The 66,639-nt window shown below is 40.6% G+C and overlaps 3 protein-coding genes and 2 long non-coding RNA genes across 5 annotated transcripts; 1 reads left to right on the top strand and 4 right to left on the bottom strand.

Annotated features, from left to right (window-relative positions):
- Positions 1-29,993: 29,993 nt before the first annotated feature.
- Positions 29,994-30,305, bottom strand: LOC139780823 (uncharacterized). Its single transcript, XR_011720342.1, has 2 exons — positions 30,217-30,305; positions 29,994-30,123 (listed from the first exon to the last, which is right to left on the bottom strand). It is a non-coding gene; the product is annotated as an uncharacterized lncRNA (long non-coding RNA).
- Positions 30,306-30,313: 8 nt separating this feature from the next.
- LOC139780808 (uncharacterized) lies at positions 30,314-31,575 on the bottom strand. The gene is made up of 3 exons (XM_071719521.1): positions 31,354-31,575; positions 30,383-31,162; positions 30,314-30,338 (listed from the first exon to the last, which is right to left on the bottom strand). The coding sequence occupies exons 1-3, from the start codon at positions 31,479-31,481 to the stop codon at positions 30,314-30,316; spliced, it is 933 nt and encodes a 310-aa protein (XP_071575622.1). The 5' UTR covers positions 31,482-31,575.
- Positions 31,576-35,559: 3,984 nt separating this feature from the next.
- On the top strand, positions 35,560-39,641 carry LOC139780807 (uncharacterized). Its single transcript, XM_071719520.1, has 2 exons — positions 35,560-38,533; positions 39,577-39,641. The coding sequence occupies exons 1-2, from the start codon at positions 35,560-35,562 to the stop codon at positions 39,639-39,641; spliced, it is 3,039 nt and encodes a 1,012-aa protein (XP_071575621.1).
- Positions 39,642-40,152: 511 nt separating this feature from the next.
- Positions 40,153-42,173, bottom strand: LOC139780817 (uncharacterized). Its single transcript, XR_011720340.1, has 2 exons — positions 41,423-42,173; positions 40,153-41,307 (listed from the first exon to the last, which is right to left on the bottom strand). It is a non-coding gene; the product is annotated as an uncharacterized lncRNA (long non-coding RNA).
- Positions 42,174-61,299: 19,126 nt separating this feature from the next.
- Positions 61,300-62,244, bottom strand: LOC139780806 (uncharacterized). The gene has a single exon (XM_071719519.1). It carries the CDS (start codon positions 62,242-62,244, stop codon positions 61,300-61,302), a length of 945 nt encoding a protein of 314 aa, XP_071575620.1.
- Positions 62,245-66,639: the final 4,395 nt, after the last annotated feature.

Genomic DNA, 66,639 nt, shown 5'->3' with positions numbered 1-66,639 from the left:
CGAGAATCACTCGGCGAAGACAGAGAATGCCGGAGGCGCTCTACCCTCGTTCTGACTTGCTAGAGAGATGCGGGAATTCAGGATCGGTGCGGTCGGTCGGAACGTTGATCAGGAAATCGCATTTAGCGTTAAAAACGCTCGTCTTTTATACCCGGCGCGGCGGTGTTACGCAGTGGCGGGGGTAGCGACGGCGATCGCGAGCGCCGGGATGGTGCGGCGGAACGGTCGGAAAATACGGCGTCCCGACGCCGCGATCGCGTTCGGCGGTCTTCGGTCGCGGTCGGCACCGCTCGGCGCGTCGAGGCGGTTGCCGCGGCAAGTCCGTTCGCGGGCTTCCTAAGCGTTTAAAATACGGTGGGCACACCGTGCCCGTTCCTCGCCCGGCGGATGGTCGGCCGGGCGGCATCGGCAAGGTGTTAGGCCGGAACGATGCATTTTAGGGGTGCATCGTTACATCACCCCCCTCCTTGGAAAAGCGCGAATTTGGCGCTCTATGGCTTCGGCTTTATTTCCCGGATGGTTCGGACGGAGCCGGTCGCATTAAAGCGTATATGCCATCTCTTTCCCCGGGATCGCATCTCATGTTGGCGCGACACGTGGGCGTAAAAATGCGGCACCCAAATAATATGCCCGGGTTCACTTCCACCGGGATCGGAGGTGGTGGTTTGGGCCCTTCCGCCCGCACGGGCTGGACGTTGGCCGGGGCTGGTTGCGGCGGAGGCGGCGCGTGTATCTTCGCCGTGGCTGGTTCCGGCAGTGTTGTCGTCGTGGCCGGCGGGTTGCTGGCCGGTGCCGGTGGCGAAGCCAGAAACTCGGTTGCTGGTGCGGCCCGTGGCTTCTTTCGGTTTAGCGGAGGTGGCGGGGTGGTGAGCCACTCCAACTTTCGCCGTTGCTGCCCGTCGGAACGCTGCACCGCGCAGCCGATCGTCGGCACGTGTTTGCGTGTCGGCGGTGCGACTGCGGGTTTGGCGATGGCGGCGGTGGCGGCGGCAACGGTGGCAGAGCCCGTGGCAAAGAGCCTCGTCCACGTTGCGCCAAAGCCTGGGCAGACCGGATCGTATTCTACTGGCTCTGCGAGGAGTTTATCGATCTCGGCCAGGATATCGCTCTCAATTTTTGACTTGCTCTGGTCGGTCTCCATGGCTCGTCTGTGAGCTCTCTTTCTCGGTGTCGGTATTTATTGTATTGTTAATACCATGATATTCTGGAGTGGGGCACTTATTCGGCTTCGCCGTTGTCCTCCGAATTTGTCTCGTCGTTGTTGTTCTCCTTGTTATCGACGTCGCTGTTTTCGCCGGCGTCGGTTTCGGCGTCGCTCTCGCTGTCGGTGTTTTCGGTCGCAGGGGAGGGGGCCGATTTCAAATCTTGCACGTGGATATGCCGTATCCACTTGCCGCTTCGGTCGCGCAGATCGACGATTACCGGCGATATTATTCGGCGCACCTCGAGGGGCCCGCGGAACTTTGGCGCGAGCTTTGCGTTAAACGCGGCGGCCTTGTTGGAGAGCGGGTATTCGCGTTTCCATACCCACTCCCCGACTTTCGGTGCCCATTGACGGCGTCGTAGGTTGTAATATTTTTCTTGCCTCTGGAAAGCGCGCGCCAATTGTATCCGCACAAGTTCGTAGGCTTCCTCGAGGTGACGTCGCGTTTCGTCAGGCGGGGCGGCGTCGGTATTCGGGGTGGCCGCTCGGTTGAGTGGGGAGGTCTGTTCGCGGCCGAAAATTAGATACGCGGGGGTATAGCCCGTGGCTTCATGGTGAGCCGTATTGTAGGCGAACTGGAGTTCGGGGATGCGCTCATCCCAGTTACGATGATTTCGGTCGACGTATTGGGATATCATGGTTTTTACAACCCGGTTCGTACGCTCGACCGGGTTGCAATGCGGCGCGTGGACCGGCGCGTATACGTGTCGTATGTTATGCGCGGCGAGCATCTTTTCTAATTTGCTGGAACGGAGTTGCGTACCGTTATCGGATAAGATCGAGTCTGGGCAGCCGTGGCGGAATACAATGGCTTCGGCGATGTGCGTGGTCACGGCGGAAGCGGTGGCGCGACGCAGGGGCCGCATCTCTAGCCATTTAGAGAAGCGGTCCTGTATTGTCAGGAGCCACGTGTGGCCCTGCTTTGAGCGTGGCAGCGGTTCGATTAAGTCGAGTGTGACTTGCTGCCACGGGCGGGTGACGGAGGTGGCGTGCAGCGTTCCCGCCGGTCGGGTTTGCGCGACCTTGTGTCCTAGGCACCGGGGGCAATTTCGGACGTAGTTCGCGATTTCCCGGAACATGCCGGGCCAGTAATATATCCGGGCGATTGCGTGCTATGGTCTTCGCGATCCCGAGGTGTCCGGCGGAGGGAGCGTCGTGGTTCTGGCGGAGGATTTCGGGGCGTTGTTCCTTGGCCACGCATGCCTTCCACTGGTTTTCGGGCGGGGTTTCGTTAAAGTTTAGGTCATGAAGTACGTGTCGGTATAACTTCCCGTCGCGGACGTCGTAATCGGGGTGGTCCCGGGGGTTTTCTTGCGCGGCCCGTAACATCCGGCGGTACCATGAACAGCGGGGCGGTGTCGTGACGGCGGCGGTGGTGGGTTGCCGCGACAAGGCGTCCGCGATTCGGTTGAGGGCTCCTTTCCGGTATTTAATCTCTAGGTCGTGTTGTTGGAGCTCGAATGCCCATCGGCCCATCCTGCCGGTCGGGGTGTCTAACTTTTGCAGCCACCGTAGGGTCTGGTGGTCGGTGATAACGGTAAAGGGATACCCCTCTAGATATTCACGCATCCGGCGGATCCCCCAGATTACTGCTAGGCATTCGAGCTCGGTTGCGCTATAGTTTCGTTCGGCCTGGTTTAACGTGCGACTCGCGTACGCGATTACTCTTTCCCCCTCTGGGAAATTTTGCGTGAGCACGGCCCCGAGGCCGGTTGTGCTGGCGTCGGTCTGCAGGACAAATCGCCGTGAAAAATCGGGGCAGGCGAGGACCGGCGCGGTCTTTTAGCTTCTCGAACGCGGTATCTTCCTCTTCCCCCCAGTTCCAGCGGGCGTGTTTTCGCGTGAGCGCGGTGAGCGGCGCGGCGACTGTCGCGAAATCTTGGATGAAGCGCCTGTACCACGACGCTACTCCCAGGAATTGCCGTACTTGCTTAACTGTCTGCGGCCGAGGCGACTGCCCGGATCTTCTCTGGGTCGGTACGGATCCCTTCGCGGTCGACGATGTGCCCGAGATATTGTAGGCTGTCCACGCAGAATTTGCATTTGGCCGGGTTGAGCCGTAAGTTCGCGGCGCGGAGGCGGCGGAAAACTTCGCGCAGTATGCGGAGGTGTTCCTCGAACGTCTTCGTGATTATAATTATATCGTCGAGATACACGAACACGTGTGGCTCGAGTTCCGGCCCGAGCACGGTATCTAGTAGCCGTTGGAACGTCGCGGGGGCGGAATGTAAACCGAAGGGCATGACTTTGAAGTGGAAGAGCCCCTTCCCGGGTACGGTGAATGCGGTGATCGGTCGGCTTGCCGGGGTGAGGGGGACCTGCCAGTACCCGCTCTTAAGGTCGAGCGTAGTCAGGTATTTCGCCCCTCGTAATTTGTCGAGCGTCGCGGTGATTTGGGGGAGAGGGTAGGCGTCGGTCTCGGTTGCGTCGTTAACCCGGCGAAAATCGATGCAAAATCGGTGGCTCCCGTCTTTTTTCCGTACCACGACGACCGGGGAACTCCATGCGCTTTTTGAGCACTCGATGACCCCTCCCGTTCCATTTTTTCGACTTCGGCGTTAATGATGGCCTGCATGGCCGGGTTGCGTGGTCGGTACCGCTGCTTAATCGGCTCGATGTTCGTTTTGACGCGGATATGGTGGGCAGTTTTGTCGGTTGGCCCGGTTATCCGGTCGAAGAGGGAAAGTTCTTCCGCGAGGAACGCTCGGAGCCTCTCCTCGGTCGGGGTTCGCGGGGCGATGCCCTCGGTCATTGCGGTGGCGGGTGTCTGGCTGCGGTGACTCGCGGTGTCCGGCGCGGGAATGGCGTGGCCGAGTTTGGCCCAAAAATCCACCCCGAGTAACATCGCGTTTTTCAGGTTCGGCATAATCGTAAACGAGTGCCAAACGGTCTTGCCGGCGGTCTGAATCGGCAATCGGACGCGGCCGGGCAGCGTTATTAGTTGCCCGTTGGCTAACTGGACTTGTCCTTCGTCCGGCGTTACGGGGAAGCCGAGGGTTTGCGCGAGCTGGGCGGTGTGCTCGTTGACAAACGATATGTCTGAGCCAGTGTCTAGTAGGGCCTCTAACGGGCGGTCGCGGATGCGCGTTTTTAGGTGCGGCCGGGGCGTGAATCTTACGGGGAGGACCGGGGGGCGGCCGGCGTTTCCGCGGTCCCGGTTTCGTTTCCCGGCGGCGGGTGACAGTCTTTTGTCAGTACGCCGTCCTTGCCGCATTGCGAGCAAAACTTCCGGGCGGGGCGTCGGCAGTCGAAGCGCGTGTGGCCGCGTTGCTTGCAACGCCAGCAGCACTCGCTTCGACTGTACACGGCGGCGGTGACCGGGGGGTCGGTGGCGGTGCTTTTCGCGACGGTGCGCTTTTTGCGATTCTGCTGCAATCGTTCGAACTCGCCTGCTCGTTGCTGCAGTTCCCGGGGGCTGAGGACGTCGCTTCGCCAGATACGGTTCTGATAATCGGGGTGCATGTTTTCGTAGAGCTGCTCGACCTGCTCTTCGGTCGAGTAGCCCCCTGCCCTACGCATGAGGGTCAGCATTTGTGTCGCGTATTTCACATACGGTTCCCCGTCTTTCTGTACGCGGTCGCGGATTTCATTTACCAGTTGCAGTCGGTATCGTCGCGGCAGGAATGTCTCTTTAAAATCGGCGATAAAATCCCCCCAGGTCAACCATCCGTCGCGGTTGTTACGGTACCACAGGAGGGCGTCCCCTTTTAGGAGTTCGGGCAGCCCGCGGAGCCAGTGGTCATCGTAGAATTCGTACGCGGCGCGAAGCTCGTCGATCCGTTCTAGGAATGCCCATGGGTCCTTCCCGTCGAAGTGGAGGCCCCATTTTCGCATTTGATTCATTATCTGAGTGGTGGGGGGGGGGGCGGGGTCCGTCGGGCGGTCGGCTGAAATTATCGTTACGGGGGATGCCGGTATTCCGGTGGGTACGGTCAGCGTTATTGGGGGGGGGGCGTCGGACGCGTTCGTCGGTATTCCGGTGGGCACGGTCAGAGTTAGCGGGAGGGCGTCGGACGCGTTCGCCTGGAACTGCTCGGGATGGGCGTCGATAAATCGATTTAATCGGCGGCGTAGATCGTCGAGATTGCCCTCGGTGTCGAGTCCGAGTGAACTTAGTTCGGTTATCAAGTCGGCCTTATTTAGTCGATAGAAATACTCCTTCATTTTGCCGGTTTCCTGGGTCCGTTCCTTACGGTCAGGTCCCTATTCGGGCGCCATAAAACAACCTTGCTTCGAAACGCGGATCTAGCTCGCGGCTGGGCTGGGTTCGAAGGAGGTGCGGAGGAACGGACGCGAGGCGAGGTTTGGTAAAATGAAGTGTATCGTGATTAGCAATAACGTAACAGAGTTTATTCTATAATGAACGGTCGCGATATTTACAACGGGTTGAGAATACAGTGGAACAGTCGTGGTACGTACAACGGTGCGGTGAGCGCAGGACACAGAGTCAGGGCGCACGCGGTGCGCGCGAGAATGCACGCGTGTTGCGATCGTAACGGGCGATCGGCTTGTGGCGGGTGGCGCGAGGTAAAGCGCGGTGCGCACGGGCGCGGATACGGCGACGAGATCGCTGTAATTCGGCGCGTTAGGCGGCAGGAGTATCCGGTGAGAAGCGCTCGGTGGAGGCAGAGAAACGCTCTGCCCCCGTTTGGATAACTCCGGGTGCAGGAAAGCCGGTCGTGTATCGAGAAGCGCTCGGTGAAGATAGAGTATGCCGGAGGCTCTCTACCTTCGTTCTGACTAGCGGGTGCGTGGTGTAAGAAAGCTGGTCGCCTATCGAGAATCGCTCGGCGAAGACAGAGAGTGCCGGAGGCGCTCTACCCTCGTTCTGACTTGCTAGAGAGATGCGGGAATTCAGGATCGGTGCGGTCGGTCGGAACGTTGATCAGGAAATCGCATTTAGCGTTAAAAACGCTCGTCTTTTATACCCGGCGCGGCGGTGTTACGCAGTGGCGGGGGTAGCGACGGCGATCGCGAGCGCCGGGATGGTGCGGCGGAACGGTCGGAAAATACGGCGTTCCGACGCCGCGATCGCGTTCGGCGGTCTTCGGTCGCGGTCGGCACCGCTCGGCGCGTCGAGACGGTTGCCGCGGCAAGTCCGTTCGCGGGCTTCCTAAGCGTTTAAAATACGGTGGGCACACCGTGCCCGTTCCTCGCCCGGCGGATGGTCGGCCGGGCGGCATCGGCAAGATGTTAGGCCGGAACGATGCATTTTAGGGGTGCATCGTTACAACTTTTATTGGTTTCTTACGCTTGTTACTTTTTCCTTTGGTATTGAATATTTAATATAATTTTTTATTCAGCTTTTACTCAATTCTTTGCCAGTTTTGCCAGTGACTATATAATCTTTTGGGAGAGATGCACTTGGACACGGTACATTTGGACACGGTCATTTGCACACGATCAATCGGACACCGTTTATTTGGCCACGGTTCAATCGGACACCGTTTATTTGGCCACGGTTCATTTGGACACCGTTTATTTGGACACGGTTTATTTGGACACGGTTCATTTGGACACCGTTCATTTAAACACGGTAATTTGGACACGATCAATTGGACACCGTTTATTTGGACACGGTTTATTTGGACACGGTTCATTTGGACACCGTTCATTTGGACAGGGTGCATTTGGACAATGTTTATTTGGACACGGTGCATTTGGACACCGTTCATTTGGACACGATCATTTGGACACAGTCAATTAGACACCGTTTATTTGGACACGGTTCATTAGGACACCGTTCATTTGGACACGATGTATTTGGACACCGTTCATTTGGACACGATCATTCGGACACGATCAATTGGACACGGTTCATTTGTACACGGTTCATTTGGACACGGTTCATTTGGACACGGTTCATTTGGACACGGTTCATTTGGACACGGTTCATTTGGACACGGTTCATTTGGACACGGTTCAATTGGACACGGTTCGTTTGAACACCGTGTGTTTGGACACGGTTTATTTGGACACAAATCATCTGGACATCGTAAAAAATACGACCTGTGCAGTTGAACACCGTAAAAAATGCGGCCTGTGCAGTTGGACACCAAAATGCGCGACCTGTGCAGATGGACACGAAAATGATAGACATGTTAATCATAAATTATGTTAATATTGTTGCATCCTTACTCGTCAATATATCCTATATAATATATCAAAGTACATGCGTGGGCGGGGGAGGGCCTCGTTCCCCCTGCACCCCCCATGCACGCGCATTTCGGTGTCCAACTGCACAGGCCGCGCATTTTCGTGTCCATCTGCACAGGTCGCGCATTTTGGTGTCCAACTGCACAGGTCGCGTATTTCGGTGTCCAACTGCACAAGCCACGCATTCTGGTGTTCAACTGCACAGGTCGCGCATTTCGGTGTCCAACTGCACAGGTCGCGCATTTCAGTGTCCAACTAAACAGGCCGCATTTTTTACGGTGTCCAACTGCACAGGCCGTATTTTTTACGGTGTCCAGATAATCCGTGTCCAAATAAACCGTGTCCAAATAAACCGTGTCCAAATAAACCGTGTCCAAACGAACCGTGTCCAAACGAACCGTGTCCAATTGAACCGTGTCCAAATAAACCGTGTCCAAATGAACCGTGTCTAAATGAACGGTGTCCGAATGCCCCGTGTCCAATTGATCGTGTCCAAATGACCGTGTTTAAATGAACGGTGTCCAAATGAACCGTGTCCAAATGAACCGTGTCCAAATGAACCGTGTCCAAATAAACGGTGTCCAAATGAACCGTGGCCAAATAAACGGTGTCCGATTGAACCGTGGCCAAATAAACGGTGTCCGATTAATCGTGTGCAAATGACCGTGTCCAAATGTACCGTGTCCAAGTGCATCTCTCCCAAAAGATTATATAGTCACTGGCAAAACTGGCAAAGAATTGAGAAAGAGCTGAATAAAAAATTATATTAAATATTCAATATCAAAGGAAAAAGTAACAAGCGTAAGAAACCAATAAAAGTTAACAATAAAAATACACTTACATGTTCACAAAACGACAGCGTACAACACACAGTTCTTTACACTTCAAACTTACGATCTGAAATGCTTGCTTTCCGGAATTATGACACGAGCAAATGATATTCAAATGCGTGAATTTGGTTGTTGATTTTGTTGTGCCGTAACCAGGATAGTATATTATTGTAGCGGTTAATGTGACGCACGTGTTCGTTCAGATTATGATTTGCGACTGCCCGCCCGATCTTACAATTTGTCGGAGTCGACATTCCGTTGCTAGTCTAGGTCTCTCGAAATAGCGTTAACCTCTCGCTGTCAGTGCCTTGGGCTGGCCTTTGCATCAGCGCTTTCGGTCATCCCGGAGTTGAAATGGAAATTTTTAAGCGTACGGCGCAACTGAACAGAAATAACGCAACACCTACCTACAGCGCGACGCCTATACCACATATCATCTCGTCTTGCCAAAAATCGAATAATGGTATCGTAATAAAAATACACATGGATGTATTTGGCATTTGACGCTCTTACATTTGCGTTGGAAAAATTGTTATATTTGGCAAAAATAATAGGTGGGGGTGGGGTTAAATTAAAAAATGTGACCAATTTGAAAAATCTGATTACGCCATTGTAAAGAGCACAAAAAGCCATAAACATTTCGTACAAATTTTTTGTCGTTACGCCTTATATTTTCGAAGATATTCGCAAAAAAATATAAAATCCGTTATTTTCGAGGTGTTGTTTCAACCCCTAAACGTCGAGATACGCCGCAAAAAAAATACGTGTCTAATGTTTTTTGATGCTCAACAACATATCCAAAGCGCATCCAAATCGGGTAGGTTCCAAATCGGGTTTTTTCAACCAATAAACGTCGAGATACGCCGCAAAAAAAAATATGTGTCTAATGTTTTTTGATGCTCAACAACATATCCAAAGCGCATCCAAATCGGGTAGGGACACTTTCGACCGTTCCCTTGTGAGTCCAACGAATTCCGTCATGATTGCGCCATTGTTTTCATCTTTCATTAAGCCCGGCACCTTCTTGTTCACAAGCGGTATACCGTACGCGTTGTTAGCCGGATAATCGCTCGTGTCGAATCTGTCGATGTCGCGTTTCATCGTCTCGTAAACATTCTCGCACTCGATGTGATATATAAGGCTGTCCGTATCAGTGTACATAATTTTGCATTTGTCATGATACAGTGGTAACATATAATTGTAGTGAAATTCATATAAACAGACTTTCGATACATCGAGTATACACATGCCCACGTAGATCGGTTTGTTGAATTTCACCTCGAGTTTACGCAATTCAATGGCGACTAGATTGTCTAAAAAGACACTTCGACTGTGAAAATTTAGTTTCGCAATCATTGCCTCCGCACCGTATCGTCCGTCCCACTTTGTTAATAATTTTACATCGACGTGATTGCGCACATTCTTCATAGTTTTGCCGAATACCGCGTTGTTCATTAATTTATACAAATTCTTTTCGAAATCGTTTTTTGTTTGCGTTCTAAAATTTGTATTACGTTCTATATAATCGCGGAGCCACGGATATTGCGAAAATTCCAATACGCGGTGTATCTTTGTAACGCGAAGACCGTGATGCGTACACTGTTGCAAGTTACGGTAATGGATGACGTAACGCTCCTTATTGTATTGTTACGCTCGTCGCGCGTCCGCTGCACTTTCTCACTCTCACTCACGCGCAACGCGTTCCCGACATTCACTCAAGAAAAGATGACACAGTTTAAAGAAAAGGAACTCGTTTAATATAACGCTCAATACAGCGAAAGACTCGGGCAGACGCGTCCGAACGAGACGGAATCCCGGAGCCAAATCTGAACAACGATATCTGTAAACAACCGTCGCTAAGGACGATTCGCGACTTCTCTGCTACCGGGCGACTCGCATGAGCGCACGGCGCGGGCACACAGCACGGGCGTAACAGTATAAAGTCGCGAGAAGTTTGTCCTCTCGCTTGCCGGCAGCTTACCGCTCGTCGGACAGAACGGTAGGTCACTGTGCGCATCGTGTAGACGCTGCGGATACTCGAAATCGACTTCGAAAATATAACCCATGGGTGAATCCGAAGCGATCGCGTTCACGTCGAAGTCCGAGATGTTGTCGATCCATCGAAAATTCATGTAAAGTAGCGGCTGACACATTGCCCAAGCGTACAAGTTATTTACATCAAAATACATGAGAAATGACGATGATTTCGATAAATCGTAAGACGACATGTACTTGTTATTGGCTTGCGCGTATCTACCGGAACATTGACTGAGACCGCCGCGAATACCGCGTTCGATAAACATCACCATATCAATGTCTGTGAGCAGTTCGAAATTGACACGCGTATGCTTCAACATAGCGTCCCACGTGAAACCCGGTAGAGTGTAATAATGCGCTGGATCGAGTCCATAACTCGCGACGCAGCTATCGCGGAAATTTTCAAATATGTCGGCCAATAACAAGACATCGGTCTTTAGATACAGATCGCTGTATTCACCCAAGGTTTGAATGGAGAACCGTCGCCAGACATTCGCGGCGTGCTCGTAATCGCCCTCGGATACAGTGTCACCGGTCAAGGAACTATAAAACGATTCGCGCGGCGGTAAGCATGGGTCCTGCAGCTTGTCCACGCAATCCACGTATTCGTATGAAAATACACCTTTTCGCGTCAATAATTCGAAATCATGGTCGGATAACGCGGAAAATTTGGAACGTATAACTTTTAACTTATCCTTATCGAGGAAGGATGCCAATTTTGCGAGACTCGTGCTGAGAAATTTGTATAAATCGATGAATCTTAACTTTATGCCGCTTCGCGAATCTGATTTTGCGGTGGTATCTTTAACATGTTTTGTGAATAAGATATATTTTTCTTTCGTGATTGGAAGCAGTTTTACATGTCCGAAAGCGGTGGCTATTTCTTTTATAATAAAATGTGAATCGTAACCTGATAAATTATGAAAAACTATGGGGATGTAATAAGAATTTTTATAATTCAGGTTACAGTTTGAATAGTGCAGGACCTCGGTACCTACCGGTTAAATGACAATGATCGCGTATCCGCGTGTCGTCTGGCGCGAACGGTTTCTCGCATATGTGGCAGTGTGTCGCACTGCGAAATATCTCCCACTCGTCTGGCGTTAAGTCTATCATGTCAACATTATTAGACAAGATAGGCTTTACGCTATGGGCTAATTTTTCGAGCTCTCCGGCAAACCACGTGATGCAGTCTTTATCGCGACGAAATTGATACGCGGATAACGAGTCGTCGTACGAGCACTGCACGTAATACCCGACGCTGTATACCTCATGATGTTGGTAGGTACTGGACGTTTCTGGATCCGCTTCCGTCTTTTTCAGGGTGCACTCTAAGTCAGCATATATGATGAACGGGACTCGTTCTTTCCTACCGTAGTTGTTAAATTGCAGCCACTTGTCATCCTCACTTGGCACCTGGATGGCACAGTGGTTTAATTTCTCGCAGTCTACGCCATGGGCTGCCAATTTTTCGCTTGAACTGAAATAGTGTAGACATCTGCGAAAAAGAATAATTTATTATTTTTCAATGAAAAAAATATGAAATATCATAGAATAAAAATATACTCACCGATCGCAGAAGTATTTTTTGTGTTTATTCTTATTAATCTGCGAGCTCACGAGGCGTGACAAATATTTTATCCAGGCGAAATGTCCTACGTTGGCATCTCGCGGGTCTTCCACGTACAACAAATTTACGTGTTTGTTGTTTATCTTTCAGTCGGTGAGCTGTATTGGTAAGATTGTATGTTTATCCATGTTTTTCTTGATGGCATATATGTTGATGGAAATGCCGTTTTGATTTTCAAATTTTTTAATTTGACTCAACGACATTGGGAATTTGATGCCTTGTAAATTTAATACTGTTTCATAATGAGGGTACCAAGATTTTCTACATGTATTATTCTTAACTGAATGTAGAGCAGCCACCACTGACCACGCGAAACACGCATTGTTCGTTGATTCCACGTTGATCACCGCTTTCTTTAATTTAATTTCTTCCGGTAATTTCACAAAACACCCCGCGCGCAATGGATTATATTTGCTTATATTTAGCGTTAAATTAAGTATACGTGATAACGCCCACCCACTATCGCGTTCCTGGAATTCCTCCAGCAATGCTAAGGTGGGCTCGATAACGCGCAACTGATACCACTCTTGCAAATCGAACTCACGAAGGAGTTCACAATTTTTCGTATTGATACTTTTATTCGCACGTTTATCACCGGCAACAAACTCGCCGTTGAACATTGTTTGTCTTTACACTGTCATGTTGTTGTATGACGTTCCGCACATGATTGAATACAATGTCTCTCGCATCTTCGAGAAATTGTCGCGGTTCAATGTGATCGGTATTGATTATCGCACCAGTCAAGATACGACTTTCGAAAGCCGTATCTATCTCGCGCCATCTGAGTCCTGCCTCACTCGCACTGTATCCGGCACCCACATGCACGAAACGTTGACGTACCGAATCTTTTAAAGTTTCGATTCGCGCGATTTGAGCCACCAACGACTGTTGGTTGCCGATTGATAATCGAGGCTGTTTATTTCGGCTTTGTTCTTCCAGCACTTCTATAAATTGATTGCATCGCTGCTCCCACGCACTGAATTCTTCCCTCGAATTCAGTCGATCGGATTGCTCAAACAACTCTTGCTCCAACAACTCTTGCTCCATATTCTCAAGTTGCTCGCTTGCTTGCTTGAGCATACTATGATTTTAACGCTCTTCTTCACCGTTTTATACTTTTCTTCTATCGCTTTTTCTCTTTTCTCTATTGTTTCTTCCTATTCTACTTCTACGTCACAGAGGCGTGACATCCCTTAAACGTTGGGTCTCAATTGTAAGCTATTTGCTTATTAATGAAAAATTTCGACATCGAATGGTCATATCATAAACCATGTCCCGAGCTCTTCAAAGGACGTGACAATTGTAGGTCATAAATTTCTTCTATCGCTTTTTCTCTTTTCTCTATCGTTTCTTCCTATTCTACTTCTACGTCACAGAGACGTGACATCCCTTAGACGTTGAGTCTCAATTGTAAGCTATTTGCTTATTAATAAAAATTTCGACACCGAATGGTCATATCATAAACCATGTCCCGAGCTCTTCAAAGGACGTGACAATTGTAGGTCATAAATTATAGCAGTCTGTCATCGGCGCTCAATTCTATAACATTTGCTGTATGGCTCTTTCATGAATAATTATATCAGCCGGATGTGCCTCCACGCAAAAAAAAACAAAGAATTGTCCATCCCTGTTTTTCACCATTATTTTGAGAGATACCCCCATCAATCATAGTATATCTACTAGGTGCGTAACTAAGTTTCCGGGTTTCACACATAGATGGCACCAATAACACATGTACTCGACTTACATGTCTGAAGTTGTCTGAAGTTATAGCTTGGACATCTGTTAACAATAACCAGTCGTTATATAAACATATATCGCAACGCAAAAATATTTTTCTAACAACGGAGATGTCGAGTTTTGTGCCAAATAAACAGCATTTGCGGGAAGCTTTGCTTTTCTGCTTTAACTTAAAAAAAAAAATGCAGCTGAAGCACGTCGTTTGCTTGAGGAGGCCTACGGCGAACATGCACCATCGAAAACTACCTGTGAAGATTGGTTTAAACGCTTCAGAAGTGGCGATTTCGACACTGAGGACAAGGAGCGCTCCGGAAGACCAAAAACAATTGAGGACGCCGATCGTGTACTATGAGCTGCTGAAACCGGGCGAAACTGTCAATGGGCATCGCTACCGACAACAACTGATCAATTTAAACCATACATTGCTCGAAAAACGGCCAGAATGGGACACGAGACATGAACGAGTGATATTGCAGCACGCCAACGCTCCGTGCCATCGCAGTTCCATCGTCCAGGACACCATCAAAACGCTGAAATGGGATCTGCTACCGCACCCGCCGTATTCGCCAGACCTGGCGCCTTCCGATTATCACTTGTTCCGGTCGATGGCGCATGGCTTGGCTGGGCTACACTTGACCAATTTCGAAGAAGTGCAAAATTGGTTGGATGAATGGTTTCGGTCCAAAGACGCGTCGTTTTATTGTCGCGGTATTCATGTATTGCCAGAGAGATGGCGAAAATGTATAGCTAGCGAGGGACGATACTTTGAATAAACCATTTTTTGTATTTCTCTTGAAATTTTCCATTTTTTATTGATAAAAAAAACCCGGAAACTTAGTTGCGCACCTAGTACATATCGGGTGAAGCAAATCTCAAAATCTTGGGTACTTGCACTCGTGCGTTCGTGTGAAAGAGTCTCGTGCTGCGCGTGTACTTGGCGCGAAACACTACCGTGTCTCTTGATATTTTGTGTCATCAAGTTTATTTTTGTAATATATTGCATCAAAATGGCCGATCATTTTGATGACATAGTGGCTGATGATGAAGAACACGCGCTGTCAGACGAAGAAGAAGAAGAAGAACACGCGCTGTCGGACGACAGCAGTTATGAAAGTGAGCACGACGATAACTGCAAAGAATTTGTTTATAGGACTGTGTATCGTCCCGAAAAATTGACCGTAAACGGACGCACGAGGTGTTGCATGATACGCTTCTATTATACGAATGGTGGACCATATGTGAGATGTATGACGTGCATTACATCAATTGACGATAATGATGATCCACAACTGTACACCGTGCGAAAACATAAAACCGGCCCGCACGACCAGTTAATAATAGCCCGAGAGCTGGCGTTAAAAAACTGCAAGAGTTTTGTAATGGCTGATTTTTTCACATAACGTTATATTGCGGGTGTACATGAGTCAGCACCCACTCGCAAGGTCAGGTACTGGGACACCTGGCGCCGGCGCGCTTTGAAATAGGTCAAATTATTAAGTGCGATAAAAGTGTTTTGTAATGGTTCAAATTTTGTGAGAAACTAATAAATAATATAAAAAACCGTTAGAAAGTGGTCAGACCGCACAGTTATGGGACGCAGCGAGTCAGCACCTCGCATAAGTGGTCGCAATAATTAGGTCAGTAAAACTGTTTCGAAATAGCTGAAAATTTAGAAACTATTAAATTATTGCGTATAATGAAAGAAGAAAACGGTCAGACTTCAGTTTAATGGGACTGACGCAGTCAGCAGTCGTTTGAAGTGCGAAGATCAAGCGCGCGCGGCTGCCCCAAGCGCGTAGTGATTTGCTTATAATTAAATTCCATTTGTATTTAATAAAATGATTGAAAGATTTTTAACTAAATCACGATTGAAATTGTTATTTTTTACGTTATTTAATTAATTAATTAAAAATTTTATTATAATATAAATAAACTTAAGATCAAATTGTAAATTACAAAACTACAAATGAAGAAACAAAAAATTAAAAAAAAATTTTTATAAAAAGTATAATTAAAGTATGACATAATACACTTTTTTCAAATAAACAATTAATAACACAACCCCACAAAAAAAATTTTTTTCTGTCCGGCAGACCGGACTAGTCAATTCTTACGTATTTTGGGTCGCTGAATCCGAATCCGAGGTCAGAATTCAAAAGTTGGTTCGTGTTTTTTTTCTAATCTCAAAAAACATATTTTTTTAGTACATTTTGAGCCGTAATGAAAAAGCGCGAGCTAGTTTCGAAATTCTGACCGTGGATTCGGATTCAAAAGCTTGAATTACATAACAATTGACTAGATTTTTTAATACAAAATGGCAGATCCAATATGGCGGACCCAATATGGCGGATGTTTTTTCAAATTGATCCGATTCGCTTGAAACTTGGTACTCAGGGGTTTTTGTGGTCGCTGAGTACGAATCTGATGTCAGTTTTCCAAAATTCAAAATGGCAGATCCAGTATACCCGATGAGTTTTTGAAAATTGACCAGATTCGCCTAAAATTTGTTACACGAGGGTTTTTGGGGTCGCTGAATACGAATCTGACGTCATATCATAACATAATCACACTGAAAATGCAGTTTTTCCCACATGACTCTGAGAAAGTACAAATCTTATATATTTGACGTCCAAGATTACAATAGTCAAAGTATATCCACCCTGGCGAAAATGAGAAGTTTCATAAACGTTTGTTTGATGTTTACGTGAGCGTTTGCGGAAGTTTGTTGAGAGTTTAGAAACGGTCAGTAGAGAGTTCGTAGAGCGGAAATTGCAACGCTGCAGCGTTTGAAAGGTGTTTGTATATAGTGTTTTTGAGAGTTTGCACAGCGTTTACATGACGTATGACGTTTGCTGAGAGTTCTTTAAAACATTTAGAGATCCTCTGTTAAGCGTTTAGGCTGCATTCGGAAACGTCACCCGGGTACACACGGGTATACTCCCTTCTCCTTCTAACTCGCTGAGATAGAAAGAGATGGAAGTATACCCGTGTGTACCCGGGTGACGTTTCCGAATGCAGCCTAAACGCTTAACAGAGGATCTCTAAATGTTTTAAAGAACTTTCAGCAAACGTCATACGTCATGTAAACGCTGTGCAAACTCTCAAAAACACTATATACAAACGCCTTTCAAACGCTGCAGCGTTGCAATTTCCGCTCTACGAACTCTCTACTGACCGTTTCTAAACTCTCAACGAACTTCCGCAAACGCTCACGTAAACATCAAACAAACGTTTATGAAACTTCTCATTTTCGCCAGGGTGGATATACTTTGACTATTGTGGTCTTGGACGTCAAATATATAAGATTTGTACTTTCTCAAAGTCATGTGGGAAAAACTGCATTTTCAGTGTGATTATGTTATGATATGACGTCAGATTCGTATTCAGCGACCCCAAAAACCCTCGAGTAACAAATTTTAGGCAAATCTGGTCAATTTTCAAAAACTCATCGGGTATACTGGATCTGCCATTTTGAATTTTGGAAAACTGACATTAGATTCGTACTCAGCGACCACAAAAACCCCTGAGTACCAAGTTTCAAGCGAATCGGATCAATTTGAAAAAACATCCGCCATATTGGATCCGCCATATTGAATCTGCCATTTTGTATTAAAAAATCTAGTCAATTGTTATGTAATTCAAGCTTTTGAATCCGAATCCACGGTCAGAATTTCGAAACTAGCTCGCGCTTTTTCATTACGGCTCAAAATGTACTAAAAAAGTATGTTTTTTGAGATTAGAAAAAAAACACGAACCAACTTTTGAATTCTGACCTCGGATTCGGATTCAGCGACCCAAAATACGTAAGAATTGACTAGTCCGGTCCGCCGGACAGAAAAAAAATTTTTTTTTGTGGGGCTGTGTAATCAATGTCGCTGTTATTTTCTTCATCTGATTGCTCATCACTCTCGAAATCAGCTTCTTCAGTGTCGTCTACCTGCTCAGACTCAGTATCTGTAAATAAATAATTATGCCTCATCTATAGTATTTTATACATAATAATTTATTGTTAAAAGCAAAATATATGTAAATTATAATTTTTATAATTTTTTATATTTAAAGAATTAATAAAAACGTAACTTGTAATTATGTAAAATAAACATAGAAAATTGAAAAAATATTTTTTCAAATTAACAATCATTGTCATCTAACCGTCCTTTTCAAAGCAGAAAAGGAAAACAACGTAAAAAATAACAATTTCAATCATGATTTAGTTGAAAATCTTTCAATCATTTTATTAAATACAAATGGAATTTAATTATAAGCAAATCACTACGCGCTTGGAGCAGCCGTGCGCGCTTGATCTTCGCACTTCAAACGACTGCTGACTGCGTCAGTCCCATTAAACTGAAGTCTGACCGTTTTCTTCCTTCATTATACGCAATAATTTAATAGTTTCTAAATTTTCAGCTATTTCGAAACAGTTTTACTGACCTAATTATTGCGACCACTTATGCGAGGTGCTGACTCGCTGCGTCCCATAACTGTGCGGTCTGACCACTTTCTAACGGTTTTTTATATTATTTATTAGTTTCTCACAAAATTTGAGCCATTACAAAACACTTTTATCGCACTTAATAATTTGACCTATTTCAAAGCGCGCCAGCGCCAGGTGTCCCAGTACCTGACCTTGCGAGTGGGTGCTGACTCATGTACACCCGCAATATAACGTTATGTGAAAAAATCAGCCATTACAAAACTCTTGCAGTTTTTTAACGCCAGCTCTCGGGCTATAACCTTAGACGGTTGTTTCTGTGGGAATTGCAGAGAGCCACTTTACACAATATGTCTTATTTGCACGAAATAAGACATTGCATGGAAATATGAAGCCTCATGAAATATCAACGCAAAACGTAAGTATTACTTTGCATAAATTTTTCAAAATTTATTTCTTTTTTTTAAATAAATCATTTATCTATTTTATTTTTTCTACAGTTTCAGAAGGCTGGTGGATCGTCTCTGATTGCTCGACACACGTATCTCGTGGAGAAAGTACTGCGCAGGAGGAGTGACGAGGTCTACGTGAAATGGCTGGGATTCGATGAATCACACAATTCAAGGATACATAAGGACAATGTAATTTGATTCACACACAAACTGCATTAATTTTTTTTAACATATATAAAATATATATTAAATATAAAATATTCAATATACAAAAATATGTATGACGTATGCAACATATTAAACTTGTTCTTCTTCCTCTTCCTCCTCCTCCTCCTCCTCCTCGTATTCCATCATTATTTGTTCAATCACCTTGTTGATGCCTGGGGTGAGAATATTGTCTAATTCCGATTTTTCTTCTTCTTCTTCCCTTCCTGGTAAAATGTAACATTTCGTTATTTCTTTTATTTGTTGCTAAATTTTTATATTTAACTTATTTTTAAAAACTTACGCGGCGTAAATACGGCCGAATCGGGTGAGCTCACAATTCTCACCTCCTCTTCTTCTGCTTCTTCATCATCTAAAACAACATAAATTATATTTGTTTCATTATACAAATATTGTAAGTGTTAGCTTTTACGTGTTATTATTACTATAAATAGTCTCTTACCAAAAGATAAATCGATGACGGGGATGTCTGCGGGTGGTGCATCAATTCCAGCTCTTCCTATAAAATTTAATATTTATAATATTCGTTATTTTTAACGATTAATTAATTAATTTTATTCTTTCTAACTTACGTGCTGGTACTGCCTCCTCCTCAGCAATGTTATTTTCCGTTCGGCGTCTCTGTCCTCGTCGGACCGGTTGCACAGCGGCAATGCGGTTCTCTACTATTAAATTAATTTAAATTTTAGTAATAAACTCCACTATATTAAAATTTTAAGGTACAATTTTTTATTTTTAACACTTACCTATTCTTTCGGCGATAAAAAACTTTACCAAAATTATTCGGAGAGACATTTTCGAAACACTTCACTTGTCTGTAAGGACTAACTCTTAGCTATAGTGTTACGGACTATTTATAGTTGAAAATATTCCCAAAAACTTATAAAATAAAGGCGTGACAAAAATTGTCTAACTAAGACATTGGTTAGCAAATTCGAGGCTTTCCCCACTTTCTTCCCACCCTTCCTTACGTGTGGTGGGAAAATTTTTCGGAGAAAAGTTACCTTGTGCCATAAACCCTTTTCCGTCTTGTTCACGAAAACATAGTCTTTTATCTAAAGGCTTACAAAAACGTTCCTGTTTTCCATCCCTCATTTCCCCAGGAAATAATTCTCACGTAGGCAAAACCAACCGTATTTAAATATTTCGTAAACTCTTTGACCGGGCATGAATCATAAGAAACTCTTCGATACAAAAAGACAGGGACGAATGTGCCTCCACGCAAAAAAAAACAAAGAAATATTCGTCTTCGATACAAAAACAGGGTTGGGTTGTGTCACATCTCAGTATGAGCCTGACTGTTTCTATCTTTACTCCCTCCCCTCCCCTCCCTCTCGTGGCGGGCTGCACGTGGTAGACACTGAGCAGGTACGGGGACTAGTCGGAGAGCAGACGACACTTTTGGCCAAGTGATTTTGTAAACTACGATTTTCCGTTTTAACCTGCGTGGACGACTCTCCTTCGATAATCCGAACACTGGCTGGCCGTACCTGGGGGGTTTAGAAGTACGCAGGTGAGAAAAAAAACGGATTTTCAAGTCATAGTATAAGTCTTAATTTTTATCGGATATTGATAATTGGTCACTCAGGAACATGCAAATAAATTGCCAGTTCGATTGCTCGGGGGAATTAGTCGCCAGGCTTAATTATAAATAATTAAAAATAATTATTTTCAAGTCATACTATAAAAGCTGGGTTTTTTTTAGTAACAAGTATAGTGCTAACACATGCCACCAAAAAAAAGCCAGATGAAAATTTTGGTGGTAACATCTCTAAAAAAATTATTGAAAATGCACAAAGCCGGCGGAGGGGTCTGACGATGGCCGAGTGGAGGGGATAGCGTGCTATTCAGTGGTTTCGTTCCAATTCGTCATTATCGATGTCACTATTAATGTCACTCTCACACAAACCAGGACCATCTTCTGAAAAATGAAAATTGAAATTGGTAAATTGTATCCTAATCATGAGATGCCATTATAATTGGAATCGATTTAATATATACCTGCACTGCTTTCGTCGTCGCCATTGGATTCATCCTGTTGAATTATGACGTCAGCAGTAAATTCGGGTATTTGTTCTCCTTCAAACCAAACAAATTTATAAGTATCTTCATCTTCCATCCACCCGTTCCCTTGAGGTTTTAAAATAGAAGGAGTTTCCAGATAGGCATTACTCCAAATGCTAGTAATGTATCTGCTTTGTAGTAATTGCTGGTGCAGCTCAGTCTGACAGGAAGGCAAGTTAGAAGCATCATAGTTTTTCATTTTTTGGGTGGAATTTTTCCTTTTTCTCTTCATCACCAGATGGTTTGTAGGTGATTGAAAAGCGATGAAACCTGGCCTCATTGACTTCATAAATATTTTTTAATCCATAAACTTCACAAACAAACTTCTCCAAGATGCTAAAATTGTTGGCTGTTGACTGAGTTGAGCTGACATCACCAAGAGATGCAAAAGCTTTTTGATAGTCTGGTGACTTCTCAAGAATTTTGAAAGCTTTTTTTTCCCTTTCCTATAAAACGAAGGATTGTAATCACATCCAGTGAGAGCATGGAACCCTGGTAATGCGTTGCATAAATGCGTACCCAAAGTATCATACAGCTTTGTTACGTGAATATTCCTCAAAGAATTTCCAGAACCGATTTCCATCCAAATATCCAGTGCAGAGCTGCAGTGTTCCATATATATATATATATATATATATATATATATATATATATTGCTTTGAAAAATAATTGTTGCGCAACTACTTTAAAAAAATAAAACTCAAGTGGTATATGTATCTTTGTATTCCCATTCAAGGGTCTTCTCATTCCAACCCAAGCTTTAATTCTTTTTAACAAAATTATAATATTACAAAAAATTATTTTAATCACAAAGAATTAAAGAGATAACAGTACAAAATAAAAATATTTAATTAAAATAAAACAAATAAATTTTTCTTGTAAAAAAACTTGGCGCTGCTAGACCGTGAAAGTACTAAAATTTTGATTGAATTTAATAAAGCATAAAATTTTTTATTGAATAAGAAAGCAAAACATAATTTAGGGAAGTATGCAGCGGGAGGAAAAAAGCAGCGCCAAGTTTTTTTACAAGAAAAATTTATTTGTTTTATTTTAATTAAATATTTTTATTTTGTACTGTTATCTCTCTTTAATTCTTTGCGATTAAAATGATTTTTTGTAATATTATAATTTTGTCAAAAAGAATTAAAGCTTGGGTTGGAATGAGAAGACCCTTCAATGGGAATACAAAGATACATACCACTTAAGTTTTATTTTTTAAAAGTAGTTGCGCAACAATTATTTTTCAAAGCAATTGTGTCCGCCGATACATTTATTTTTTTTTTTGGGCGCCCGTGCGTTAATTCTCTCTCGTAGTGTGCGTCTTATTGTTAGTTGCTTCTTCATACGCCTTAGTTATTAAGAATATTATTAATAATCGCTTGTCCTATTTCGCGGGGATACTAAACTAGTAATAGGGAGAACGTGACTTCGGTCGGCAATATTTTAGTTCGTTAGAACGAAATAATAACAGATATATCTCCTGTAGCGTTCGCCGGTCCTACCGCGCGGCGAGCGTTATCTGACTGCCCGCTATCTTGCCTATTCAGCACCATCCTCTCAACGCGTACATTACATCTTCGTTCCTTATATTTTACGTCGTACATAACGCGAAAACGAATTAACCCAGTCAGATCGCAGGGAGTAACGACACATTTAAATATTGTTAGCAACGAACTATTCGAGCCCACCGAACGCGTTCGTTCACTAGTATTGTTGCTTATTATCGCACCGCGCGATTGCCCACGCGCGCGCGTACTCTCGCAGTTCGCTATTTTATGTTCTGCCTTCGCTACGTAGCTATAGATTGATTAATCCTTATTAGCGTAGATTAACGGGCGTAACTCTGAGCCAGCCGTCTCAGGGATAGTTGTAATAAAATATGAAAGGACAATAACGAATAACTTTTTGTAACGGCTTGGCAATAGATTAATAATAATATTAAGGAATGCATACTGTCAGCAGTTCCGAGAAGGCGCGCGGAGAGCCAGACGCTCTCACGCTCACCCGAGCCGGTTATCTCGATACGGATGCTGTCATCAGCACCTTCTCACGGCGAATACGCCTCGCTTCTAACCGCTAGAAATAATTAATTACGAACTCTTTTTTTTTTAGTCACAGTAAAGAAATTTGGAATCAATCGCGAATTAATATCACAAAATAGTAACAGGGGTGCATCAGCAACAACAGCGACAGCGCTGACGCTAACCGCTCGCCTTCTCCCGCGCTAGAGACTATTTAGAATCCTAGGATCATAGGCTAGGTTGAAGTAGAAGCGACCCTGCGTAGTAATTAAGTTTCCTATTCAAATTTATCCGTAGTTAATAACAATAGGAAGCAAGGGAAGGCTTCCGTACCGAGCGACGCTTGCACTTGATACGCGCGGCCCGTGGGCTCTTCCCCCACCCCCGTACCACACCGCGCTCAGCAATATAAGACCCTGCCTCGAGACGCGGGCGCTTCTTGTGCCGCGAATCTTTCAACAGTTAACCTCACGCTATTTTTTTTCTTTCAATCTCACGGATTTAGAGTATCTTTCAAGTTAGAGCCAGTGAGAGCGCCCCACGAGATCTTCAGGTAACCAGCCTGAAAATGCGTATCACGGATTTAGAGTATCTTTCAAGTTAGAGCCAGTGAGAGCGCCCCCGAGATCTTCTGGTAACCAGCCTGAAAGTGCGTACCACGGGCCGCTCGCAAGGTAGCAGTTCCATTCGGCAACAACGACGGCCTTCGATCAGACTTTCAAGTAAACGAAACCTCGTAAGTCGCGATCTCGCGCCACTCTCCATTATACCGTCGCAAAAGCGCCCGCCTGTTCTACCGCTCGGCCCGGGCAGCGCTTTATCACCGCTATCGCGTCCCGCCACTAACGTAACAACCGTCTTAATTCTTCACCGTTCGTTTTTCGCGATTTTGTTGTAACAACGGAAGGTAATCCTTGCTTAATGAACAATTATGTTTTAATTTCTTTACCGTTTATCTGTTGCGTTAATAATTTCGACGCTAAGAAAACGTTGCATGTGAAATTTTGAATTTGTGTTAAATATATAATTTCGTACTATTGAACCACCGGTTTTCATCCTCAATTGCCTTGTGTATCCGATTGTGCATCCTGGGAACCATATCGCCTTATTCACGTTTTATATAAATACGCCCCTCGTCGGACGTAACACAATATATATATATATATATATATATATACACACACACATATAATACATATAGAGTCTCCCATTTTAATCAATCACCCTCAAAAACTTTTTTATTTGTGATTCTAAAAAAAAATGCTTTAGACGAAAATTGTTTGGTTTGAAGGAGGACATATGATTTCAATGTAAGTCGTGTCATACATGTCATTATTTTCAAGAAATTTTAAAGGAGATTTATTTCTTAAATTGAACTTGATGTTTTTCTTGAGATAAAAGTTGTAGATCTCGTCGAGACTTTCTCAAGACACTATAATAAAGCTCTCTTTCGTTAAGGATTTCCTGAGATATTTTAAATTTTGTCATATTTTTAATATAAAACATGAAATATTTCGTAAAGTATTAAATTCAATTTTTGATGACTTTACGTTGATACTTTTATACGTAGAATAATAAAAAAAAACTGATTGTTGTAAAAAAACAGGAACAATTATTTTTAAAAATTTGATTGCATTTTGTAGACGCATTCAATTTTGCAAAATTGCAAATGTAAAAATTAATATTATTCGAATTCTTTTATTATTCTACGTATAAAAGTATGAAACTAAAGTCATTGAAACATGAATACTTTACGAGATATTTCATATTTTATATTAAAAATATTATTTTAACAAAATTTAAAATACCTTAGAAAATTCTTAACAAAAGAGAGCTTTATTATAATGTTTTAAAAACGTCTCGAGATCTACAACTTTTATCTCAAGGAAAAAATCAAGTTCTATTTAAGAAATTAGCCGCCTTTAAAATTTCTTGAAAACGATTATATCTACGACATAACTCACATCTGGATCATGTGTCGTCCTTTAAACCATACAACTTTTGTCTGAAACATTTTTCAATAAAATCATCGGCTTGTGATATATAGCACTGTAAACTTTAAAATTAGACACCCTGTATAATATACACTGTCGTCGAAAAGTTTCCGGACAAGGGTATAATTCGGGAAAATTCTTAATAAAACTAATTATTATGAAAAAATATTGATAAATTTTATTTAGTTGACAATTAAAAGTAACAAAAACTGAAAATCTCACGAATCAGAATCAATCCTTAGCTTAGAGCTCACACTTTCTTTTCATCGAACCAACCTCCCTTGGTGGACAGCACCTTTTGCACCAATCGCGGCATCCTTTCTACGAGTTTTTCCAAAACAGAATTTGGTATTTCACTCCATGCTTTCTGGAGGATCTCCCAAAGGTGCTCCTGAGAGGTGGAACAGACCGGATTAAGATCCGGAGATTGAGGGGGCCACACCATCATTTTGAGCGCTCCGCTTTCCTCTTTTCGATGCAGATAGTTGGAACATAATTTAGAAGTGTGTTTCGGGTGATTATCTTGCTGCATGACAAACCCACGACCAATTAAACGTGTGCCAGACGGGATACAATGCCTACTCAGAATCGAGTGGTAGCCTTTTTGTTCAAATATATTCCCTTAATTCTGTGGAGATCTCCCACGCCAGTATAACTGAAACATCCCCACACCATCACGGATCCTCCGCCGTGTTTAACTGTAGGAGTTATGCAGTCTGGGTGCATTTTTTCCGAAGACGCGCGACGGACATACTTTCTTCGTTTTTTACCAAAAACCTCGAACTTCGATTCGTCGGTCCACAAGACTTGTTTCCAGTCTTCGATGGTCCAGTCTTTGTGATTTTGAACCCACTGAAGTCTCTTCGCCCTGTTCCCACGCCGGAGGAACGGTTTTCTAGTGGAAACAAGTCTTGTAAACCGACGAATCGAAGTTCGAGGTTCTTGGTCATATCCATAAAATATATCCAATACCCATAAATATAATAACTTGCACAGTATGAAAACATCGTAAAAAATAATCGGTCATTGCTGCTAGTTGGTCTTAGTTCCATTACTCCCAATAGCCTCAGATAAGGCCTCAGTATTTTATGTTTACAATAATGAAGCACAGCTGATGTACTAATGAAGTTCTCATAATCTTCAGTAATTTCACCCACTTGCTACGCAACAGACAAATCGGTTTTAACTTGAGATTGCATAAAACTCTATGTTATGTATTGTAAAATTTAAAACAATAAAATGCCCAATTGTCCGTTGTTTATTAAAAATTGTTATTCTAACTACAATGTATCAACTTACATCAGTGCTTTGAAAAGTTATCGTTATACTCGTTATATAGGTGGTACCTCCGTATACTCTTCATGATTTTGTTGAGGTGAATAGTGAATTATCGTAAGTTACTACAGAAGTAACACTCGCGTAAACGTAGTAACATATACTACGTTTACGCGAGCGTTATTTCTGTAGTAGCTTACGATAATTCCTTCGCGTAAACGGGATTTTGTAGTAACTTACGATAATTTACTCCGCGTAAACGAGTGAATTATCGTAAGTTACTACAGAAGTAACGCTCGCGTAAACGTAGTCATACACACACACTATCTGTCACGTACTATGTTTACGCAAGCGGTTTACTTCTGTAGTAACTTATACGATAATTCCTCCACGTAAACGGGGATTCTGTAGTAACTTATGATAATTCATCCCGCGTAAACGAGTAAATTATCGTAAGTTACTACAGAAGAAACGCTCGCGTAAGAGCCACCGCACAAGCCTGTCGTATTGGTAACGTGGCGTAGCGGAACGTAACGTAGGTCAACGCACAGGAAACGTAAGCGGTTACGGCACTATACGTGAAAGAAAACGCGAGAGAATCGATCGCGATCCGAGGCACCTATTAAGTATAATGCATATAAAATATTTTGTATTAAAAATAGAACAGTTAACAATTAATAACAGTTAATAACAATTAATAACAATAACAATTTATAACAATTTTACTATACAGGGTGAATCATTGAAGGTGTTAGAGGTTATATTTCTGAAACTGAACAAGGTATAAAATTCTTATTTTCCAGCGACTGTTTGATATCGAAAAGCGAACATTGTGACGCAAAATTAATTTTTTTCATCCGTTTCGATACCAAACAGTTGCTAGAAAATAAGAATTTCATATTTCTTTCAATTTCAGAAATATTAGCCTGTAACACCTTAAATGATTCACCCTGCATATAAATTTAATTTTACTAAACTATTGTAAGTAGTAATAATATAAATATCAAATAAGCTTGTATAAATTGGATTTATTTTTATACGTATAGGATAGGACAAAGCTGGAATTAGCTTGCATTCAGTTATTTATTGGACGAATTACGTTTGTTGGAAGCACAAGAATAACATAGTACGAGTTTGCTTTCGCATTTCTTTAAATATGGATCATCACTATAGCCAGTGTGATAATACTAACGAAGATGTGCCAGACGTGATGATGGAAGGTGATACAGATACAGAAAATGCATCTGCTAACGATATCAGTGTCCCAGAAAAAATGGGTGATGATTACCTCATCGAATTATACAGAGAAAGAAGATTTCTGTATGACAAAAGTCATCAAGACTTTAGAGACAATGAATTAAAAAATAATGCTTGGAAGGAGATTTCATCTATCATGCAAAGTAAAAACATGGGTAAGTATGGATCTTTTTTGCAACGTGATAGTATTAGAATTAAATAGAGAAGATGCCATATCTTCATAATGATATTATACCAATATGTATCTAATATACTAATAGTATCACTTTTTAAATTTTGCATTGTGTTTATATAAAATGGTCTTTTAATATAACTTTGCAGGAAATTTTTATACGGCTGAATATTGTAAAAAGAAAATGACAAGTTTGAGAGAGAGAAGTATTCAAAATTAAAAAAAGAACAAGATTTGAAAAGTGGGAGTGCAGCTTGTATTGCAAGAAAATCTACACTTTTATCTGAATTGTCTTTTCTAGATGTATACATTCAAAGAAGACGGTTACTATCTTTTATATTAATGTGTGTATGCGCGCGCGTGTGCGTGTGCGTGTGTGTGTGTGTGTGTGTGTGTGTGTGTGTGTGTGTGTGTGTGTGTGTGTGTGTGTGTGTGTGTGTGTGTGTGTGTGTGTGTGTGTGTGTGTGTGTGTGTGTGTGTGTGTGTGTGTGTGTGTGTGTGTGTGTGTGTGTGTGTGTGTGTGTGTGTGTGTGTGTGTGTGTGTGTGTGTGTGTGTGTGTGTGTGTGTGTGTGTGTGTGTGTGTGTGTGTGTGTGTGTGTGTGTGTGTGTGTGTGTGTGTGTGTGTGTGTGTGTGTGTGTGTGTGTGTGTGTGTGTGTGTGTGTGTGTGTGTGTGTGTGTGTGTGTGTGTGTGTGTGTGTGTGTGTGTGTGTGTGTGTGTGTGTGTGTGTGTGTGTGTGTGTGTGTGTGTGTGTGTGTGTGTGTGTGTGTGTGTGTGTGTGGTGTGTGTGTGTGTGTGTGTGTGTGTGTGTGTGTGTGTGTGTGTGTGTGTGTGTGTGTGTGTGTGTGTGTGTGTGTGTGTGTGTGTGTGTGTGTGTGTGTGTGTGTGTGTGTGTGTGTGTGTGTGTGTGTGTGTGTGTGTGTGTGTGTGTGTGTGTGTGTGTGTGTGTGTGTGTGTGTGTGTGTGTGTGTGTGTGTGTGTGTGTGTGTGTGTGTGTGTGTGTGTGTGTGTGTGTGTGTGTGTGTGTGTGTGTGTGTGTGTGTGTGTGTGTGTGTGTGTGTGTGTGTGAAATCTGTTATGTAGAAGTAGCCAAATTAATACTATTTCTCTAATTGATTTAATTTTCTTTAATTTGTTGTAGAACTTTAACGAACATGAGAGGAAATGATGGAAGAATGTCTGCTTTTTCATCTAATAAGAATGCAGTTGAATGTCCAGAAACAAATTACGCAGAAAGTACACAGAATAAAAGAAATTATAAAGAACTTTCAAGCCAAGATGATATCGAAAATTATTTGCCTGGGTGCGATGAAACACCATCCAAAATATTTAAGAGTGCTACTTCGAAAAAAAATTGTGATAATAACGACGTTTCTCGCTTAACTGATGCAGCTATTAATATTGCTAAGCACTTAACGACTAATTCAAAAACTGAAGACGTTGGTTCTACATCTGCAGACCAAGCTTTTGCACAATTTATTGTTCTCACTTTACAAAAAATGCAAGATCCGGAACGCAATATAAGGCGAAACAAAATATTTCATGTTCTGACAGCACCACTGGAGCAATTAATGTAATCAGATTTTTCATTTTTTCCAGATATTAACGTTTTATAAACTAAATTCGTTTTGTTGTATGTTACAATTTTATTTTATCTAAAAGTATAGTTTTTTTCTTAATTATTTTATGTTCAATTGTAACCAAAGACGGTTTTTAAGTTTTTATTAGAAATATATAAATGTTCATACGATAAATACTACTACATAAATACTACATGTAAACGAGTGCGAAAATTTTGTTTTATAAAAATGTTCCAAATTTAGTTCTTACTATACAAGTATGTAAAATATACATTTTTTTTTTATATAAAAGTATATACTCTTTAAGTTTAGCTTTATAACAAAGCTGTGATATAAAGTATATTTTTCAATAAAAGCTTATGCATTAACATAATTGTGTATTTAAAAAAACAAAAAATATAAATATTTGGTAATTTCTTCGGTGTATAACTCTCGGTGTAAAATTCTCCACATGCCAGAAGTTATTAATATTCGCGTTCGATAATGGCAAGTGATATTTTCGATCAAGTTCATTGAGGATGTCTTCTTTGTTGTTAGTCCTGCGTACAATCGATTAAAAATTTATTGTTACAAAAATTGAATACATTATCTTCATTATCTTTTATTAAAAACTAAATTAAAACTAAAATACTACTTATTTATTAATTTATTTGTAAATGATATGTTATATTCAGCCAAATACGATTCTCTTTAAAATCAAGACTGATTATTACAGTACTTTTACATACAGCTATAAAGAAAATATGAAGGTTATAAATATAATACATTGCCAAGATATCTCTGTGTTTACGTTTTCTCGCTCTCTCTTCCTCTTTTATTTACAATTTTTAATTTACCTGGTCTGTATCTAAAGTAGCACTTATGGAATTATTGGTTGGTAAAATTAAAAATTCATCCTTCTTTTTTCTTTATATTCAAATATCCATAGCACTCCATATATATTTAATTATAATCACTGTTCTACATTTCTTTGTTTCAGACATCACTGTCACAAGAATTACTGGAATTATTGTACCCGAGATTAATTTTGGATTAAAATATCAATCTAAACCTGCAAAAAATTGTTAATTATAAATGTTTGTATATATAGTAATTTTAATTTTAGTTGTAGTTATAAACCAAGATATGTACTAAGATAATATACCTTTGATATTGATCCTGATGAATTTTATTCACCGTAAGTACCTCTAGTTATATAGTCATATTGGAAGTTTACTTCTCCAACCGGAGAAACGAAATAATCACATAAAATATCTCGTTGAGTGACTGCTGGTGTATTTGCTTGCTCACCTTCAACCATTACAGGGGACCAGCATGTATCGGTTCCATCAATTTCTCGACTATATGCTTTAGCACCATCCTTTTGCTCTTCATACATCAAATAGTTGTGTAGACATACTGATGCCAAAGTTACTTTGTCTGCTGTTTTTGGCAGCATACAAATAGATTTATGGAATATTTGCCACCGATTTGCTAGAATGCCGAAGGCAGTTTCAATTGTGCGTCTAGCTCTAGAGTGTCTGTAGTTAAAAATTCTTTGTGGAATGGTCAAATTAGAAGTAGAGTATGGTTTCATCATTCTTCTTGTTAATGGAAAAGCAGCATCTCCTATGAAAAATCCTGGTAAGCTAATATCAGTACCAGGAAGTTTGGTATTATCTTTTGGCAAATTTAACTGGTCATTTTTTATACTTTGACCAATAATTGAAGCGTCAAATATTCCATCATCGCTATTTCCTCCGTAGGCTCCTATGTCTACTAATTGAAATCTATATAGATGATCACAAATAGCCAATAACACTATACTAAAATATTTTTTATAATTAAAGTAGCAACTGCCAGAATTTGGTGGGCACTTTATTCTAATATGCTTCCCGTCTATTGCTCCAAAACAGTTTGGCATTTGCCATCTGTCCCAAAATCCATCAACTATTAATTTCCACTCTTCTTGTGTTGGGACTGTCAAATACAAAGGGCTCAAAACGTTAGAAAGCACATAGCAGACTTCTTTTATTATATTTCTTACAGTAGACTGACCTACACGGAAGGAGAATGCGATGGAACTTATACAGTTCCCAGTCACAAGATATCTGTAAACCCATACAATTATTGTATGTACATACATTTACAGTATTGAAATACAATATAGTAGAATGATGAATATTTGATAAGTAAATGATTTTTAAATGTACTGTAAGAACTAAATTTCAAAAATCTTTAATTTTGTTACATATATAAGTGTAATCACGCCAATATAAATAAATACAATATTACAAGTTACCTTAGAGCAATAACTAGTCTTTCTTGAGGCACTAGAGCTCTCTGGCTTTTCTTGGTGAGGTGAGGCTTTACTAACTGTACCAACTGGTCAAAGTGAGAAAATGTCATTCTACTGTACTCGAAAAACATGCGTCTATCTTTCGACTTCTTCAGTTCGTGAAATAAATTATTATACTCTCCTTGATGTTCTCGATTTTTATTAATAGGTCTAACGTGCCATCGCCTGTTAACCCACCTCTTATGTTTTTTGAAGTGAAACTTTTTTAGGCACGGTAGTGAGTTCGATTCGCGACACGAAATCACAAATTTCGCGACACGAAAAGTGTAACGAAAATTCGACCAATAGGTGTACGGCGTTGGCGAGACGGTCCTTCTTCTGGCACGGTAGTAAGTTCGATTATGCGATACGGAAAAGCGACACGAATTTCGCGACACGAAAAGTGTAACGAAAATTTGACCAATAGGCGTACGGCGTTGGCGAGACGGTCCTTCTTCTGGCATGGTAGTAAGTTCGATTATGCGACACGGAAAAGCGACACGAAAAGTGTAACGAAAATTCGACCAATAGGCGTACGTACGGCATTGGCGAGACGGCTCCTTCTTTTGGCACAATAGTAACTTCGATTATGCGACACGGAAAAGCGACACGAATCTCGCGACACAAAAAGTGTAACGAAAATTTGACCAATAGGCGTACGGCGTTCGCGAGACGGTCCTTTATTGTTGTTTCATATCTAGTTTCTAGTTATATTATATTTTATATTTGGAATTATATATGCCCATGTATAATGATATATGGACCCATATATATTTTATATAAAGCCAAATATATTTTATATAAAGCCAAATTTCATATATAATCACATATAATTTATATATATTTATATATAATTATATATAATTATATATAATATTTTTTTCCCGGGTAGAACCAGTAACTGTTCGCACAGATAGTGACTGATAGTCCTGTGTTGTGTTGCCTACGAGTATACATATACGTGTCGTGTTACTTTAAGGCACAGAAGATTTATTATTATTTTGACTACAACGCGACCGTCGCTGGGTCGAGAACGTAGCAGCGTAGCGGTGAATAAAATAATTATCAAGCGGTTTAGATCGTTCTATTACTACTCATTTACACGGAGTGAATTTATCGTAAGTTACTACAAAACTCCGTTTATGATCACATATAATTATATATATTTATATATAATTATAAGTAATTATATATAATCTTTTTTTCCCGGGTAGAACCAGTAACTGTTCGCACAGATAGTGACTGATAGTGCTGTGTTGTGTTGCCTACGAGTATACATATACGTGTCGTGTTACTTTAAGGCACAGAAGATTTATTATTATTTTGACTACAACGCGACCGTCGCTGGGTCGAGAACGTAGCAGCGTAGCGGTGAGTAAAATAATTATCAAGCGGTTTAGATCGTTCTATTACTACTCATTTACACGGAGTGAATTTATCGTAAGTTACTACAAAACTCCGTTTATGCGAAGAATTACCGTAAGTTACTACAGAAGTAACGCTCGTGCAAACATAGTATATATAGTATAACGGCATCCTCTCCGATTCCTTTAGAATTTTTCAAATTTTGTGTATTTTGTGTTGTAAATAAGATTCTGAGAAGGAAAAGGAAAATTGTCGCTCATGTTCTATTCTACTTTTATAACTTCAATATAGTATCTCATTAATATATTATATTTAGTAGAACACATTAATAATAGTCCTTGCTTGCAGTTCAAGATGTAATTGATAATGTGAATGCATGGCCTAAATTTATTTAAAAAATGTTTTGGGATAGAAATTTAAAGGATCACAATTAAAGACAATAGTTTGTGCTCTTGGTTAAAGCAGAGATTACTCTGTGTTTATGCTTTCTGTGATTCTTTGCTTTAATGAAAATTATAATTTTAAAATAAAATATATAACTGAATGAAGTTGTAAATAATAACAAATGTTCTAATATTAAGAAGTGAAATATATATCCATAAATTATTTTTTATTTCTTTACTTACCGACATCGTAATATTTTAGTTATTACTTATAAACAAACGGAACATGAGCGAAAATTTTCCTTCTGAGAATCTTTTTTAACCAAAATACACACAATTTGAAAATTTTTAAAGAATCGGAGAGAGTGCCATTACCTATACTACATATTTACCTGAATTTTTATTAAATTAGCAAATTAATAATTATTTACAACAAATTACTAATGACGTTAAAATTAATAATATTTAGGTAAAAGTAAATTACTAATTATTTAAAAATTGGTAACTACATATCACTTGGGTTGGGATAACGCAATTTCGTGATATAATAATAATTTTGTTAAGGAGAAATAAAGCTACTACTACTTAGCCTGGATTTTTATTAAATTTACAAAATAATTATCGAAACTTCTTTTTGCATTTTTTGCATTTTATTTTTGTATTAATTTCAGAACAAAGTTATGGCAAAAACAGTTGCAGAACGCGTGAAAGCACATCGCGAGAGACAACGTGCCAAAAAACCACAGAAAAAACCGACTAAGTATAATCAACATCGGTGTCGAGAATATAGAGCGAGGCAAAAGGCATTAAAATCAAACATTGACGTAGTAGGTACTGGATTACTAGAAGATCAGTTGCAATCGAACAATAATATCGAAGATTTTCCTGAGCCATCGACTTCTTTTGGCACGGTAGTAAGTTTGATTTTGCGAATCGAAAAAGCGTCACAAAAATTAGAAACGAAATGAATGAAACGAAAGAATCTGGCAGAAAAAAGCGTCGCTCTGCCCCATGAAGCGAGATATTAATCGTTAAAGTTGACGACTATTCAAGTTATAAAACCTGTTGTGTCGACGAAATGTAGCGACATGTCATGTTTCGTGGCCACATGTGCATGTTTCTGCCAGATTCTTTCGTTTCGTGCAATAATTTTTCGAATGAACATAATTTGATCAATATTGGTGGCTAAACTGAATAATCAATAATTACCAAAACTTCTTTTTTTTGCATTTTGTTTTTTGTATAATTTCAGAAAACAGTTATGACAAATACAGGACGCGCAGAAGCATATCGCGAGAGACAACATGCAAAGAACCACCGAAAAAAACGGCTAAGAGTAATCAACAGCGGTGTAGAGAATATAGAGCGAGGCAAAAGGCATTAAGATCAAACATTACTGGATTATTAGAAGATCAGTTGCAATCGAACAATAATATCGAAGATTTTCATGAACCATCAACTGCTCAAAATAGTTCAGCTGACACAAGTAGCGTGCCATATACAGATTTTAATGCTCATCAAAGTATTCATCGAAAATTCAAGATAAATTTTTTTGATAATCCTTTCGGTTCAGTGTGTGCAATTTGTGACCGTCTGTGGTTCAAAAACGACTTACAATCCCCAGATCAAAAATATGAACAGTTACTGCGAACCGTGGAGCCATACGTAAATATTAATAATATAGTGGCCTGTAAATGTTGTATGCAATCCCTGAGTCGCAATCATATTCCCAACTTATCTAAATACAATGGATTCAGGTATCCAGAAATACCATCACATCTACCTCCATTGGATTTAGTTACAGAGAGACTTATTTCTCCGCGTATACCATTTATGCAAATAAGAAGACTGCGACATGTACACGGCCAGTATGGGATTCTTGGGCAGATTATCAATGTTCCTGTCTGTGTGAATACTATGGTTCATCAATTGCCGAGAAATATTGATGATGACCATTGCATCAATGTTCATATTAAGAGGAAAAAAATACATAAATCAAGTTATTTGAGTGGCATGGTTAACAAACGAAATACCAAGACTTGGTTGCAGTATTTGATTTCAACTCCTCTTTACGCATTTTACAATATCACAATTGATGAGTCTTTCTTCAACAACACCAACTTGAATGAAATATCTAGGGATGAAATAAGTGAGGACATATCCATCGAGGATAGTCTTACTGCACAACAACAGACCCTGCTATGGAATGACGAGAAATATCTCCGGATTGCACCAGGCGAAATAAACGTGCCACGCAGTATACTTTTCGACGAACATGCTGAGGAGCTCTCTTTTCCAAGTATCTATCTTGGTCAATTTAGAGTGTTTAAAGAAAATGTACATGTGACGCCATTCATGATGGCTACGAGCGAATTGAGACGGGCCGATCGTCGTGGAGTGACGCCACACCTATCTTCTGTACATGGCAATGAAGATAATGAGATTGAGAGTCCGTGATTCTCTTACCGTTGCCTTTAAACACGTCGGCAAGGATTCAAAGATAACCAGACAGCAAATTGAATCAGAGGAATATATCAATCAGTGTATTGATAGTAACTTAGCTTTCCTGAAATGTATTCCAAATTCAAGTTGGTATTGGGCAGAACGCAAACGAGACTTATTCGCCATGATAAGACAATTAGGAAAACCTACGATGTTCTTAACATTGAGTGCAAATGAAATCGGTTGGGTCCCTTTACTGCAAACGTTATACAGATTGAAAAATGACGGGGCTGAGATTTCTGAGAAGGTAGTATCTCAGCTACATTATATTGAGAAGAGTACACTAGTAAATGAGGATGCAGTTACTTGTGCAATCTATTTTAACAAATTAGTGAATGTTTTAATGACCATCCTACAATCAAAGAAATATAATCCGTTTGGAGAACATCATGTGGTTCATTATTTCAAGCGCATTGAGTTCCAACATCGCGGCAGTCCTCATGCACATATTCTGTTGTGGCTTGACAATGCTCCATCCGATGCACTTGGCGCTAACAAACAGGATGCGATTACATTGATTGATAAAATTATTTCCGTTTCAACTAAAGAATCCTCAGGAAATATCAAGCTTCAAACGCACAAACACACTTTCACCTGTTATAAGAAAATTGTTGCAAATAGGGCACAAAAGTGTCGATTTGAAGCTCCGTTTATGCCATGTCGGTCTACGACAATTCTGACACCTATGGCGAAGACGGATCCTGGATTTGCGAAATATGCTGCACGTTATACAAGCATCAGAGTAAATTTAGAGAATCGTGATTATTCAAATATGGACGCATTTTACAGAGACAATCAAATAGTTTCAGATCAACATTACATAGATATACTTCGAGCTGGAATTACGCGACCAAGAGTGTTTTTAAAACGCGAACCTTCTGAGAAATGGCATAATGCGTTCAATCCTTTTATTTTCAACATCTTACAATCAAATACTGACAGTCAATTCATTCTAGAGGAATATTCTTGTGCTGCCTACGTCGTGGAATATATAAATAAAACAAACAGAGGAATAAGTAATTTGCAACGACAGATTATACAAATTATGGATGAACATCCAGAATTTGATATTGTCGAGATTACAAGAAAAATGAGTGTCGATATGCTCAACACAGTTGAGATAACAAGTCAGGAAGCGGCTTGGTATTTACTGCGTGAGATGTCGAAGAGTTCTTCTGTTATCGTCTACATCCCAACAGTTTGGCCTGTTGAACACAGGATCAAGAAAACTCTAAAAGAGTTGGAGAAGATGGAAATTGATGACGACTCAACAGATATCTGGAAGGAAAACTGGTTTGATAAATATCAAAAGAGACCAGAAGATCTGGAAGATGTAACTCTTGCACAGTTTGTCTCTTGTTACACGCGCAACTCAAATAATATGTATGTCAAACGAAAAGACCCACGTATAATACGTTATCGGAACTATGACATGACTTCAGATCTGAATGAGTACAAACGAGAAATGGTAACTCTCTATTTACCTTTTCGCAATGAAGATACAGAAATTCTCGATGAGATGAAATGGATTGGACTCTACGACGAACATGAAGAATTGATTCTACAACGAAGGAAGGAATTCGAGTCAGATTTAGATCTTCAGAAGACAATTGAGATTTGCAGGGAGTTGTGCCGTGAAAATGAAGCCTTGGAAGACGACGGTGGAGTACAGGACCTGGTCGGCAGACACGCAGAGCCTGATCCGTTTCAGGAATTATATAACAACGAAAATTCAGATATGAATCAAGAACTCAGACTTGCGACACTTAATAAGCTCGGTGCCATTGCTAAGAAACGCGAGAATTTGATGTCTAACAAAAGGTTTTGCGAATTGATGCGGATGGCAAATGAAAAACAAAGAGCACTCTTAATGCATGTTATTCACAATCTTCTTTCTCAACATCGAGTGCCATTCCAAATATTCTTGACTGGTCCAGCAGGGTGTGGGAAAACGTTCGTAATTCGACTCTTGATGGAAATTTACAATCGCTACGTGAATACTGATGGATATTGTAATGCTTATATTACTTGTGCATCAACTGGCAAAGCTGCAGTGGCAATCGATGGTACAACGGTTCACACTGCTCTAAAAATAACGCTTTCAAAGTTACTTCCATTGTCTATTGAAGTGGTGCAGCAATATCGGGCTCTCTTTAAATTTGTTCAGGTAATAATAATTGATGAGATTAGTATGATCAGTGCAGAATTATTGTCTCACATTGACGCAAGATTGAAACAAATTACTGGCAATTTTGACACTAATTTTGGCGGCATGGACATCATTTTAATCGGTGATTTGCGGCAGTTACCACCAGTCCGAGCAACACCAATTTATAAGCAGATCAGACAACAAATTGCAGGTCCTACTTTATGGCGTGGGCTTCAGTTCTTCGAGCTTGATGAAGTCATGAGACAATCTAACACAGTATTTTCATCGATATTAACGAAGATTGGAAATGGTATACAGTTGGAGGAAGATGAGTTGAGATTAGTGGAATCACGGTTTTTTACCAAAGAAGAAGCCAATCGACTCTGTCCGCATGGAATACGTCTTTTTTTGTCAAATAATTCAGTGAATGAATACAATCAATCGATTCTCAATTCAGTTGAGGAAAAAGTTGTCTCTGTAGCAAAAGACATGTATGCTGGTTGTCACAGTGCAGAACAAGAAGCTTTTGTACGTCGAAAGCTTCACAAAAAGTCAGTTATTGACACTGGAGGTTTGCCGTACGAAATCACATTTGTTTTGCACAAGTCATATATGATTACAACCAACATTGATGTGTCAGATGGATTAGCCAACGGTGCTTTAGGGAAATTGGTTCATATCGAACATGATGATGCTGGGGAGGTCACGCGTATATGGTTGGAGTTTACAGATTCAGCTAAAGTTGGTGAGAGAACGAGGAGGAAAGTCAGTGCGTATATGCAAGCCAATAATATCAGTCGAAGAGCAGTACCCATAGCACGACGAACGTCAAGTATCGCCCTGAATAACAATAAAACCATTGTTGCTAAAAGGAATCATTTTCACAGCAGCTCATTTATGTGGCATTATCGCGAGTTACAAGCATTACCGGACTCTACATTGTTACAGCGGATAATAATTCAACATTTTATCACGGACGAAGGACGGCAACATCGATGGACGCCCTGCAAAATGAGTTCCGTAGGCTCTGTGTTAATAAATTAACAACAATCGACAGCATCTTGATAGATTTCATCACTTCTAAAAAGGGACTATCAATATTTTCGTTCAACTGTCAGAGTCTGAGAGCTCATTCAGCAGATCTCAATGATGGAGTCGTCAGGAATTCTAAAATTCTACTTCTTTCTGAGACTTGTTTAAAAAATGAGGAAAAATTAGATATACCTAACTTCGATTGTGTGGTTCAATTTAGGCGTGCTCACGTGAGAAACGGTGGCGTTGCAATCTATCACAGGTCCAATGATACCACAAATATCGTTACTGCTAATATGGATATTAATTTACGCCAGAGCAGTGCATTATCTGTGAATGTTACAGAAATTGGTGAAATGTGTGCTGCTCGTTGTGTTTTGGAGAATGGTCAAAGCATTGTCACTATAGCCATATACATTTCACCTAATCAGGCAATTCCAAAAATTATCGAATTTCTTCATGAAGTTCTGATTCTATACACTGTCGAGGGTTCGGCTTTACTTGGGAAGAACTACGACAAAGTACCGATAATTTTGAGTGGCGATTTTAATATTAATTTTGCCTCCAGGGAAGCACAGCCCCTGGTGAAATTTTTAGAGTTGAAACTGAATTTAAAAATAAACAATGACCCAGCAATATCCACCACGAAATTCGGAACAACAATCGACGCAGTATTTTCTCGATATTTGGATCAGTTACGATCGGCAGTCTATATATCGCATTTCAGCTACCATAAACCAATTGTATCATTTCTAGATTACGAACAGATGGATACTACGGAACAGGTGGATACTACTGAACAGATGGATACTACTGAGTAGTATCCATCTGTTCAGTAGTTAATCAAAATAATCTTACTGTGTAATTTTTTTTAAAATAAATATTTCAATAAATATTTCAATTACCACTTTTGCAACTCTGGTTTTAACACAACAGTTGTTATTAACACTGAGCGTCTATATGTTTTCTTTTCTTCTTTTGGCACGGTAGTAAGTTCGATTTTGCGACACAAAAAAGCGTCACGAATTTTGCGACATGAATTTTGCGACACAAACAGTTATGGCAAAGCCCTTGCCTTCAGAAGTTTCACTTCTAACGCGCGTGGCGACCACGCGTTCATTTTTTTTTTCTTAGTTTTATGTAAAATAATTGCAGTTACACATAGTAAGAAAGATGCGAGTAACTGTTTCTGTTTCTTCATATTTTATCTGAAATTGCACAATAACACAATATACATATTGTTGCGCTCGTCCGCGCGTTCGCTGCACTCACACACTCTCACTCGCGAACGCGGCGCGCGATCCCGTTGCCGGGAATAAAGACTCTCTCAAATAGAAAGGAACTCGTTTAATGGGTATTAGCGAATACAACGAAGGGCTCGTGAACACGTCTGTTCGACACGAAGGCCCAGCGAAGAATCTGACAGACGGCATATATAAACAAACAACGCAACAGCTCGTCGTCAAGGCTCGACGTCACGCAGCGCTTCGCGACTGCTTTTCGGGCGTCTCGGCACGGGCGCAACACTGCCCCCCCTCTTCCTAGATTGTCGTCCCGACAATCAAAGGGGAGCAGCGCCCAGACGAGTACAGCTTCTTGCCGCCACGTCCTTCTCCTCAGAATCGACCTCTGGGAAGAGCTGGCCAGACTCTCCCAAGTCGTCTTCAGGAGGGCCGTCCGCACTGTCTCGCCCTCGAGTCCTCCGGTACTCCGAAATGTCGTCCTCTTCCTCGACCGCCGCTCTCCCGCAAAATCTTCGGACAAGGGGGGGGAAACTTCCCGTGGACCCTGCACCCCGTAGGGCTCCCCAGGTCCCCGCCCGGCATTCGCCCTATGGCCCACGGGAAAACCACGGGTCAAAAACCGTGGGCAGGCGGTCCACTTCGGATTGGGAGTTTCGGCTGTTGAACTGCCTCACATGGAGATTCCTACACGTGCCGTCAATTTCCTCTAAAACAAAAAGTCATACAACGCACAGAAACACAGAACAACATAACACTTTAAAGATTAAAAAGAATCAATCACAAAACTTTTTTTTTAAATAAACACTTTTATTTATAATCTGTCCAAACAAAATTTACTGCAAAACCGGGCTCCGTTCTAGTCTAACCTTCCCCCTACTAACTTCCTTTCAGAATATAAAGCTAGCCTGTCCGAATGGACAACCTTTCTTTTATGTTTGGGAGACCTTTGGATGCAATATACCACGTCACTCAATTTCTTCACTATGCAAAAGGGCCCCTCCCAGTTGCTTTGCAATTTTGGGGCTTTTCCCTTAGTTCTGCGAGGATTGTAGAACCAAACTTTCTGCCCTTCTTCAAAAAGAATTCGCCTAGCTCCACGATCAAACCAGGCCTTCACCCGGGAAGATTTAACATCCATACGCTCTCTCACTATAGAATGGATTTCTTCAAATTTTGACTTCAAATTTCTAACGAAGCTTCCCATTGACTGCGCCTCCTCCTCATAAAGCCTTGGAGGACCTCCCTGTAACAAATCTAAGGGTAACTTCAAATCTCGAGCAAAACATAATTCCGCAGGAGTAAAGCCAGTTGTCTCATGTTTTGAAGACCTATAAGCTAACAAAAACATGGGAACCCACCGATCCCAATCCTTTTGACTATCAGAAACAAACTTTGCCAGATAGTTAGTAATAGTCTGGTGTTGTCGCTCTACTTGTCCATCCGATTGAGGATGTAAGGCAGTAGTTCTCGTTTTTTTAATCCCAAGAAGATCCATTAACTCTGCGAACAACTTCGACTCAAAGTTCTTTCCTTGATCGGTATGCACTTCCAAGGGAACTCCATATCTAGAGACAAATTGATTTACGAAGATCTCCGCCACAGTTTTAGCTCTTATATTTTTCAGAGGAAATGCTTCCACCCATTTGGTGAAACAATCTACAATGACAAGGAGATATCTGTTTCCGAAATTGGTTGTAGGGAGGGGGCCAAGAACATCCATTTGAATTCTCGCAAATGGTGCCCCAACATTGTAGATTTGTAAAGGGGATTTCCCTTTCCCAGAGGGACCTCTTTTAGAGACGCAGACTTCACATGACCTGCACCAATCTTCAACATCCTGCTTACAAGTTGCCCAATAAAAGCGCTTCCGAACTTTTTCCAAGGTTTTATTAATTCCAAAATGCCCACCTGAAGAAGAATCGTGGGCTTCTTCGAGAATTTCTTTGACCCGACTTCGAGGAGCAACAAGCTGAAGAAAGCTTTTTTTCAGACTTGGAGCCTCCCACCTTTTATAAAGAATTCCTTCTGTTAGAATTAGCGCATCCCAATGCGACCAATAAATTTGAGCAGAAACATTCCTATCAGGGATCTCATAACGCGGAGGACGGATTCCAGCTTGCTTACCCCGAAGGATAAAAGCTATTCCCTCGTCCTCCCCTTGTTCCTTACGCCAAGTTTCCAAATTCTCTCCCTGTAAAATTAATCGAGCAATCGTTTTATCCAATTCCTCCGTTGACTTCTTCTCAATTTTGGCACAATAATTACAATCGGACTTCTCACATTGTCGTCTGGACAATCCATCAGCATTTTTATGTGATAGCCCCTTCCGATGCACAATCTCAAATTCATACTCTTGGAGTCTTTCCAGCCAGCGTGCCAGCTGTCCCTCTAAATCCCTGAAGGACATAAGCCACTTCAAAGAAACGTGATCTGTACGAATTAAAAATTTCCGTCCTAAAAGATAGTGGCGGAAAAATTTTATTGAGTCTACTACTGCTAAGAGTTCTCGCCGAGTAACGCAATAGTTTCTCTCAGCTTTATTGAGGACCCGACTAAAAAAAGCTATGACTCTCTCTTCTCCCTCCTGTTTCTGCGATAACACCGCGCCAATACCGATATTCGAAGCATCGGTATCCAAAACAAATCCTCCCTCCCCTTTAGGAAAAGAAAGTACCGGAGGGGAAGATAAAACCCGTTTTAATTCTTCAAACGTTTTTTGACATTCCTCCCCCCAAATGAATTTAGACTGATTCCCCGTAAGAGAGTACAGGGGTTTTGCTAAAGAAGAAAATCCTTTAACAAATTTACGATAGTATGAGCAAAATCCTAAGAAACTTCGTAGTTGTGTCTTGGTATGCGGAACCGACCAATCAGTTACCGCGGATATTTTTCCGGGATCCGTGGCTATGCCCTCCGCCGAAACTACATGCCCCAAATATTTAACACTCTTTCTAAAAAAAGTACATTTCTTTGGATTAACTTTCAAATTCACTTTTCTTAATCGTAATAGTACCGTCTTTAAATTTTCCATCATTTCAGAAAAACTTTTTCCAAAAATTATTACATCGTCGAGATAAACCAAGCAAATTTTTGACAATAAATCTCTTAAAACTTTCTCCATCAAACGTTGAAATGTAGCAGGGGCATTGCAGAGGCCAAAGGGCATGACGACAAATTGCCACAAGCCATTTCCAATAGAAAACGCAGTTTTCTCTTTATCCTCGGAACGAATCTTTATTTGCCAATATCCGCTCTTAAGATCTAAAGTACAGAACCAAACGTTACCTGATAACTGGTCGAATATGTCATCGATTCTGGGTATAGGATGAGAATCTTTCTTAGTTAAATAATTCAGCTTCCGATAATCCACACAGAATCTAATTGTACCGTCTTTTTTTCTGACCAAAACTACAGGCGAAATCCAGGGGCTTTGTGACTCCTCAATTACCCCTTCTTTCCACATATCCTCAATTATTTTATTTACTTCCTTCCTCATGTGGACAGGAATACGACGAGGAACCTGTTTAATAGGGGAAGAATCTCTCACATTTATCACATGTTCAATAATATCGCAATTTCCTGCAACAATAGTTTCGGAAAACACATCCCGGAAATCTTTCAGGAAATCGGCAAACATTTCCTTCTGAGCCTCATTTAGACTCTCAGAATTATTTTCGAAAAGTTCTTTTAAGATAGAAGAGTCTCCCTCGACAGAAGTTTCAACACGAGAACAATCAAAAATTTTTTTCTCATTCAATTCGGGATTAAAGAAAGGTTCAAAAATATTTTCCAAATTCACTTTCTCAAGAAAATCCTTTCCTAATAAACATTGATCACTGATTTCTGCAATAAACATAAAGACCTCTACGGAAAATCTACCAATTTGAACTTTCATTAAGACTTTAGATTCTACAGAAACTCTTTCTCCAGTCGGGTATCTTAAATTACAGTTTCCTATTTTAATTCTCTCTACTTCTTTTCCAATAAAAGTTTCATTAACAATCGAGACATCGGAGCCCGTATCTATCTTGAAAGAACAACATTTTTCGTTTAATAAACCTTTATAATAAAAATCTTTCTTATTCTTAATTTCTAAATGTTCAAAACGAACAATACCGACTTTCGGGGAATTTTTCACAAAAGTTGAGCCCACCCCGCCAAGCTCAACTAAATCGCGTTTCCCTCATTAGGGCATTCTGACCGGAAATGCCCAGTTTTACCGCACGTCCAACACTCCCCCCGGCCGGCGCCAAATTTGCTGCCTCGCCAATTCCCTTTCGGGCCCTTTCCCTCCTTATCCTTTCCCTCAGCCTTCCCTCCGTCGTCACGTTCCTCATTCTTTACCAAATTTCTATCTCCCTTTTTCACGAAATTTTTATTTAAATTCTCCCTATATCTCTCCGAATTATCCCCCTGGATAATTTTGAGCGCTTTAGCCCTTTCAACGGCCAGATTCAGGGAGGTTATTCCCTCCATCTGAAGCGCTCGCCGAATGAAATTATCGGAAACGGCCGTGATGAATTGCGCGCAAGCGATTTTGTCACGAAGCTCATATGGGCACTCGGGGTACGCCAAGGCGCGAAAGTTTATCGATTTCGGAGCCGAGTGCGGCCAATTCCTCTCCGAATTTTTGTTTACGATTTGTAAACGCGACGTAACAATTTTGGGATTGGCGTCCCTCTCCGAAACGCAACTCAAGCTTTGCTTTAAGTTCCGCGAAATCTAACCGCTCGACGTCTTGTACCGTCTCTAAAACCGAGCGCGCTTTCCCTCTCAGACTCGACGCCAACGCGATTGTTTTCGTAGCATCATCCCAGTGATTCGCACGCGCGATCAAATTCAATTGCGAGAAATATTCGTGTAACGAAACCGTCCCGTCGTACGTATCAGGCTTGAGCTTGTAACCAAGCCTGTCACTCGCGTCCGCGGCACTTTCACTCGCGTACACGACACTCCCCCCTGCGCCGCACGCGACTTGCGTCCCCGCGCCGCGGCCGCCCGCGACTCGCGCTACCGCGCCATCCGCGACCGCGGCTCCCTCGCAGACGTCCCGCGCCCTCGCGCCGTTCGCGATTCGCATCTCCGCGCCGCGGCCGCCCGTGACTCGCGCTTCCGCGCCGTTCGCGACCGCACCCCCCTCGCGAGCGTCCCGCGCCCTCGCATCGCTCACGGCCCACGTTTCCGCGTCCCCGGACGCTCTAATATAGAGAGGACTTAGCTGCGGGATGTCGCTGGAGTTCGTCCCACGAAGACGACGTAGCTCCTCCTCCTGGCGGCGGAACGTCTCCGCGTATTCGCGCTCCCTTCGCGCCTGTTCCTCTCGTAAGAGACGGACGTCCTGGATGACGGCCTGGAGCGTCTCAGTGAGCGTCGTGATCGCTGGCGCTTCGGCGGCATCCCGGTGAGGCGTCTCCAGCCGGAGCCTCTTCCTCGTGGTCATGATGATATTCCTGGCCGTCGCTCGTCGTAACGTCGCTCGTCGTTCGTCCTTCGATCCCGGACGAGCCCCCAAAATGTTGCGCTCGTCCGCGCGTTCGCTGCACTCACACACTCTCACTCGCGAACGCGGCGCGCGATCCCGTTGCCGGGAATAAAGACTCTCTCAAATACTCGTTTAATGGGTATTAGCGAATACAACGAAGGGCTCGTGAACACGTCTGTTCGACACGAAGGCCCAGCGAAGAATCTGACAGACGGCATATATAAACAAACAACGCAACAGCTCGTCGTCAAGGCTCGACGTCACGCAGCGCTTCGCGACTGCTTTTCGGGCCTCTACCGGGCGTCTCGGCACGGGCGCAACAATATATAAAGGCGGTAAGGATTGAACTTTTTCTTGTAGCATCCTCATAAGTAAAGCCTAAAATAATCACTCTAATACAATCTCTTTCATATTTCTTAGCAAAAATGCAGTAATATTACCTTATTTTAGTTACACCATCATTAGGTATGTAGCAAGTCAAATTCTATATTATATAACTCGAGAAAGCAAACTCGTACTGTGTTATTCTTGTGCTTCCAACAAACGTAATTCGTCCAATAAATGACTGAATACACGCGGTATAATTACGGCTTTGTCCTATCCTATATGTATAAAAAAAATGATATATATATATTAGGGCGACCCAAAAAAAAACGATTATTTTTTTTTTTCAAGTCTCCTATGAAAATATGTTAGTTTATCATGTTTTAAGAGCCCCCTCCAAAGGACAACTCAAAAAAAAAATTTTTAAAGGGTCGCTCAAAATTTTTTAAAATTTCCAAAATTGTCAAAAATCGATTTTTTTTTTTTTTTTATATAATTTTTCTCGTGATTTCATTTCTTTCTACATGAAAAATCATGAAGATCCTGAAAATTTCAAGTCAAAATTTTAATATTTAAAGGTCGCTCCAAATTTTTTTAAGTTTTCAAGTCGAGTACTTTATATCTTTTCGAGCTACTTCTGAACATGAATATTAACGAACTTAATATTTTTCTTCTTGAATTTGACATGCTAAAGAATGGAATTAAAAGATTGAAGCTAACAGAAAAATGTTTTCAAATGCTACCAAAAAGAATTTGATGACTCGTTTTGATAAAACTGCTGAGTAAAATTAACTACCCTTAATATAGTTATCACTACTAGAACCTTGTTAAAGTAAATTTTTGATTTTGCTTTTAATTTAATTAAATATTGATAAGTTGTAAACTGAAGTTAAGTTTTGATAAGTGTTAATTAGTATGGAAAAAAAATACTTTGGTAAAGAAAGTTAAAAGATATTGTTGTTCTAAATGATGTATATAATTGACTATTGTTGTGTTTAAAAATTATAAAAATGTAAAAAAAAATTATAAAAACATTATTAAAATGTTAATTTTTGTAAAATAAATTAATTTACATAATTTAAAAAATTATGATTTTTTTACAATTATACTAAAATAGTGAAAATTGTTCATTAAATTTTTTTTTGTTTCTCGTGCTTTAATTCCATTCTTTAGCATGTCAAATTCAAGAAGAAAAATATTAAGTTCGTTAATATTCATGTTCAGAAGTAGCTCGAAAAGATATAAAGTACTCGACTTGAAAACTTAAAAAAATTTGGAGCGACCTTTAAATATTAAAATTTTGACTTGAAATTTTCAGGATCTTCATGATTTTTCATGTAGAAAGAAATGAAATCACGAGAAAAATTATATTAAAAAAAAAAATCGATTTTTGACAATTTTGGAAATTTTAAAAAATTTTGAGCGACCCTTTAAAAATTTTTTTTTTAGTTGTCCTTTGGAGTGGGCTCTTAAAACATGATAAACTAACATATTTTCATAGGAGACTTAAAAAAAAAAATAATCGTTTTTTTTTGGGTCGCCCTAATATATATTATATATAAATCCAATTTATACAAGCTTATTTGATATTTATATTATTACTACTTACAATAGTTCAGTAAAATTATATTTATATGCAGGGTGAATCACTAAAGGTGTTACAGGCTAATATAATTTCTGAAATTGAACGAAATATGAAATTCTTATTTTCTAGCAACTGTTTGGTATCAAAACGGATGAAAAAAAATTAATTTCGCGTCACACAATGTTCGCTTTTTCGATATCAAACAGTCGCTGGAAAATAAGAATTTCATACCGTGTTCAGTTTCAGAAATATAACCTCTAACACCTTCAATGATTCACCCTGTATAGTAAAATTGTTATAAATTGTTATTGTTATTAATTGTTATTAACTGTTATTAATTGTTAACTGTTCTATTTTTAATACAAAATATTTTATATGCATTATACTTAATAGCTGCCTCGGATCGCGATCGATTCTCTCGCGTTTTCTTTCACGTATAGTGCCGTAACCGCTTACGTTTCTTGTGCGTTGACCTACGTTACGTTCCGCTACGCCACGTTACCAATACGACAGGCTTGTGCGGTGGCTCTAAACATACAGTTTGATAACTTTTACAAGACAGCATATACGTACGTGTACGATTTTGTGGATACACCTTCCTTCTTAAAGATCTCCTCGGCATCAGCTTTCTACGGTCAATACTTATATATATTTCACTATCTCAATCTGTCACGACGCGGCGACGGTCACGACTATCACACACTTATCCTTTTCTAGGTTATAACTGACTTACATTTACGCAAGCGTTACTTCTGTAGTAACTTACGATAATTCACTCGTTTACACGGAATGAATTATCGTAAGTTATTACAAAACCCCGTTTACGCGAAGGAATTATCGTAAGTTACTACAGAAATAACGCTCGCGTAAACAATAGTATGACAGCGCATTGAACCGGCTAAATAAACGCACTATCTGCACTGAGCGCAGAACGTACACGTACGTATGTACAAATCGTACAAACTGTCACGCACTGCGACAGTGCACGATTGCACTCTCGTGTCAAAAATGGGAAAGTGACACACCAGCCGCCATTTTTGTCCGACGACGTGGACGTTTCTTAAATAAAAATGTTCCACATTTGGACTTTGCATCGCAATATCTCCGCTCGTAGGGCACGTAACGGAAAATAAAGACTCTTATTATATAAATCGACCTCAAGCTATCGATCAAGCCTACTTAGAACTTGATCCGTTTACTCGTTATTGAGATCTCAAAATCTCGGGTACTCACAACTCGTGCGTTCGCGTAAATGAGTCACGGTGCGTCTCGCTCAGCACGTACTTGGCGCGAGACACTACCGTGTCTCTTGATTTCCTAGTATAATTATGAGAATATGTGTATCGGAGCACTTGATGAGAATATTGGAAGCAGAATTGAGTTTTGATATATGGAATACGATTTTTGTATCAGCTTCTTTGTGATTCTTGCATTCCAGCTCTTCCACTCTGGTGCGAACAACTTTTCTTGCAATGACATTATAGCAATAACAATTTTCGTGATTCAAATAAATTGTTTTATTGCCGATGAAGGGTACAACTTCCTCAGTCGCCCAATGTTCTGCGAAGAAAGCTACAAGCGCTTGTTTGAACTTACTATTTCTCAGTTCCTTCATGTAATCAGCAGGCCTTGCCTGGTCAGCTCCACTAATTGTAAAATGGCTGCTCTGGAATCCGTCTCTTAATGAACGTTCATGATCTTTAATTGATGGTGTAAAATATTGATCAAAAATTATGTCAATCCGTTGTGCATCCGACTTTGTGACCATTTGCAAGAATTTCTTCGATATAAATCCAAATGACTTCAGAACATCTTTCATGAGATGTAGCATGAAAAATCCATCCACGATAACTATATCAATTGGTGGTGGCGATGAAGGAGATGGACTTTCAATTTTTTTTCTAAGATTTGTACCAAAACAGACTTCGCAGTCTTACATATTTGTCCATCTAAGTGGCACATGGACATTGGCACTGGCGTAAGAGGAAACGTCATGACTTTCGCAACATCAATTTCATGGTCCATTGAAATCCCCAGCATTCGTCCAAATAGATCCCTCTGCATCCTCACTTCTTGAACTTTATTACCAATTTTTACTTTCTTTTTTACACATTTAAAAGTGAAATTGATTACAGCAGTTTGTGATATGCAATTTTCATATCTTTGAGGATCTGTGTTGCATTCAGAAATGAATATCTCTCGTGAACGATTTCCAATTTTTTCTACATTGAGTAGAAAATCGGCTGTAGAGTCTTTTGCTGCTCTCCCTGTGGCAATATTGAATAGGAAATTTTTGTCGAGATCTTTCTGGAATGAGTTCATGTTTTTTTCTACTGTGCTTATAAATTTCTCCAAGCAGCCAATTTGTTTCCTCATCTTATTTAGCTCCAAGTCTGCTGTAATGTCTTGAGATTTTGTAAATCTTGTTACTTCATAAACATGGGATATTATAGAAGATCGAATACTGTGATTTCTTGCCCAGCGTTGGCGCGCAGATATTTAATTGGTAAAATGTGTGACTCCAGTCAGCCTTCTCCCTGCATCAGCATTAATTGTCTGTTCTAATGTGAGGTCAATGGGCTGTCTTGAAAATTGTTTCTCTGTTCTTTTTACACCGAAAGAGCCTTTTTTGAATTCATCAATTAATCCAGGATGAGTATCATTGACTCTCAGCAAATCGTCATGATATTTCATTATCCAACGCACATAATTCTGGTGATTCATAGCAAAAAACAAATTTGCAATTTTCGGCAATATGTATCGGTACAATTCGAAATCGGCAGTTCTGACGCTTCTAGACAGGATGTGGTAGTAATCGATCAGCTTGGTGTACAAAATGTAGTGTTTTTCCAAATTCGCCTGTCAAAGTTCTGTCTTTATACATTGAATATTGCGCTAGTAAATTAGAAAGTGGTCCATCTTGTTCTATCCCAATAAAATCTTTAATTCCTTGAATTTTATGAAGCTCCAATACCACTTCATCAGAAACTTCTATTCCCTCATGTCGAAGAAAGGCTTGGAAATGCAAAAGTTGAAATCCTAATGAAACAATTGGATGCAATCGTTTACATCGATTGAAATGTTTGCCAGTAATAAGACCATTCACAGAGCCACTGGCCAGTAAATCGCTGTCAACCATTGCGTGTGTTATTCCACAAGCTTTGAAGTACGACATCATGATGTGAAACTGACCCAAATGGATAAATATTATTGAATCGTTCTCTTTCCGTAGATTTGATTTGGAATGCTATTCTGGCAATAGCTAAGTCATATGTTATCTGAATATATTTCTGAGAGCATTCTTTTGCAATTTTCTGACTTTCAAGCATTGTCTTCAGCACGACTTCCTTCTTAGTAGGAGACTCGTTGATAGGAGTGAGATACGAAATCTTTTGTTGCAAACTATTATCCTTCAATAACCGACTGTTGAATCCAACCCACATAGGCACGTTCTCCATTTTTAGAGCGTGCGAAAACATTCACAGCAAATCAAGTTGAGCCACCGATGCCAAACTTTCCGGAATTTTATCCCTGTTTTCGCTGTCTGTTGGCAACAAACTGTCCACCATTCGAGGTTTCTTAGGGTACGACGGTAGATTATCAGAGATAGCTTCATAAGTTCTCCTTTTTGTCCTCAACCTCTTAGGCATACTTGCAGATACTCCTTCTTGTTGCTCATCAAAAACTCCATTATTTCCACCTCCAGACAATGTATTGTCTCCATATTGAGATATTTCTGGTTCAATAACCTCATCGATTAGATCTTCAGGAAGTTCGTTATGGTGTGTTTCAGATGTTCCTGGTTGTGGCTCAGTGAACACTCCATCAAATTGATCTTCTGATCCGTCAACACTAGGCTCAAACTGGAATATGATTCCGACAGTGTCATGCAGTGTATCTTTACCATTTGTAGTTGCCACGAATCTGTCGAAATTATCGAATGCTACTCCTGTGCTGAGGTGTGGAACTAACGATATTCCTGCTGGGCAGGCCTGTGAACGTTCGGTTGCAGCATAAGTTAATTCCGTTTCAAGCTCCTCGATTACATTGTAACTGCAGCAATGCCCATACTTATTCAGAATATCAACGACTTTTCTGCTGCTGGTCAGACTTTTCAAGGCTATCCCAAGAGTCATATGCTTCGAAGTTTTGATTTGTCCTTTTGAAACTGCATAGATGACATCTTGAGACAATGATTGAACTTTATTCAAAACTTCTGGGCTATTCCTGCGTCGACGAGTTATACCACCCATTAGAGTAAGATAGAAATCTTGAAGTGATTTTGGTATCGAACATTCACCTTTTATTACGTCTTCCATTTTCAAATCAGCAGGTAATTTTTCTTTTTTCATGTGCAGTAAATCGTTCCTTAAAATAAGAGCAGCTCTTTTCAAAATATCTTCTTCTTTCAATGTCGAAAATATCGTGTCTGTTATATCCATACCATCTGCACAAATAACGATTTTTTTTTACGCATCGTTATTATATCAATTCTTCTATGAAATTTTTTTTAAATCTTTTCTTCCAGGTGCTGCTCACAAAATGATTCCTCGTTACCTTCCGAATTCCCATCAGTTATTTGGTCCAACATTTCTTTGAACATGCTGCATAGCAAGGAAAAAAAAATAATGTTTCCGTCTTTGATAATTTGATTCTCTATGTATGCGCTCATCAGGTCCTCGAAGGCTTTTTTATAATTCAATCTTGCAATGTGCCAGGAAGTTTCTTCGGTTTTATCAGCTGATTTCATTCGATTCTGATATGCCACTCTGCACATAACATGATATAATACTTTATCAGATACTGTATTTTCGATTTTTTGTAGCATGTCCAACTCATTATTTTTCTGAGCGAATTCCTTTATATCGCAAAGTGAAGATCTTTCACAATAAAGAAGTTGTAATTCCTTCCCTTTGTGTTTTTTTCGTTGTTTATCACAAAAAATACACACATTCAAAAGCTGTTCGGGGAGTATTAAAGCTTCTCGGGGAGTATTACTTTGATCCAGGGTTGGGTAGTGTCTAGTTAAAAAGATAAGAGTTAAGTTAAAAAGTCAAAAAGTTAAATATTTTTAACTTAACTTAGTTACATTTTAGACTCTTAACTTTTAACTTAATTTAGTTACATTTTATCGGTAACTATTAACTTTTAATTTAACTTTTGCTTCCTCGTAGAGGAAGCTTTGTTTTTTCCATAAACTTCGTATATGGACCTTTGATCGTATATAAAGCTAGGTCTAATCAACCAAATTTTAAAGTATTATATATAAAATAGAGGTAGAAAAGACCGAAGAAAAAATGTTTTAGTTTTCGATGCCAATGTGTTCCTTATGTTCAAAAACGTTGGAAAATCGTAATTATAAAAAATGTCCGTATGTATGTATGTGTGTGTATGTGTGTGCCAAATTTACCGAAATTTCTATAACTCAAGAACTGATTAACCAAATTTTAAAGAATTATATATGAAATAGGGGTAGAAAAAACTGAAGAATATAATAGAATTAATAAAAATTGCTAATAATAAAGGAGTTAACAATTTCTGTTTTAAAAAACAGCCAAATTTACCGAATTTTCTATAACTCAAGAACTGATTAACCAAATTTTAAAGGATTATATATGAAATAGGGGTAGAAAAAATATAAGGGGTAGAAAAATATAATAGAATTAATAAAAATTGCTAATAATAAAGGGATTACCGATTTCTGTTTTAAAAAATTTATGTGATTGCTCTAATTTTCGCAAATTTTAAGATATCGAGCTTAATTTTTTTTTATAGATAGAGTATCATTAAAATAAAGTTGTTTTGAATTTGACGAGGATCGATGAAAGAGTTACCGATTTCTGCTCAAAAAGTTATAACTTATACATGTAACTTTTTAAGCAAAAATTGGTAACTCCACCGATCCTCGCCAAATTCAATACCTTCCTTAAATTATATTCCATCCATCAAATAACTTTCAGATTTTTTAGGCAGAAATCGTTACACATTTTTTAAGTAGAAATCGGTAACCCTCTCACCGATCCTCGCCAATGACAAGGATCGGTGAAGGGGTTACCGATTTTTGCCTAAAAAGTGTATAAGTTATACATGTAATCTTATACAGGGTGGGAGAAAAGTATGGAAACCCTGAAAAATCTCGAAAACTATAAGTTTTACAGAAAAATGTTTCAGACAAAAGTTGTTTGGTTTCGAGGGGGCCATAAGATGGTACCATTGGTTTGACCTTGGATGGTCGTTTAAAGCTCACGTAAACGACACCTTTAATTTCTTAAATGGAAACCCCTATTTTTCAATGCATATTCTTGTAGCTAATCTCGAGAGCTTTTCAAAACACTATAATAAAGTATTTTTTCATTAAGAACTTTTGGAATTATGAGGCTTGAAAGTTCTAGTATTTTGACATAAAATACAAAATATCTTGTAAAACATTAAGTTTTCGGTAATGTTACCTTAATACTTTTATGCACAGAATAATGAGACGAATCAATTGGTATGAAAAAAAGACATATTTGCTTTTAAGAAAAAGTATGCAGATGCGTGTTGCAAATTACATATTTTTTCTTACAGGAACTGTGCCTTTTTTTCATACCAATTGATTCGTCTCATTATTCTGTGCATAAAAGTATTAAGGTAACATTACCGAAAACTTAATGTTTTACAAGATATTTTGTATTTTATGTCAAAATACTAGAACTTTCAAGCCTCATAATTTCAAAAGTTCTTAATGAAAAAATACTTTATTATAGTGTTTTGAAAAGCTCTCGAGATTAGCTACAAGAATATGCATTGAAAAATAGGGGTTTCCATTTAAGAAATTAAAGGTGTCGTTTACGTGAGCTTTAAACGACCATCCAAGGTCAAACCAATAATACCATCTTATGGCCCCCTCGAAACCAAACAACTTTTGTCTGAAACATTTTTCTGTAAAACTTATAGTTTTCGAGATTTTTCAGGGTTTCCATACTTTTCTCCCACCCCGTATAGAGTATCATTAAAGGAAGGTTGTTCTGAAATTGTAAGTTAACTTACCCAACCCTGCTTTGATCTGAATCTAATTGTGAGGTTAGATTCTCGACAGGATCACGATATTTTTTCATAAGGGCCAAAAAGTTTTTTCGACATTTCGAATGATAACCATCAGTTTCATTTGGAATAGCAGGAAGAATCACATCTCGATATTTTAGCCCATGTGTAATTCTTGACTTCAAAACAATTCGACACTTCAACAATGTTTCTTCAGAAAAGAAGACAATTGGACCACCACCATTATCTTCACAAATAACGCAACGTTGCGCCAGCAAAGCCATTTTTTTATTTTCACACACTATTTATTGTTTATCAATCTTTTCATAATAGTTAAAATACATGTTTTTAAAAACTCATGGACGCTAAAAACAATTGAGGCCATCGTCAGACCCCTCCGCCGCGCGCCGGCTTTGTGCATTTTCAATAATTTTTTTAGAGATGTTACCACCAAAATTTTCATCTGGCTTTTTTTTGGTGGCATGTGTTAGCACTATACTTGTTACTAAAAAAAACCCAGCTTTTATAGTATGACTTGAAAATAATTATTTTTAATTATTTATAATTAAGCCTGGCGACTAATTCCCCCGAGCAATCGAACTGGCAATTTATTTGCATGTTCCTGAGTGACCAATTATCAATATCCGATAAAAATTAAGACTTATACTATGACTTGAAAATCCGTTTTTTTCTCACCTGCGTACTTCTAAACCCCCTAGGTACGGCCAGCCAGATGTTCGGATTATCGAAGGAGAGTCGTCCACGCAGGTTAAAACGGAAAATCGTAGTTTACAAAATTACTTGGCCAAAAGTGTCGTCAGCTCTTAGACTAGACGGATGTCCCGACACGTAGCTCTTCATAGGACGTGATAATTGTAGGTCATAAATTATAGCAGCCTATCATCGGCGCTCGATTCTATAACATTTGCATAAGAAACTCTTCAATACAAAATTTATTTGGAACGCAGACTTAGAAAAAATGGTCTTTAGCACCATAATTATAACCTAAATAAATAAATATCCGGCTGCAATCTTGAAAGAACCTCTTTCTGCATTCAACTAAAAATCTATTGTTTAAGTTGTGACCGAACTTGTGGTCTAAGATTATAATAAACTCACTTTGAGTTGAAATAACGGTCGCCACTACGTTTATCGTACGAACGTAGAACGTATGAGAGCCAACGATGTAATCGAAGACTGCGTAACTTCCTTCCTTCTTGTCTATTACCAAGATGTGAAATGTCCGCTGCTCAGCTTCGTGCGTCGTGAAAGACAATGTCATCGGCCAAGGTCACGCACTAACACTCGGTTCACGAACGATTTCGTCAAGGATTAGGATGAGGATTATTCAAATAATTATTTTGTATCTCGTTTTGAGTTAACAAAAACAAGAATATATATTTGCTTATAGCACACGAATACAATTATTGCGTAAGCGATTGAAGAATCAAACTGGTCACGGGCGTTACCCGGGTACAATCTCGAACCTCGTAATTAATATCGTTAATATCGTGTTAAATTATTCGTAGAACGAACGCTGCGTCAAGACTTTATAACAGTAATCGCGTTTCACGAAACTTATCTTTCCATAAACGTATTTACGATCTCGAATAAACGATATAATATTATTGCGCAATCTAGAATAATCTAAGACCGCACTCGACAAGACGTCCGCACTCTCCAAAGGTTCGTCGAGGAAAGACCACGATCTCCCCTCGAAGCATCCCTACCTCTGCTTCAAGCATGCGCGACCGGCGCCTGGGCCTGAACGAACACGCCTCGCACATCTGGCATTTTGTATCTCTTTCTATCATATAGTTGTCTCTCTCACTCTTACTCAACGGAAACTTTCTCTTTCGATGTAAACAACTCTATCCTGATCAAAACAAGCTAACAGGAAAATTCCTGAATTCGAATATAATATATTATGAAAACTATTGCATCTAAAATGTAGAATATTTAATTAAATTGAGAATTGCAACTATATGATCCATTTTCCATCGTTTATGCAATATACTTACATATCTAATAAAAATGAAGGATAAAAGTATTCCCGTGATTAATGATCCATTCTATCTATCTACATTAATCACGCACCCTAATTAACCCTTAAATGCCACACCTCTCAAGAATCTCGTAAATGACACATGGGGTCTAAAAGACCCCAGCATGAAAAATGTCTCCTTACTTATTGATTTTTTGATATTTAGTTATGAAAATTATTTTCAATGTTGTTCAAGGCTTAGAAAAGAGAATAAAATGCTTATATTGTTAAAATTTCAATTTCAACATAGTATAAAAAATTAAGATCGCCAACTGTTAAAATGTTGGCTCCAAAATCAAAAAAATAAAAAATAATAAATAAATAAATATGAGCTCCATATTTGGCGGGAACATTTGAAAATATATCATTCTAAAGGGTCTGGGGTCCGCTGGACCCCGGGTGGCATTTAAGGGTTAAGCCTCCTTCTAATTATCTCAATTACGCAAATGCAAATACGTTATTCTAATAAAATTTTATCATTCACAATAATTTCATTTACTTCCCTGCTCATTACATCATTTATAACGTATTGCAATCCTTTCCTAGATTTCGATCTATCTCCTTTACTAATCTTTCTTTTTATTTTCAGGTACGCTAATTCAACGCTGGATCATCACAGGAATCATCAGGTAAGTATAAAATTAATCTCTGATAATAATTATCACGCATATAAATCAGGTAAGTATAAATAACGTATAATTTCCTTTTTTAGGAATCCAGGTGAAACATCTATCAAATATCTCAACTGCTCGTAAAACAATGCCAAATAACTTCATTAGTTATCTTATTACCAAATATATTAATTATATTAATTCCGCACTCACGGTACGAAATTCGACAAACTGACCTACGACAATAAATTTCTTCAAACATGAACATATTGCATTTTTCACTTTAGAATATCAAATGTCATGCTAAACTATTGCACTTTATGCTATTTTGCTCATATAATTATCGAAATCTAACTCTTTGACAATTTAAGCCTAAATCTTTAATAACACAGGCACACAAAAAAAAAGTGTCTTGGCCGAGACACTACACTAGTGTATTCCCATGTACTTTTTCCCGCTGAATCCGAATCCGAAGTCAGAATTGTCAGATTGGCTAAAATTTATGAGATAATCACAAAAAAATGCTCAAAAACACGAATTAAAGGGAAAAAAATTGTTTTTTTTGTGGTTATCTCATAAATTTTAGCCAATCTGACAGTTCTGACTTCGGATTCGGATTCAGCGGGAAAAAGTACATGGGAATACACTAGTGTAGTGTCTCGGCCAAGACACTTTTTTTGTGTGCCTGTGTAATTGTCCGATTTCTTTCAAACAAAGTTTGTTGGCTTTATTTTGTGTTAAGAAACACGAATTTATCGTTTAATATCGAAAAAACATGAAAATACAAAAGTGGGTCTGTTAGAAATACGGAAAGTTATCGGTAACACTGTGTGGGCACTACTTTAATACTATTCGCTCTGGTACGAGGAGATATCAAAAGATTGCGTATATATTTTAATAAACTTTTATTCTTAAAACTACGCCTCGTGTATATCGAAGTGAAGACAAAAGAGAACTGTGTTGAACTGTATAGAATGAATATAAAACAAAGAAAAGACTTGTGTGTCGACACTAGCGTTACAGAGATTTTTAAAGTTTCGGGGTTGGCTACATTGTCTGGTTCCTACAGTGCTCCCCCCTAAGTTCCTTCGCGATAATTTGCGAAGGTAACTGATTTAGTTCTGGAGTAAGTACGTAAGGGTACAGCTGGCTGGGATGTCCCTTGCTCCGGTTCTTCGTCAAGTTGTTGGGGTAGCACCTCGATAAAAGCTGGTTTTAGCCTTTCGATTGAGATGTTATTATTCTCGCCGTTGATTTTCAGGGTGAAGACCTTTTCCGTAAAACGTTCCACAACTTCATAAGGTCCATCGTACGGGGATTCCAATGGTTTTTTGACAGCGTCCCTTCTGACAATGACAAATACATGAGTACAAGTAAATAGTGTGTTATGAATAAATACTCTGCGTTTCTCGTGGTGTGCCGCAGGACTGGCACGAACTTTTCGCATGTGTTCACGGAACTTCTCGATGAATATTTGAGGATCAGCCGGGATATCTTCGTTAGAGAAGAATTCTCCTGGTATGCGTAACGTGGTACCATATGTTAACTCCGCTGCCGTTGCTTTAACGTCCTCCTTATAACTTGAACGTAAGCCTAGCAGGACCGTGGGAAGTATTTCTGTCCACCTTGAGTTTTCATGGCATTTAATTGCAGTTTTTAACGAACGGTGCCAGCGTTCGATCATGCCGTTAGAGGATGGGTGATAAGCGGTTGTGCGAATGCGTTTACATCCTAAAAGATTGGTTAAAGCTTGAAAAAGTGCAGATTCGAATTGCGTACCTCTATCGGTTGTTATGGTAGCAGGTACTCCGAATCTTGCGATCCAGTTCGAATAGAAGACGGTTGCGACTGTGTCTGCAGTGATGTCAGCGACGGGAACTGCTTCTGGCCAGCGCGTGAAACGGTCGATCATTGTGACACAATAACGGTATCCCTGCGATTGCGGTAATGGGCCGACTATATCCAGATGGACATGGTTGAAACGTGCGTCGGGCATTGGAATTTTCTCCGGTTGAGTGTGAACGTGTCTGCTTATTTTATTTCGTTGGCACGTTATACAAGCACGCGACCAAGCTGTGATATCTTTTCCCATGCTGGGCCAGACAAAAGTCCGTTGTATCAATCTTCTAGTGACGCGTCCGCTTGGATGAGACAGCGTATGAGTAGCGTTAAATATTTGTCTTCGAAGACTTGCGGGTACGTAAGGTCGTCTTTCGAAATATCACAATACAATGTTGTATCAGTGCCGGTTAGACATAGTTTGCGTAACTTGAGTGATGAATCTGATTTAAGAAGCTGTTGGAGTTCTTCATCCGAAGTCTGCTCTCGCGCGAGTTCGTCAGTTGATACAATCCTTGGTAAGTCGATGGTGCTCAAGCGCGATAAAGCATCAGCCACAATGTTGTCCGAACCACTTACGTGAACAATCTTCGTTGAGATTTGGCCGATGAAATCGATTTGGCGAAGCTGCCTTGGGGATGCTTTCTCCGCCTTTTGGTTGAAAACGTATATTAGTGGTTTGTGGTCTGTCACTATAGTTACTTCACGTCCTTCCACGAAATAGCGAAAGAATTTTAGACTCTTGTAAATCGCTAAAAGCTCACGATCGTAAGTGCTGTATTTACTTTCTGCGGTGCTCAGCTTACGGGAGAAGAATGCGAGTGGTTCGAGTTTGTTGTTGTGGAGTTGTTCTAACGATGCTCCTATGGCTGAATCTGAAGCGTCTGTATGGAGTACCAATGGCGCGTTCTCGACGGGATGTGCGAGTAACGTCGCGTCGACTAAATGCTGTTTGCATAGTGCGAATGCTTGCTCCGATTCTGGGGTCCATACAACTGGGCGTTTATCTCGACGTTTAGAACCTGCGAGGTAAGAGTTGAGTATTGCTTGTGCTTGGGCAGCTCCTTTAACGAAATGTCGGTAGAAATTTATTATGCCCAAAAATCTTCGTAGTTCGCTTATATCCTTTGGTTTTGGATAATTGCGGATAACTTCCACTCGTTGCGGTAGAGGTTTGGATCCTTCGGCATTGATTAGGTATCCTAGATATTGTACTTCTTCTTTCCCGAATACACACTTGCTGACATTAATCGAGAGGCCGTATTCTCGAAGGCGTTCAAAAATTATACGGAGATGCTTCCTGTGTTCTGCTGCGTTTCTGGACGCTATAATGATGTCGTCAATGTAACAGAATACAAAATCTAATCCACGGAAGATTTCGTCCATAAATCGTTGGAACGACTGTGCGGCGTTGCACAAGCCAAATGTCATTACGTTGAACTCGTACAATCCAAATGGAGTGATGACCGCTGTTTTTGGCCGGTCTTCTGACGCGACGGGTATTTGATAATAAGCGCGTATCAGATCCAACGTTGAAAATATAGTGCATCCGCGAAGACGGTGATTAAAATCTTGGAGATGAGCAATAGGATATCGATCCGGCTCGGTAACTCTGTTTACACCACGGTAGTCTCCGCAATAACACCATTCGCCCGTTTTTTTCCGAACCAGGTGTAACGGACTAGCCCACGGGCTGCTAGACGGCTGACAGATTCCTTCGGCAATCATTTGAGCAAATTCGGCACGCGCGGCTCTCAGCTTTTCAGGCGACAACCAACGTGCACGTGCGGCGACTGGTGGACCACGTGTCGTAATGAAGTGTTGTACTTTATGTTTGGGCTTCTTGTGTTGACAAGGTCTCGTTATATCAATGAACTCCTTCAACAAATCGCTATATTCGTCGTTCTGTAGTATTGTGGAAACGGAAGGTGTCGTGACGTTAATTATTTGTCCATTCGTTCCTAATTTTGTTATTCCGTTAATCAATCGGCGATTATGCAAGTCGACTAAGAGGTTAAACTGCGCCAAGAAATCAGCTCTTATAATGGCATGAGTGACTTTAGCAACTGTGAAACGCCACTGGAACTTGCGTCGTAACCCTAAATCAACGTTGACGAATTTTTGACCAAACGTCGGAATCGGCGAACCATTTGCCGCGAAGAGTGTTAATTCGGTTGGAGTTCGATTGGATGTCATCGATTGCGGTATTATGCTAATGTCTGCGCCAGTGTCGATTAGATATCGCATACGGGATTTGCGATCAGTTAATATGAGGCGTCGTTGCTCTGGAGAGGCTCCCACGTGCGCCTCCGAACGAGGAAGCGCAGTTAGTTTTCCTGAGTTGCTTGTTGCGTACTCGCTACAGCCTTTTGCCAAGTACAGGGTGGTCGGCACCTGTAAGCTTCTTTACCAAACTTAGCATGATAATAATAATAATCGGTATTTTGCTTAACATTACGCTTACGACTAACAGATCGATCTCTAGGACCACGACCGCGACTTTTCGATCGTCCCTTTCGAGTTTTTACAGTTAACGCTTCTACCTGTTTTTTAAGTTCCGCGATTTGCTGTTCCAAAGTGGAAACAGGCTGAGAGGTACTTGTCGAATGTATAGCTACCGCACTAATTACGGGTTTCATAACCTCCATCGCTTTGTCCGCCTGCATTGCTAGCGTTGTGAGGTCTTCCACTCCGCCGACAGCTAGTACAGCCCTGATAGATTCGGGTAACTGCTCAAGGAATAGGGTGCGCAAAATAGAATCTCCGCATGCCCTGCCTGCTAAGTTGCGTAGTCGTTGTAAAAAATTGGAGGGTTTTTCCTCGCCCATTTCGTGCCCTCGTAAAAGTCGTCGCAATTTGGATTCACTGGTCTCACCGAACGACGTCAAAATGCGATCCTTCAGTGCCTGATATTTTTGCGTGGGCGGTGGATTCTCTAAAATATCGGAAACAAACGGCAGTACTTCTTGGTCTAAATTGAATACCACGTACCTGAATTTCGTGTCATCTGCTGAGACACGCGAGAGCTGAAACGCTGCTTCAGCTTGTGCGAACCATAGGTTAGGGTTAGCCTTCCAGAAAGGAGGAAGTCTCATCAAGCGAGCCGTATGGACTTCAGGTTCGCGCGGGAGGCCAAGATTTAAGCCATCCTGCCCGCTCTCGGTCTCGGATCCTCGTTGGTTTCCCATATCGCTGGGGGTATCCGTGTTACGCGCGGGGTCGTTATCCCCGGGGATCCCGCTGTGTTGCGAAGACGGTGTTCGTGGCATCATGTTTACTCTCGACCTTTGTTAAGCCACCGGACGAGTCGATCCTTCTGGGCGCGCGATCGTGCACGTAGCCGGACGGTTAATGCCGTTCCTATTTCTCAACGCCGTACGTGGTGATCACGTCGGGGTCACCAATTTTACTGTGGGCACTACTTTAATACTATTCGCTCTGGTACGAGGAGATATCAAAAGATTGCGTATATATCTTAATAAACTTTTATTCTTAAAACTACGCCTCGTGTATATCGAAGTGAAGACAAAAGAGAACTGTGTTGAACTGTATAGAATGAATATAAAACAAAGAAAAGACTTGTGTGTCGACACTAGCGTTACAGAGATTTTTAAAGTTTCGGGGTTGGCTACATTGTCTGGTTCCTACAATTGAGAGATAGCTACAGCCATCTATTGCATTAATAATCTACTCTTGCGGTTCCATGAATAAATGCTAGATGGCGCAGTGCGTTACCGCCTAGTAACTGTTTGCAAGCGTATGCGCCAGTAACGCTGCGCATCGAGTTCAGATCACGCTAGCATCACGTGACAAGAGAGTGAGTGGAAGGGATGAGCAAGCTAAGACGTGCAGCGAGACGATCCCGGCCATTCTCGTACGTTCTGTCGGAAGTTACACAGTTCGAGTCACGTATTGTGCATTTTGCCATAATAATACTTTGATCAATATCGCTGCCGATCTTAGTTGAAAAACGATCGTCTCATTTCGACATTTCTTGTTATTTTCAGTGTTTTACGCTTAAGCTCGTGGTGTATGCTCATATCGTAAAAAGGATCGTGTTGTATTAATTACTCGTGCGATTCGATTATTGTATTGTATTATATTACGTCGCTTCAAGTTTACACATGTGTTCCGCGACACGCGGGCAGTATTCCAATCACGAGGGATCACAGAACAATTCTAAAGAAGAGAAAGACGTTCTATATCCGGTTTCAACAGAAGCCATAGATGACGATAAGCATCCATAAGGACTTGACGATCGAGAGCGGCCATTAACGACTTCGTTCCTCTCAAGTAACGAGAAGGAATCGCCGCTATTATTCATACCAATCAAACCGCATACTGCGAATGAGTTTCACACTTTCTATGGATGGTTTCCCGCACATTGCGGATTAATTCTAACAAGTTTTGTGGATGTCAAAGTTCTGCATACTGCAGATTCCACTATCAGGTAAATACTTGATTTCTTTCTTTCAACTGGCCAGTTCTTTCGTCGGATATCTTTCTGACGGAAGTGAGATAACCCAGGTGCGCACATACTAATTCAAAGGTTCGGTTACAGGAAATAAACCTATTCTCTTATGTTTGTCCTCGAAGAAGGACTTTTATTATTCATTTCTTCATTACGAAAGAGAAATAGATTCCTATATCAGGACGAAGATTCAGTGAAAGTAACGCTAGTATTTCGGATTGATAGTATTAAGTTCATTAGATTAATCGTAATTGCATATTCGCATTGGATTCGCTAAGCTTTTCTTGCGTTAAAGACTCAAACTGCGTTCAATTTATAATAGTAGCTTGTAAATACTGTATATAACGAACTTTACATTAATTCATTACATCCATATCGTCTAATATAACTCGTCTTTTATACGATCTTTACGTGTGTGTGAAGCTAGCGTCTCATTTTGCGGAAACTCACAAATTATTGAGAGTTCTGACATCCTTTTCAATAGTTCTAGAGTTCCTGATAGTTTAAACAAATAGTTCTGGCCATTAAAGCCAAAAAACGCGTCAGTACAAACTGAGACGCTAGGTTCACGCAGCGTCTCACTTTGTCCTACACAAGTTCCACTACTGTATCTCATCAGATTTTGCGAGATCTATAGTTCTATAACAGTTCTATAAAGAGTTCTGGGTGACCCCTCATTTTATCTCACAAGGGAACCTCGCGAACTGGAAAATTCTGATTTTAATGAAACTTTCCACACATGTAGGGAGAGTAAAAAGATGAATTTAGATATTTTTTGTAGCTGCCCAAAAACTGTTTTAAGGGGTGAAACCACTGCTCATATGTAGAGCGGTTTTTTGCTTTTCTCGATATATCTCGAAAAATATTTGAGATATCAAAAAATGTTTCTTATAAAAGTTTTACAGTAAAATCTCCTCTATTTGACAACATTAATAATATTTTTTGAAAATAATTTTTTAAACAAAATTTTTATTAAAAATTAAAAAAAAATTTTTTTTTGAAATTTTATTAATGTGGTTGAATAAAGATGTTTTTACTATAAAACTTTTATTTGAAACATTTTTTGATATCTCAAATATTTTTCGAGATATATCGAGAGTAGGTGAGCTAGGCCGGTTCTACCCCAGGGGATCCGAGGGGGGGTGAGGGGCGGGGGGTATACCGCGGGAGGGGGGAAGTACCGCGGGGAGGGGGAGGGGGGAACCGCGTTTTCGGGCGCCGCGGGGAGGGGGAGGGGGGGAACCGCGTTTTCGGGCGCCGCGGGGAAGGGGAGGGAGGGGAACCGCGTTTTCTGGCGCCGCGGGGAGGGGAGGGGGGGACCGCGTTTTCGGGCACCGCGGGGGAGGGGGAGGGGGTACCGCGTTTCCGGCGCCGCGGGGGTGGGGTCCGCGGGGTGAGGGGACCCGCGTTCGCGTTTTCGGGCGCCGCGGGAGAGGGGTCCGCGGGGTGAGGGGACCCGCGTTCGCGTTTTCGCCGCGCCGCGGGGTGAGGGGCGACCGCGTTCGCGTTTTCGCCGCGCCGCGGGGAGGGGCGACCGCGTTTTCGCCGCGCCGGTACGTGGAATTAAATAAATTTATATTATACATAGAAAATTTGCTTACCACCGCTGGATTTGAATCAGAAACCCCCGGCTCGTGAGTCAGTCACATCCCGCACTGTGTGACACAATATTGATGAATACGTTTTGTATTGTCTATATATGTTACAGTTATTGTTAGCAGTAGAGTCTCTTAGCAGTATAGGCCATAGTCTCTTAATTTTAGACAATAATATATACACTTAAAATAGTTAAAAAAAATACTATTTCAAAGCAGTTAAAATTTACACAAAAACACACATAGGACACAGATTACATGGTGAAATTAAATATAATGGGTCTCCACATGACGAACAGAAGAGACCGTCCATTAGTATATAAGGCCTGGTGTCATGTTTACGATAAACGTACAGCATTGAGAATAATCCACTGATTCTCACAATGCATGACGCACAAAACTTCACCTGTCCTGGAGTGAAATAACAGTATGTGCAGCACATCTTTGTCAGAGGATTTAACGCATTAATTTCAGCTTGATTTAACACTCTGAAAATTTCATCCGGAATATCCTCATCAGCCATTTCACTATCATAACATGAATCGTCTGACAATATAGCATCATCATCAACTTCCATTCCTTCCTCTTCATTCACTTCTATTTCTTCAGGCACTTCCATTTCTTCATCGTTTGCTTCAACTTCCATTCTTTCTTCTCCTTCAAACTGCAATTCTTCGAAATCCATTTTATATACACTCTGTTCCACTCACGCGCTAAAATATAAACTTTGGAAAATATCCGAAGTTTCTTTTCCAATCAAATTCGCTGTTGAGAAACTCCCGGTTCGATCGAAGATCGGCGATTCCCAATTCGCGACGGATCAAATATCGCGCTACGTCGACGTTCCACAAGTTCAATCTGCTACAATTTCTCATGCGCGGTTCGCTGATTTTCACGATCCTGAATTTAGAATTGAGCACCGGTTTGCACAATTTTATGTACTCGTCGCTCATATCGCGTCATGTGCTGTACTCGCGACTTTCGGTCCACGACTACTGAGTATACCCTCAAATTCATCCTTCTATATCCCACTATTGTCACATCGTTTGTTTAACATATCTAATTTCACAATGATCTCAGCATCCGTACGGATGCGCCTTGCGAAAAATCTACGATGTACAGTTTTGCACGTGTGCGATGAAGTCACCGCGAGACACGTATGTTCATGAAAACGATATCGCGCCATTAACTTTCAATGGTTTATCTGTATAACTGCTATTGAACCGCTATCAAACTTCTTTAAAACAGCTATAAAACAACAACTAAAAACAGCTATCAAACAATTAAAAACATCTTTAGAAACAACTAAAAACAACTAAAAACAACTATCAAACAGCTATCAAACAACTAAAAACAACTAAAACAGCTTTAAAAACAGCTATCAAACAACTAAAAACAACTAAAAACAACTAAAACAGCTTTAAAAAACATCTATCAAACAACTATCAAACAACTAAAAACATCTTTAGAAACAACTAAAAACAACTAAAAACAACTAAAAACAACTATCAAACAGCTATCAAACAACTAAAAACAACTAAAACAGCTTTAAAAACAGCTTTTGAACAGCTAAAACAGCTTTTGAATAGCTTTTAAACAAC

The sequence above is a fragment of the Temnothorax nylanderi genome, unplaced genomic scaffold (assembly GCF_030848795.1).
Source record: "Temnothorax nylanderi isolate EJ_2023f unplaced genomic scaffold, tnyl_v1.0 TNYL_tig0299_pilon, whole genome shotgun sequence".
NCBI lineage: Eukaryota > Metazoa > Arthropoda > Insecta > Hymenoptera > Formicidae > Temnothorax > Temnothorax nylanderi.
Note: the sequence above shows the minus strand (reverse complement) of the source record. Positions and strands in the feature narration are given on the sequence as shown.

What these genes read in the sequence shown, in the direction of transcription:
- LOC139780807 (XM_071719520.1), top strand. Translation starts at nt 35,560, where the DNA reads ATGGCAATGAAGATAATGAGATTGAGAGTCCGTGATTCTCTTACCGTT. An exon ending in TACAGATTCAGCTAAAGTTG is followed by an intron (nt 38,534 to 39,576) that starts GTGAGAGAACGA and finishes TATCATTTCTAG; the next exon opens with ATTACGAACAGATGGATACT.
- LOC139780806 (XM_071719519.1), bottom strand. Translation starts at nt 62,244, where the DNA reads ATGATGCCACGAACACCGTCTTCGCAACACAGCGGGATCCCCGGGGAT.
- LOC139780808 (XM_071719521.1), bottom strand. Translation starts at nt 31,481, where the DNA reads ATGTTTTTCGAGTACAGTAGAATGACATTTTCTCACTTTGACCAGTTG. An exon ending in AGACTAGTTATTGCTCTAAG is followed by an intron (nt 31,163 to 31,353) that starts GTAACTTGTAAT and finishes ATGGGTTTACAG; the next exon opens with ATATCTTGTGACTGGGAACT. An exon ending in GATGGAACCGATACATGCTG is followed by an intron (nt 30,339 to 30,382) that starts GTCCCCTGTAAT and finishes ATACACCAGCAG; the next exon opens with TCACTCAACGAGATATTTTA.